This window comes from Rhinopithecus roxellana, chromosome 18, assembly GCF_007565055.1.
Source record: "Rhinopithecus roxellana isolate Shanxi Qingling chromosome 18, ASM756505v1, whole genome shotgun sequence".
Taxonomy (NCBI): domain Eukaryota; kingdom Metazoa; phylum Chordata; class Mammalia; order Primates; family Cercopithecidae; genus Rhinopithecus; species Rhinopithecus roxellana.
Genome location: NC_044566.1, coordinates 26,794,913 through 26,866,784, shown reverse-complemented (window position 1 = coordinate 26,866,784; position 71,872 = coordinate 26,794,913). Strand labels below are relative to the sequence as shown.

At 41.1% G+C, this 71,872-nt stretch overlaps 3 protein-coding genes and 1 pseudogene across 7 annotated transcripts in view; 2 read left to right on the top strand and 2 right to left on the bottom strand.

The window, feature by feature from the left end:
- Positions 1-2,386, top strand: part of ACOD1 (aconitate decarboxylase 1) — an 11,204-nt gene extending 8,818 nt beyond the window's left edge. For all 4 annotated transcript variants that reach the window (XM_030922279.1, XM_030922277.1, XM_010374618.2 and 1 more), the window contains exon 5: positions 736-2,386. In XM_030922279.1, the coding sequence (XP_030778139.1) occupies positions 860-1,711 (852 nt within the window). In that variant the 5' untranslated portion in view covers positions 736-859 and the 3' untranslated portion in view covers positions 1,712-2,386. The remainder of the gene's footprint in view (positions 1-735) is intronic.
- A 22,813-nt stretch (positions 2,387-25,199) lies between these two features.
- On the bottom strand, positions 25,200-25,941 carry LOC115894599 (annotated as a pseudogene).
- Positions 25,942-31,125: 5,184 nt separating this feature from the next.
- CLN5 (CLN5 intracellular trafficking protein) lies at positions 31,126-41,806 on the top strand. The gene is made up of 4 exons (XM_010374617.2): positions 31,126-31,560; positions 34,418-34,583; positions 35,247-35,472; positions 39,742-41,806. The coding sequence occupies exons 1-4, from the start codon at positions 31,328-31,330 to the stop codon at positions 40,251-40,253; spliced, it is 1,137 nt and encodes a 378-aa protein (XP_010372919.2). The 5' UTR covers positions 31,126-31,327; the 3' UTR covers positions 40,254-41,806.
- A 3,028-nt stretch (positions 41,807-44,834) lies between these two features.
- Positions 44,835-66,716, bottom strand: FBXL3 (F-box and leucine rich repeat protein 3). 2 transcript variants are annotated; one of them, XM_010374616.2, is made up of 5 exons: positions 66,345-66,716; positions 60,992-61,340; positions 58,138-58,260; positions 54,981-55,152; positions 44,835-47,372 (listed from the first exon to the last, which is right to left on the bottom strand). In XM_010374616.2, exons 2-5 carry the CDS (start codon positions 61,337-61,339, stop codon positions 46,729-46,731), a joined length of 1,287 nt encoding a protein of 428 aa, XP_010372918.1. In that variant the 5' UTR covers position 61,340; positions 66,345-66,716; the 3' UTR covers positions 44,835-46,728. The 2 variants fall into 2 exon arrangements, with proteins under 2 accessions (XP_010372918.1, XP_030777892.1); XM_030922032.1 differs by having other exon boundaries at positions 66,624-66,713.
- Positions 66,717-71,872: the final 5,156 nt, after the last annotated feature.

Sequence of the window (71,872 nt, the reverse complement as noted above, 5' to 3'; positions counted from 1 at the left end):
CACTGCAACCTCCGCCTCGCGGGTTCAAGTGATTCTCCTGCCTCAGCCTCCCAAGTAGCTGGGACTACAGGCATGCACCACCACCCCCAGCTAATTTTTGTATTTTTAATAGAGATAGGGTTTCATCATGTTGACCAGGATAGTCTCGAGCTCTTGACCTTGTGATCTGCCCACCTCGGCCTCCCAAAGTGCTGGCATTACAGGCATGAGCCATCGTGCCTGGCCTTATTATTATTATTTTTTATTATTATATTTTTTGAGACAGTCTCACTCTCTCACCCAGGCTGGAGTGCAGCAGCATGATCTCAGCTCACTGCAGCCTCTGCCTCTCAGGTTCAAGTGATTCTCCTGCCTCAGCCTCCCAAGTAGCTGGGACTGCAGGCACCCACCACCATGTCCCGCAAATTTTTGTATTTTTAGTAGAGTCAGTGTTTCGCCATGTTGGCCAGGCTAATGTCGAACTCCTGACCCCAGATGACCCTCCCACCTTAGCCTCCCAAAGTCCTGCGATTATAGGCATGAGCCATTGCACCTGACCTATCACCATTTTGTATAAGAAAAAATCTACAGAGAAGTTGAATAACTTTCCCCAGATCACATAGCTAATAAAGTAATGGAGCTGAGATCTGAACCTGGACAGTGTGACTCCATTATCAATGCTCTTGATGACTATGCTATCCTGCCTCCTAGTGATTAAGGTTTGTACATTTCCAACTGTGCTTCTTTGCTTTTCAGATTCCATCCCCCTTCCGTGGTAGGAACATTGGGTAGTGCTGCTGCTGCATCCAAGTTTTTAGGACTTAGCTCGACAAAGTGCCAAGAAGCCCTGGCCATTGCTGTTTCCCATGCTGGGGCACCCATGGCCAATGCTGCCACTCAGACCAAGCCCCTCCACATTGGCAATGCTGCCAAGCATGGGATAGAAGCTGCATTTCTGGCAATACTAGGTCTCCAAGGAAACAAGCAGGTCTTGGACTTGGAGGCAGGATTTGGGGCCTTTTATGCCAACTATTCCCCAAAAGTTCTTCCAAATCTAGATTCCTACAGTTGGCTGCTGGACCAGCAGGATGTGGCCTTTAAGCATTTTCCCGCACATTTATCTACCCACTGGGTGGCAGACGCAGCTGCATCTGTGAGAAAGAACCTTGTAGCAGAGACAGACCTGCTTCCAATTGACTACATTAAGAGAATTGTGCTCAGGATACCAAATGTCCAGTATGTAAACAGGCCCTTTCCAGACTCAGAGCATGAAGCCCGTCATTCATTCCAGTATGTGGCCTGTGCCATGCTGCTTGATGGTGGCATCACTGTCGCCTCATTCCATGAATGCCAGATCAACAGACCACAGGTGAGAGAGCTGCTCAGTAAGGTGGAGCTGGAGTACCCTCCGGACAACTTGCCAAGCTTCAACACATTGTACTGTGAAATAAGTGTCACCCTCAAGGATGGAGCCACCTTCACACATCGCTCTGATACCTTCTATGGGCACTGGAGAAAACCAGTGAGCCAGGAGGACCTAGAGGAAAAGTTCAGAGCCAATGCCTCCAAGATGCTGTCCTGTGACATGGTGGAAAGCCTCATAAAGACAGTTGAAAATCTAGAAGACCTAGAAGACTGTTCTGTGTTAACTGCACTTCTCAAAGGACCCTCTCCACCAGAGGTGGCTTCAAACTCTTCAGCATATAATAATTCTATCACAAATCTCTCCTGAGGCTTACCAACATCTAAATGACTTTGCATTTGGGGAGATTCAATGATTTGGTTTATAAAGCAAGGGTCTGCTGCTTGGTTTGCCCAGGAAAAATGAACCAAGATGGAGAGAGTCCAGAAACAGAACTATATATATCTGGAAGGAGATTTCTCCTGTAAATTTTGCAGGACGGTTCCAATTACTTAAATCAAGAGAAACACACACACACACAAATGAGTTTATAAGCATTCACGAGGGTGAAATTCAACTCACCTGTGATTTACTTATAAAATTAACCTTTTCATAGGAATTATGTGTGGACTTCATGAGCCCCAAGGCTTTAGAAGGATGTGAACCTGCATGTATATTTTCTGACAGTGGAGAGGGCTCTGGTGCATTGTGTCACCAACAGATCTCCTAGACCATGGCTTACTACCAAGCCCTCCACAGTGCAAGGGGTGCTACTGGGGAATGGATGGGCTTAAATCCTGCCTCTGCCATTTACTAGATGTAGCCTTGAGCATGTTACCATTATCCCTCTGCCTCAGTTTCCCTATTTGTCAAGCAGAAATAAAAAGCAGTCTGGAAAAATCACATTTTGGCTCTAGAACCTATGGTCTTAAGCACTACAATATATCACCTTTCAATACAAAAATATTTGAATCAGAGTTGCAATAAAGAATGAAAAGGAAAAAAGAAGTAAATATGTGAGTAATTATATAAATACTAAACTGTAAAAAATAATAGAAGTGTGATGGGGATTAAAAATGCAACACTAACAATCATAGTTAATGTGTTACAAATCCCTGGTATTGTTCAATAAAAGGGCAACGTATTAACTCTAGATATTGAATAATAAGTATGCTATATTAGTCCGGTCTCACACTGCTATAACAAACTGCCCAAGACTGGGTAATTTATAAAGGAAAGAGGTTTAATTGACTCACATTCCACATTACAGAGGAGGACCTCAAGAAACTTAGAATCACGCCGGAAGGAGAAGCAAACACGTCCTTCTTCACATGATGGCAAGAAGGAGAAGTGCTGAGCAGAAGGCAGGAAAGCTCCTTATAAACCATCAGATCTCAGAAGAACTCACTATCATAAGAATAGCAGCATGAAAGTAACTGGTACCATGGCTCAATTACCTCCGACCAGGTCTCTCCCACAACACATGGGGATTGTGGAAACTATAATTCAAGATGACATTTGGGTGGGGACACAGTCAAACCACATCATTCTGCCTCTGGCCCCTCCCAAATATCATGCCCTCACATTTCAAAGCACAATCGTGCCTTCCCTACAGTCCCTGAAAGTCTTAATTCCAGCATCAACCCAAAAGTCCAAGTCCAAAGTCTCATCTGAGACAAGGCAAGTCCCTTCTGCCTATGGACCTGTAAAATCAAAAGCAAGTTAGGTACTTCCTAGATACAATGGGGGTAAAAGCACTGGGTAAATACATCCATTCCAAATGGGAGAAATTGGCCAAAACAAAGGGGCTACAGCCCCCATGCAAGTCCAAAACCCAGCAGGGCAGTCAAATCTTAAAGCTCCAAAATGATATCCTTTGACTCCATGTCTCACATCCAGGTCATTCTGATACAAGAGGTGGGACTCCTATGGCCTTGGGCAGCTCTGCCTCTGTGATTTTGCAGGGTACAGCCCCCGCCCCGACTGCCAGCTTCCTTCACAGGCTGGCATTGAGTGTCCACAGCTTTTCCCAGCACACATTGCAAGCCGTCAGTGGATCTACCATTCTGGGGTCTGGAGGATAGTGGCCATCTTCTCACAGCTACACTAGGCGGTGCCCCAGTGGGGACTTCCTGTGGGGGCTCCAACCCCACATTTCCCTTCTGCACTGCTCTAGCAGAGGTTCTCCATGAGGTCTCCACCCCTGCAGCAAACTTCTGCCTGGACATCCAGGCATTTCCATACATCCTCTGAAATCTAGAAGGAGGTTCTCAAACCTCAATTCTCACTTGTGCACCCACAGGCTCAAAACCACATGGAAGCTGCCAAGGCTTGGGGCTTACACCCCTTGAAGCCATGGCCTGAGCTATACCTTGGCTCATTTTAGCCACATCTGGGATGCAGGGAACCAAGTAAGTCCTGAGACTGCAGAAAGCAGCAAGGCCATGGGCCCAGCTCATGAAACTATTTTTCTCTCCTAGGTCTCTGGGCCTGTGTTGGGAGGGGCTGCTGTGACGACTTCTCACATGCCCTGCAGACATTTTCCCCATTGTTTTGGTGATCAACATTTGGCTCCTTGTTACTTATGTGAATTTCTACTACTGGCTTGAATTTCTCCTCAGAAAAAGGGTTTTTCTCTTCTATCACATCATCAAGATGTAAATGTTCTGAACTTTTATGCTTTGCTTCTCTTTTAAACATAAGTTTTAATTCCAAACCACATCTTTGTGAATACATACAATAGGATGATTTTAACAGCACCTAAGTCACCTCTTGAATGCTTTGCTGCTTAGAAATTTCTTCCACCAGATACCCTAAATCTTCTCTCAAGTTCAAAGTTCCATAGATCTTTATGGCAGGGGCAAAATGCCACCAGTCTTTTTGCTAAAACGTAGCAAGAGTCACCTTTATTCTAGTTCCCAAGAAGTTCCTCATCTCCATCTGAGACCTGGATTTCATTGTCTATATCACTATCAGTGTTTTGGTCAAAGTCATTCAACACGTCTCTGAGAAGTTCCAAATTTCCCATATCTTTCTATCTTCTGAGCCCTTCAGACTTATCCAACTTCTGCCTGTTACCCAGTTCCAAAGTTGCTTCCACATGTTGGGGTATCTTTATAGCAGTACTCCACTCCTAGTACCAATTTACTGTATTACTCCATTCTCACACAGCTATAAAGAACTACCCGAGACTGTGTAATTTATAAAGGAAAGGGGTTTAATTGACTCACAGTTCTGCATGGCTGGGGAGGCCTCAAGAAACTTACAATCATGGTGGACGGGGAAGCAAACATGTACATCTTCACATGATAGCAGGAAGGAGAAAAGCCAAGCAGAAGGGAGAAAAGCCCTTATAAAATCATCAGATCTCAGGAGAATGCACTAACTATCACGAGAACAGCAGCATGAAAGGCATTGGCATCATAATTCACTTATCTCCCACTGGGTCCCTCCCACAACACATGGGGATTATGGGAACTACAGTTCAAGATGAGATTTGGGTGGGGAACACAGCCAAATCATACTATATGCACACTGAAATTTCTAGGATAACCATTTGAGAACAGCAGTAGAATGTACCACTTCCAGGTTAATAGAAGGAGAAAAACTGAATTAGAAAAATATAATCTGGCCAGGCATAGTGGTTCATGCCTGTAATCCCAACACTCTGGGAGGCCAAGGCAGGAGAATTTCTTGAGCCCAGGAGTTTGATGAGACAGCCTGGGCAACATAGTGATACCTCATCTCTACAAAAAAATTTAAAATTAGCCGAATATTGTGACACACACTTGTTGTCCCTGCTACTCAGGAGGCTGAAGTTGGAGGACTACTTGAGCCCCAGAGGCATAGGCTACAGTGAGCCAGGGCCATGCTACTGTACTCCAGCATGGGCAACACCTTGTCTCAAAAAAAAAAATCCAAAGGAAGGCAAAAAATAAGGGGGAAAGAAACATAAAAAAGGACATATAAAAAGCACAATATAAAATGGTAGGAAAAAATTCAAATATATCTATAATTACAAAAAGAGTAAATGGACTAAATGTTCCAGTTTAAAAAGACCAAGATTGCCTGAACATGTTTTTCAAATGTTTAACAACTTTATTGATGTTTAATTTACATATTTATTCATCCATTTTAAGTGTACAGTTCAGTAAGTTTTAGTAAATTTATAGAGTTGTGGATGTATCACCATAATTCAGTTTTGGAATACTTCTATTACTCCAGGAAATTTTCTCATATTATCTGGGATCAATCCCCATTCCTACCTCCAGCTCATAGTAACCAGTGATGTATCTCTATAATTTTGTTATTTCTAGACATTTCATACAAATCGAATAATATAATAAGCAGTCATATGTGTTTGCATTCTTTCACTGGCATAATGGTTTTGAGATTCTTCCACATGTGTGTCAGCACTTTTTTGTTTTTCATTGCTGGACAGCATTCCATTGTAGGGATATGCCAACGTTTGTTTACCATTCACTATTTAATAGACAGTTGGGTTGCTTCCAGTTTGGGCTATTATAAATAGTGTTTCTATGAGATTCCCATACAGGTCTTTGTGTGAACATATGCTTCCATTTCTTTTGGATAGATACCATTTCTTTTGGATAGGAGTGATTCTGGGTCACTGGGTAATTATATTTTTAACTTTATAAAGAACGATTTTCCAAAGTAGCTCTATCATGCTACATTTTCTCCAGCATTATATGAGGGTTCTGGTTTCTCCTCATCCTTACCAAATCTTAGAATTGTCAGTCATTTTTATTTCAGCCATTCTAGTGAGTGTGTAATGGTATCTCATTGTGGTTTTAATTTGCATTTCCCTAATGACTCAATCTCCTCCATTTTCCCAGTTCTTTTGATTGTGTTGTCTTCTTATGGTATGGACTTATACCTGGAATATATAAGAGCTCTTTATATATTCTGGGTATAAATCCTTTATCAGATACATGTTTTGTAAAAATTTTCTCCCACTCTGTGGTTTGTCTTCTCATTTTTTGTAAAAAATTTATCATTCTGGCTTTGGATGTCATCAGGAGACTTTCTAAAATCCAATTATATACTTTATACAAGACTAATAAAAAATACAGAAAGGTTGATGGTAAAAAGATGGGGGAAATACGGATAGAATATTAACAAAAGACAGCTGGACAAATAAATATTAGTATTGGACCAAGCATTACTATTTATAGTAATATAGTGACACTATTTAGTGTCACCACGTAATGATAAAAAATTCAAATCATTAGCTAACTAAAATAATCCTAAACTTACCTGCACCTAAATCATGTTGAACTGCAAGGAGAAATAAATCAATCTACCACCATACTGAGATTTTTAACATTTTCTCCTATTAATTGATATTCAAGGAAACCAAAAATAAATGGACTACATAATAGTTAAACACAACCCACATGTTTATACTGAAAGAGATCAAATGAAAGAAACTAAAAGGCAGAAATGAAGTCCACAGGCAAACAGCCCGGGCGGCGCCCTGACAGCCCGGGTGGCGCCCTGAGCCTAGTTAAAGATCGACCCCAGACCTAACCGATTAGGTTATCTATAGACTCCAGACGCTGAAAGGACAAACGTTGTGAAAGTCTCTGTCCTGCTCTGTTCTGTTCTAATTACCGGTGTCTGCCATATATCTTAGTCCTGGGCCCAGTACAAACACATTCCTCTATTTGTTCCAAACTTCCTGAGCCCAACACAAACACATCCCCCCAAACATCCTAGAAACACCACCTAGAGAGCCCCTGATAAGGTCACAACCGTTTGTAGTTTTACTAAATGCGCGGGAACAAATAGAAACTGTTAATTGTATAACTTAGAATATTAACCAATTACCAATTGTGATACTGTGACCAAAAGAATTCCTTTGTACCTCTGTAACCTTACATATCCTGTATGCATCGGGCTATAAAAAGCGGGCATATGCATCATTCAGGGCCCTCTTGTATGTTGTGGAACGGAGGGACCAAGTTCGAACTTGCATTAAAGATCCTTGCCGCTTGGCTTTGACTCTGGACTCTGGTGGTCTTCTTCAGGGAACAAACGGTCTGGGCATAACAATACAATAGGAATTCTCTACCCAACAACTAGAGATCACAATCTTTTAGAAATCTCATAGAACATTTACAAAAGTGGACCAATACTGAACCATAATGCAAGTCTCAACAACTCTTCAAAGTACTGGATCATAGAGTTATTTTCTCTAATCACAATGCAATTAAGTAAAAGATCAATAATTTAAACAAGATAATTAGAAAAGCTGCCAGCCACAGTGGCATGCATGTTCATGTAGTCCTGGCTACTCAGGAGGCTGAGGCAGGAGGATCACTTCAGCCCAGGAGATTGCAGCTACAATGAGATATGATGGCACCATTGCACTCCATCCTGGGCAACAAAGTAAGACCCTGTCTTTAAAAAATAAAATTAAATTTAATCTAAAAAAGAAAAAAGAAAAGCCCAAAGTGTTTGTAAATGAAGACACACAAATTTTTTTTTATTTTATATTTTGCATCACAAAATAAATAATTAAAATTATAAAATATTTAGGACTAACCAATAACAAAATAGTACAAATCAGAATTGGTAGGATGTAACTGAAGCAGTACTTTGAAACATGTAGAATCGCTGGCTCTCTCTTGTTACTTGGATTATGCTGTTCCACAGGACACATCACAAATCCCTGATGGATTTGTCTGAATACAGCTGATCAAAGAAAAGGTAAAAAAGGTTTCTTTTATCATAGCCCTGAGGTAAATTTAATTGTTCTACTTTCTTGATGCATTGCAGATGTTTCTAGGTGAAACATCTAAGGACTATTAATAACATCCTCAGATAAGCCCTGACAGATGCCTCAGACCACCAGCAGTGGTTGGGGAAGCCACTCTCTCAGGAGACAAGAGTACTCAGGATGACCTTGATGTTGGTCATTACACCCACTGAGTAAACTGAAGGCAGGAGAATATATTGGGGAAATGTTGGCCTATAGAGAGCTGAAGGCTCCTCTTCACCGGCAGTCCGACACATACAAATGGAAGAGACAGACAGAGGAAGAGAGGGGAGAGAGATCCACTCTCCACATTCCTTTCTAGGTGGTGATTTCTTTTTTTCTTTTCTGTTCTTTGTTTTTTTTTTTTTTTTTTTTTTTTTGAGACGGAGTCTCACTCTGTCACCCAGGCTGGAGTGCAGTGGTGCGATCTTGTCTCACTGCAACCTCTGCCTCCTGGGTTCAAGCAATTCTCCTGCCTCGGCCTCCTAAGTAGCTGTGATTACAGGCATGTGCCACCATGCCTGGCTAATTTTTTTGTATTTTTTTTAGTAGAGACAGGGTTTTGCCATGTTGGCCAGGCTGGTCTCAAACTCCTGACCTCAGGTGATCCACCCACCTTGGCCTCCCAAAGTGCTGGGATTACAAGCGTGAGCCACTGTGCCTGGCTTCTTCTTTTTTTTTTTTTTTTTTTTTCCAGACAGGGTTTTGCTCTGTTGCCCAGGCTAGAGTGCAGTGGCATGAACATAGCTCACTACAGCCTCAATTTCCTAGGCTCAAACAATACTCCCACCTCAGCCTCCTGAGTAGCTTGGACTACAGGTGTGCACCATCATGCCCAGCCAATTGTTTAAATTTATTTTTTGCAGAGACAGGGCTTCACTGTATTTCCCAGGCTGGTCTTGAACTTCCAGGTTCAAGCAACCCTCTCGCCTCAGCCTCCCAAAGTACCGGGACTACAGGCGTGTACAGGAATGGGCCACCAGGCCCAGCCGATCATGGCTCCTTTCCATGAGGGTCAAAAGCTAGGGAATTTTTGAGCCAAAGTGCCAGTGGAGACCTTGCATTGGAATGCTGGAGTTAGACCTGTGTCCTCTTGTCTCTTCCTTCCAAGCACTGTTTCTGAGCTGCCTTGCCCTGAGAAAGCCTGAGATGGGGCTAGAATTTTGATTTGAAGTCTAGGAATTGATCTGAAGTCTAGGAATTGTGGCAAATGCTTGTGTTTTCCCTCTCATTCCCTTTGAGAGAACAACCAAAGATGCTGCTCAGTCCATCTGTATTGTTATAGGCCTTATGTACTAGCAAATTAGCCCTCCATATGGATCAGGCCAGACCACCAGGGAGAAACCCACCCTGAGCCTGGGACAAAGGCTTTGGGCTCACAGAGAAAGTTTCCATTTCAGCTCCCTCCCTATACTTCTGCATCCTTAGCACACATCCATGGCCCTGAGTCAAACTGCCTCAGTCACCAGAAACATTTTTGCCATCTTTAAAGAGCCCTAGGGCTGGCTATTGCATATGTTTCAGGGATGCCTGAGGCCATGTACACATTCAGTGATTCATGAGAAGGACCCAGCATTTAGTAGCCCCATGGCTAGGGTTTACTACAGTGTGAGGATACATGACAAGATGAGCAATAGAAAAAGATGTAGGCAAAGTCTGGAAAAATTCATGCATAGGCTTTTAATGCTCTCTCCCTCCCCTGAGGAGACACATCAAGTGAGCTCCTTTTGTCAGCAGTGAAAAATTCAGTAATGTATGTGCAATGTGTCTACCCTAGAAAGAGACTCAGCATTCAAACGTTTTATGTGGTTGGTTATGTAGGCAACCTCTGCCTAGAAATAATTAGAATTCCAAACTCAAAGAAGGAAAGCAGGTATTCAGCATAAACCAAGTTGCTTGCGCAGTCTAGATACAATGAATCATTCTTAGCAGCTAGAGAGTGGGTTAAAGTGTTATGCTCCCAGACACCAGCCAAGGGCCAGCCTCCTGAGCAAGCCCTTCCTAAAGCAGCAGCCTCAGGTCTGCTATGTTATTTCTTTTCTGCATGGCTTTTAAACCTGAAATCCCTTCCTTTCCTGTTTGTGCAGCTTTGTAGGGTAGGAAAATGTTATATAAAAGTTGGACTTCACCTTCACATTAGGCATCGCCACTGCTCTTTTGCACTTGAGCCCTGTAAGCTGTGTGTTTTCATCACAGTATTAACTAAAGCTGATATCCCCAGTAGGCTTAAAACTGTAGGATTTCTGCACAGAGACCCGCTGTTGGTCTGATGGGGCTTCCCTTTGTAGGAGACCCGTCCTTTCTCTCTGGCTGCCCTTAACGTTCTTTCCTTCTTTTTGACCTTGGAGAATCTGAAGATTATGTGTCTTTGGGTTGATCTACTTGTGGAGTATCTTAGTGGTGTTTTCTGTATGTCCTGAATTTGCATGTCAGCCTGTCTTGCTAGGTTGGGGAAGTTCTCCTGGATAATATCCTGAAGTGTGATTTCCAAGTTGGTTCCATTCTCCCCATCTCATTCGGGTACTCCAATCAATCATAGGTTCGGTCTTTTTACATAGTCCCATATTTCTTGGAGGTTTTGTTTGTTCCTTTTCATTCTTTTTTCTCTAACCTTGTCTGCGTGCCTTATTTCAGCAAGATGGTCTTCAAACTCTGATATCCTTTCTTCCACTTGGTCAGTTCGGCTATTGATACTTGTGTATGTGTTACAAAGTTCTCATCCTGTGTTTTTCAGCTCCATCGGGTCATTTATCTTCCTCTCTAAACTGGTTATTCTAGTTAACAGCTCCTGTAACCTTTTATTAAGGTTCTTAGCTTCTTTGCATTGGGTTAGAACATGCCCCTTTAGCTCAGCAGACTTTGTTATTACCCATCTTCTGAAGTTTACTTCTGTCAGTTCATCCATCTCATCCTCTGTTCAGTTCTGTGCCCTTGCTGGAGAGGTGTTGCAATCATTTGGAGAAGAGGCATTCTGGTCTTTCGGGTTTTCGGTGTTTTTTAGTTGATTCTTTCTCATCTTCATGAGTTTCAAATCTTTGAGGCTGCTGACCCTTGAATGAGGTTTTTGTGGAGACTTTTTTGTTCATGCTGTTGTTATTGCTTTCTGTTGGTTTTTCTTTCAATGGTCAGGTTCATCTTCTGTAGGGCTGCTGCGGTTTGCTGGGGGTTCACTTCAGGCCCTATTCATCTAGGTCGCTCCCAGTCCTGAAGATGTCACTTGAGGAGGCTGGAAAACAGCAAAGATGGGTGCCTGCTTCTTCCTCTGGGATCTCTGACCTCGAGGAGCAGTGACCTGATGCCAGTAGGAATGCTCCTGTGTAGGGTGTCTGACAACCCCTGTTGGAAGGTCTCAGGTCTCACCCAGTTGGGTGGCACAGGGAACAGGATCCGTTTAACATAGCACTTTGACTGTCCCTTGGTGGAGGTGGTGTGCTTTGCTCAGGGGAAATGCACTCATCTGGGCTGTCCGGATTCCTGAGAACTAGCAGGAGGAAAGACTAAGTCAGCTAGGCCGTGGAGACTATGGCCACCCCCCTTCCCCTATGGGCTTAGACCCAGGGAGATCAGGGTTCTGTCCTTGAGCCCCTGGCTGGAGTTGTTGGAGTTCCTGCAGGGAGGCCCCACCCAGTGAGGAGGGATGGGCCAGGGTCAGGTCTGAAGAGGCACTATGGCAGCAGTCTGCCACAGCCAGTATACTGGGCTGTGGGGAATATCTCCTGGGACCAACCCATCCAGCCTCCCTGGCTTCAGCAGGGGAGAAAAGCATGGCCTGGAGCTATAGTGATGGCTGCTACCTTTCCCCTACCCTGAGAGCTTAGTGTGCTAGGCAGCTAGCAGTCCCAGTGTTGGTTGCTGCGCCTCTCCCAAGGAGCTCAAATGGCTCAGACAGCAGGCAGTCACAGCTGTGGTGCTGGCCACACCTCAGCTGGGAAGTTGGCAGGCTTAAGCAGATTCTAGCTGAGCGGTTGTTGAGAATCTCCACTGCTCCATGGCTGAGACCCTAGGCCCCAGTGGAGTGGGCTCACGTGTGGGATCTTCCTATCCGTGGGTTGCACAGTTCTGAGGAAAAAGCACTATTTTCCAGGCTAGGTAGCATGCTCACTCATCACCTCCCTTGGCTGGGGTGTGGGGGCTCCCTGACCCATGTGGCTCTCAAGTGGGCCACCACACCACACTGCTCTTCCTTCCTCTCCATAGGTCATGCCAGCCACCTAGTCAGTTCTGATAATAGAACCTGGACACCTCAGTTGCTGGCGCAGGATTCGCACGCTGTTATGGCTTTTGATGGGAGCCTCTGACCTCTGTTCCATAGTTTCACATGGCTAGGGAGGCCTCACAATCATGGCAGAAGATGAAGACCAAAGGGACGTTTTACATGGCGGCAAGCAAAAGAGCTCTCATTCTTTCCATGGCTGCACAATATTCTATGGTATATATGTATGACATTTTCTTTATCCAGTGTATCATTGATGAGCATTTAGGTTGATTCCATGTCTTTGCTATTGTGAGTAGTATTTCAGTGAACATATATGTGTATATGTCTTTATAATAGAATGATTTCTATTCCTTTGGGTATATAACCAGTAATAAGATTGCTGAGTCAAATGGTATTTCTGTCTTTAGGTCTTTGAGGAATCGCCACACTCTCTTCTACAATGCTTGAACTAATTTACACTCCCACCAACAGTGTATAAGCATTCCTTTTTCTCCACAACCTCGCTGGCATCTGTTATTTATTGACTTTTTAGTAACAGCCATTCTGACTGGTGTGAGATGGTATCTCATTGTGGTTTTGATTTGTATTTCTCTAATGAAGATCTGTGATGATTTTAACCCAGCTGCTTATAATAAGAACATGTGAATTTTAAAGGAATGTTTATAAATTATATTTTATAACAACTTCACTTGGAAGATTTTATCTAAAAAACATCATAGTCAGATAACTCCTGTGTGATAGGCCCCAGGGACCACCATAAGTACTGTGATAGCTTGTGTGAAGGAAGCTCTTTGGGGGATGCTGGGTAAATAACAGGCTTTCATTCAACTTAACACTGGTGTATTGAGGGCTTACTATCTGCCAAGGGATATTCTTAGTGGAGGTAATAGAGCAATGAACAAAATAGATAAAACCTCCTGTTCTCATGAGCTTACGATCTATTCTGGGTGGTGAGACAATAAGCAAAAAATTAAATAAGATGAAGAAAGTGCTCTGTGCCTGCTCTGGGCAGCCTCTGCTTGCTTTGTCCCTCCCCTGGTAGGAACGTAAGCTTCTGGTGCTGAGTTAGGTTCAGGGACCAGAAGACTCCAAAGAATGTGAGCCTCACTTTAATGGAATTAAAAGCTTCCAGTTCTTTCTGGGCCATGATATAACCTATGACTGCAACAGACCAGTGGCACCGTACAAAGGTAGCTTCCTTGTCGATTCTGGCAAGACTTCCCTGCACAGAACAAAGCTATAGGAAAACAAGGCAGGGGGCAAAGGGGCAAAGTCATGACAAAATGTGCTGCTTTTCATTCCAGCAGAGTTGTGCAAGTATGTACATATGTGTGCAGTATCTTCTCCCAATACAAAATCTACCTGCAATACTTCACTTATTTAAAAAAGTTATTCATTAGTAAAATTACTCATCCTCTGTTCTCTGACCATAAAAAAAAATAGCACAGTAATAGTTCACGGAAAGTAATAATTCAAGACATCCAAAGCAGGTGAATATGTCATAGGCAACTACTCAGGCTCTTGCTTAAACCCTGGGTGCCCAGTAGTTTGCAGCTGTATGGCACATCAAAAGAATTTATGATACATGGTAACTTTTTTAAAGTTTCATGGCTCAGCTGGGAATGGCGGCTCATGCCTGTAATCCCAGCACTTTGGGAGGCTGTGGCAGGAGGACTGCTTGAGCCCAGGGGTTCAAAAACAGCTTAGGCAATATAGGAAGAAGCTGTTTCTACAAAAAAGTAAAAAATTAGCCAAGCATGATGGTGTGCACCTGTAACCCCAGCTTACTTGGGAGGCTGAGGTGGGAGGATCATTACAGACTGGGAGCCAGAGGTTGCAGAGAGCTGAGATCTCACCACTGCACTCCAGCCTGAGCAACACAGCAAGACCCTGTCTCAAAAAAAGGAGGTGGGGGGGGGGTGTCATAGTTTTACTGGAATCATAAAGAACAGAATAGGCCGGGCATGGTGTCTCACGCCTGTAATCCCAGCACTTTGGGAGGCTGAGGCGGGTGGATCACCTGAGGTTGGGAGTTTGAGACCAGCCTGACCAACATGGAGAAACCTTGTCTCTACTACAAATACAAAATTAGCTGGGCTTGGTGGCGCATGCCCATAATCCCAGCTACTCGGGAGGCTGAGGCAGGAGAATCACTTGAACCTGGGAGGTGGAGGTTGCGGTGAGCCGAGATCGCACCATTGCACTCCAGCCTGGGCAACAAGAGTGAAACTCCGTCTCAAAAAAATAAAAAATAAAAAGAACAAAATAAACACCTTCCAAGAAATAAGATGTTTATAGTAATAATAAAATTAGTTTAGTCTTCCAGCACAGTTGTAAATGCAGAATTCAACATTCAGATATTTCCATCTGACTTAAAAAGTTATCCTGGCTTTTTGTGTGGTTATTACAAACAAGTCAACCAACGCCAGTTACAGTTGGCACCTTGAAGGAGCCAACCTGGAGGTTCAATAAAAACTTTAAAACAGCCCAATGCCCATCTTTCAGAAGCATGGCATGATAGTGTTGCTTCTGACTCTAAAAAATAAAAGATGTACTTTTTTAGAAACCATGTATGTCAGTATAATTGCTCCTCAGTTGTGAGTCAAGATCATAATTAAGTGAAAGAGTATGTAATTCATCTGGTAGGAGTTAAACTATTTTTACCTGAACAACTTCTTTTCAATATTATAGATTAAGCACTATATCTCAAGTCTGCTGTAAAACATGTCCTACCAGTTTTACTATTCCACCAGAAACAGCATGCACAGAGCCAGGTGCAGTGGTGGGTGGCTATAGTCCCAGCTACTCGGGGAGGCTGAGGCAGGAGGCTGGCTTAAGCCCAAAAGTTCAAGACTGTAGTGCACAATGATCACATCAGTGAATAGCCACTGTACTCCAGCCTGGGCAACATAGTGAGACCCTATGCCTTAAAAAAACCATGTAGAAGGGCTATGCCATGAATGCACATGTCGGTGTCATTTTGTTGATAACATCCCCATAGGATTTACTCACATCCATGTTTACAGCTAGGGCCCTGTACAGCAGTGACTCTGTCATCACCAGAAAACATATCGTGAAGAGAAGATATAACTGAGGGGGGAAAAAAATGTTCCTTAGGCACCTGGCAGCATGACTGTGAAGAAGGCTAAAATCACTAGCTCACACTGGCCTCTCAAACACTGCGAAGTTCAGAACAAAAGCTCACAGATATTATGCACATAAGAAATCTGTCCCAACATCAGGCTTCACTTAAATACCCAGTTAGTAAGATAAGGGAAGGGTAAATGTACTAGGATCAATAGGGAACAATTAAAGCAAGCGCCACTTGATTCTTACAGCTGAATGATAACAGAAATGCTACATTGAATTTCTTTTTCTTTCAGAGTAAGCCAATGTATTAATAGTTTGAAAGAATATATCTTCCATATGGTTCAAGTCATGTAGTCTTATCACCTTAAACCACAGCCCCTTATCACCTCCACCTCCATCCTAATGCCAATCACCAAATGCTGCAGCCTGTAATGAATGCTAATTTGTCTAGCACTCTGCGAGGCCAAGGCCGAGGGATCACGTGAGCCCAGGTGTTCAAGACCAGCCTGGGCAAGATGGCAAAACCCCATCTCTACAAAATATACAAAATTCGCCAGGTGTGGTGGGGCACACCTGTGGTCCCAGCTACTCGAGAGGCTAAGGCAGGAGGGTTGCTTGATCCCAGGAGGTCGAGATTGCAGTGAGTCATGATAACACCACTGCAGCACACTGCACTGCCAGCCTAGGTGACAGAGCAAATAATAATAATAATAATAATTTGTCAAGCTATTAGAAAAGTGGTCACGTCTATATTCATCTGCAGGAAGGAAAATAGGTAAGTGCTGTAGGACCTGCTTACTCCGCAGACAGCTTTCTATCCTTTTCTTACCCTCTGTCTACATTATTATCCTGACCTGCTGTGACTTCACCAGCAGGAAGGTTTCAGCTGCCAACCCAGGGGAAATGCAGCAGCAGCAGCGATGGGCTTCCTCCCGCAGGGGAAGGCTTGAAGGGTCCCTTACAGAACTGCCGACAGAGCAGTCTTTCCCATCCAGGGCAGCTGAGTTATTCCAAAGCCACCAGCAAAGATGACGACCCAGGATTAAGGCAGCTGACAAGAAGAACGGATGAACAAATCTTGGGCAAAGAATGAGGGTATAGAAGAGCAACACACAACACATGTGGTTAGGATGTAAAAATATTATTTCTTTAACGTCTTCTAGAGTTGATAGTAACTTTGAATTAATTCATTAACTTTGCTTTTTTCTTTTGCATTAACTTTTTTTAAAAGGTCAGTACTGCAGCTGGGCGTGGTCAGCTCACGTCTGTAATCCCAGCACTTTGGGAGGCCTGGGTGGGCAGATCACGAGGACAGAAATTCTAGACCAGCCTGACCAATATGGTGAAACCCCGTCTCTACTAAAAATACAAAAATTAGCTGGGCGTGGTGGCGTGCGCCCTACTCGGGAGGCTGAGGCAGGAGAATCGCCTGAAACCAGGAGGCGGAGGTTGCAGTGAGCCGAGATTGCACCGCTGCACTCCAGCCTGGGTGACACAGTGAGAGTCTGTCTCAAAAAAAAAAAAAAAAAAAAAAAAAAAGACTGTCTCACTATCACAACCTATAATAGTCAAATACCTCAGAGATCTTTTTGTAAAAAACCAATGACAAATTCTAAAACACACACAATCATTAAAGATGTTACATAGCTTCAACGTAGCCTTATAGCAAGTGGACTCAACAGACATAAAGGGATAGTATCAACCTAATAATAATAAATAACCATTTTGCATCAAGAGTATGAAATTCTGAAGATACAATCTGGGACACCTATCATGATGCTAATTTTTGCTAAATATTTCAAGTTTGGTACAAAGTAGAACCATATCTTTTAAAAAGCTTTTGAGATAACTCCGTACATTTTAAAAACAAAAACCTATTCTTATGTGCTAAAAGATTTTTTAAGTAGCAGTAATTTTGACATTAATTTGCTAATAATACTGCCTTAAATGTGAAAACACTAATATTAGCACCAGACCTCAGGAGCAATAACCTTTACAAACATCTCTCAGGATAACCATATTAGCAGTTGAAGAAAAGAGTGAATTCTCAAAACACAACTCAAAATGAATCTCCCTCGTCCTTTCTCTCTCTGGGGTTTCGTAGATAGATCTAAACTTACATTTTATTCATAATGTGCAGCATGTCTCCAAAGACAGTTATCCAATATCCATGCATCCTGGTCTTTATGCCCTTTTGGGGTCCCCTCTCCTTGAATCTAATCTCACTTTTGATCCATTGAAAGCTTCAGAAGTGATGCAGAGAGACTTCTTGGCTAGATCATAAGAGGAAAGCCCAAGTCTTTTGTGCTAAAATTCTTAATTGGGGGGACATTAGGTTGAGAGGGCTCAGCACTTTGGGTTCCTACAAGAGCAACCTGAAACCCAACTCAAAATGAACGGTCATGGTCATAGCCCAGGAAAATGACGCTTAAGCTTAACTAATCAGAAACCACCAACCAACCTCTAACTAGAGACTTTACCAATCAGAAATTGCCAATGAACCTCTAACTAGTGACTTTTCACTTTAACAACTCAAATATTTTTTGTGGGGTTGTTGGTTTGTTTTTTTTTTTTTTTTTTTTTTTTTTTGCCTTGCTTCCAAGAACATCTAGAGCTGCCCAATTCATGAGCTGTCTATTCAAATAAACTGTTAAAATTTGAATGTGCCTAAGTTTATCTTCTCACAGTTAGAATCCTTGTCCTGGGGAATGCCAAACTCGAATGGAAGAAGCCCAACCACCCTGAGGCCTAGGAGGTATGCGGAAGCCCAGGATTGCCACAACGGTCACGTGGCTGCATGGCCAGCCTTCAGCTCTTCAGCCATCCCAGCCCAGGCACCAGACATGAGAGTGAAGACACTGTTGTGGACGTCCAGCCAAGCCAAGCCTTCAGATAGCTGCAGCCCCAGCCTCTACCTCACTGCAACATCATTAGACATCCCAAGCAAAGTCCAGCTATCCCAGCTAGTGTCGAGGCTCCTTTTTCTGCCTAAGATCCAGACGCACCAAAAGATTTCCACCCCCTCTCTCTAAGACCAAGAATGTCACCATACCTGACCAGACTCTTTCACAAGATAACGTGCAAGTTAATCTGTTCCCTGATCCATTGATTCATTGTCCCCAGAAATCCTCTCAATGGAATTCTTCCACCCCTTCCTATAACCTGTTTTGCCAGGATGATGTATAAGCTTTTGAACTCCCTTGGGGGATGGGTAATCACTCTGTGATTCGCCTGGTGTACACATTAATTAAATTTGTATGCCTTTTCTCCAATTAATCTGCCTTATGTGGGCTGATTTTTCTGAGAATCTTCAGAGGGCAAAGAGGAAGCTTTCCTTTGACCTCTACGTTACTCAACCCACAGAACCAAGAAAGATAATAAATTATTGATTAAGCCTTGAAATGTAAGCAATAAATGTCTGGAACACTATATATGTAAAATAGCAGTTAGCGACCTATTTGGTAGATACGTATAGATAGCAACAAGCAACACACACTCCTGATTCAACACAGTGGTTCCCAGTTCTCACTGTGGGACATCTCCAAAGTGTCTCCAAAAACTTTAGAAACATTGTGAATGAACTGATATAATCTGACAATAAAACTAACTTCGTTTAGTCTGAAAAAGATATATACAGGGCATACTATTCCTTATGATGGGAATTAAACAAAAAGAAGTCAAAGAAAAATATCTGAGAAAATTGTACTCATAAATGAATCTTTTATTTAAGTAAATAAATCTTTTTTTTTTCTTTTTTTGTGAGGCGGAGTCTCAATCTGTTGCCCAGGCTGGAGTGCAGTTGCATAATCTTGGCTCATTGCAACCTCTGCCTCCCGGGCTCAAGAGATTCTCCTGCCTCGGCCTCCTGAGTAGCTGGGATTACAAGCACATGCCACCACACCCAGATAATTTTTTGTATTTTTAGTAGAGATGGGGTTCCACCATGTTGGCCAGGTTGACCTCAAACTCCTGACCTCAAGTGATCTGCCCACCTCAGCCTCCCAAAGTGCTGGGATTACAGGTGTGAGCCACCATGCCCAGCCTAGTAAATCAATCTTTTATTTCAATTTATTTCAATAAAAGGTTGATTTATGGTTTTACTGATCATAAGTCAAATAAAAGTCTAATTTTAAATCTTTTATTTGAAAAAGGAGTGTTTACCAATCTAAAACTGATTTCTGCCCTGAAAACCTCCAGAAACAGGCAAAACCTCTACTGTAATTTTCAAAGTCTGAAGGCCTCAAAGGGTGATCTGCCTGCAACACCCCACCTGTTGCCTGGAAGCCAAATCAGAATCTGCATTGTAACAAGATCTCCAGGTGAGTCATGCGTCCATTGAAGTTGAAGAAGTACTGGCATAGAGCAGCAGTTCCCAAACTTGTCTGCACATGAGAATCATCTGGGAATCTTTTTAAAATTCTGAAATCCAGGCCATACCCTAGACCAACGAAATCACCATCTCCGGATGTGGGACATAGGGATTGATGGTTTTGAAGCCTACCAGGTGATTCCAATGTGCAGCCAACTTTGAGACCCACTGGTCACCCTAGATAGGGCACTAGGAAATCACTTGGGGAGCATAAACACTAATACTGGTTTCCACCCCCACAGTGTCTCCTGTCGCTGGTCTCAGGTATGACCCATGCAACTGGAGTTTTTAAAAGCTCTAGGTAATTCTCATGTACAGTAGTTTGAGAACCACAGACCTGGAGCTAGGCACAGAAGATTTCAAAATGGCAGCTGAGCCTGCACCACTTCTTGGGAAAGAAGGTTTTAGAGTCAGTGAGCCTTAATTAAAATGAACAGTTGGCCTCACAGTTTTCAGCTAACTCACCAGGTAGAATGACAGCATCAAGCTCGCTCAAGTTCAGGTCTGCCAAGTCTCGGACGTCCCTCCGGGCTCTCCTGGCACTTTCCGCCAGCACATTGCTCGTCTTTCTGTTGGGCTCTCTTTCAAGTGAGTAACGATGAGCATCTGCTCGACATTAGGTGCAAATACCTTCACCTTCAAAAACAGAAATGAAAACACATGATGTCATTGCCTCTGTGAAAACAATCAAGCAACTCTATCTCAGAATCTAAACCAGAAAGCCAAGACCGAAAGCCACAAAGTGATTCTGTATGACTTCAGGGCCAACATCAGCTACAAATATTATAGCTCGACCACAAAGAAGAAAGTGCAAGGGGCCTTCTAGAGGGGGAAAAAAGAGCTACAAATTAGTTTCCAAAAGGAAGGGAGATCAGATAGATCACGAAGAGGCGGATTTTCAGATAGATATAGATATAGATATAGATATATTCTTTAAATAGATGAAAGGGAACGAGAGGACATAATTTTATCGATAAGAACATATAGGACTCAAAAACACTGGAGGATTAAATCAGCCCTTGAGATCCTTCAAAGCAGTGCTTCTCAAGCTGGCTGCATGTTAGAATCACCTGGTGAGCTTGGGCACCAACGAGGCGAATTCAGTGGAAATCTCTGGGAGTGAAGAGGCAGCCTGAGCCTTGCTCCAGCTTAAAATCTCCCCAGGCGATTCTGTTTGTCAGGGCTGGCAACCACTAATCTAAAGCAAATGGGAGATAAAACTCAGGACTGTGAGTTAAAACCCCAGAGGCTTCAATGCCAAGACCCTGAAGCAGGGCATCTGGTAGCTCTTGCTTGATTCACCTCCATGTATCCAGCCCCACCAAGCTCTGGGTCACCCCCCGGTTCATCCTCAGAAACACTTGAGAGGGGAGGACATCACTCCAGTTTCCCTATCCCCAAACCTGGGATCCTGCAGGGGCCCTGATCTGGAGAAACATGAGGACTTGGAGGCAAAGGAGGAAGCTCAAGGGAGATACCTGTATATTGGGGGTTGCCTTTGAGCCACACTTTCTTCACTGGCTTCTATTCCAACCTAAAACTCACAGGTCAGCTTCACCAGGAAGTGCACAAGGTTGGTCTGAATCAAATGTCTCTTGACTCTCTGAGAGGGTGGCATTAGGGCTGGGAGGCATAAAATCAAGAGACTCAGCCTCTTGTTACTAAACTTTGTATTTCACTAAAGTATATGCTAAGATTCTAAACATTCTTCATATACTGTTTTACAACATTGAATAATAGCTCCTATCTGACATACCATATATACATACATATATGTGCTTGGAATCTCATACACACACACACACACACACACACACACACACACACACACACATATATATGAAAAGACTTTGAATATTCTGAAGGGCAAGAAAGATGCAGATACAGGGTGGGCATGGTGGCTCATACCTGTAATAGCAGCAGTTTGGGAGGCCAAGGTGGGAGGATTGCTTGAGGCCAGGAATTTGAGATGAGCCTGGGCAACATGAATATGTTCTGGGGATGGACAGTGGAGATGGCTCCACAGCATTGTGAATGCACTTAATGCCAGTCGCTTGCACACTACTTAAACATGGTTAAAATGGTAAAGTTCATGTTATAGATGTTTTACTCCCTTCCCCTCCCCTCCAAAAATTAAAACTAAAAAATTAGCCAGGAATGGAGATGTGTGCTGCAGTCCTAGCTACTGAGGAGGCAGAGGTGAGAGAATTGCTCGAGCCCAAGAGTTTGAAGTTACAATGAGCTTTGATCGTGCTACTGCAATCCAGTTTGGGTGACAGAGCAAGACCCCATTTGTTTTAAAAAAAAAAAAAAAAAAAAAAAAAAAGCTAAAAACATGGATTTGATTTTAAACAATTCTCCAAACAAGTTGGCCTTCAGTTGTTTCACGGAATAATCATATCAACATGCTCAAAAAAAAAATTGCTAAGAACCATGGATTTGATTTTAAAGAACTCTCCAAACAAATTGGCCTTCAGTTGTTGAACAGAATAATCAGATCAACACGCTCAAGGAGTGAAACACGTTTTCAACAAGTGCATGTCCCTTGGAACTGATAAGAAAGCGCTGACGCATTTACTGGGTTGTAATCTAGACACAGTAAGTCCATGTACCTCTCCTGGTCTTCACCTCAAGTACAGAGACCTGAGTTCATTAAATACTCACAAACCCCAGCGTGTAAGACATCGCCCTTCACCCATTAGGAAATCAATAACTACTCATTGAAAGGATGAATGAATAACACCCATATTAATACCCCTCAAGTGAAACAGATGCTAGATAACTCCTTTCCTAAGTTTTAGAGAAAAGAGAATTGACTTCTAGGACTGACTTTGTCACTACCCAGTGATGACCTTAAAGAAGTCATTTTTTTCTCCCAGGGAAACTCAGCCAGGAAATTGAACAGAGATGCCCTCCAGCTTCAAACTTAAAGTCCTGTAGACAAATAAATTAATGAACTGTATATTTTAACTTATTAAAAAGAAGGGTGCAGTTGCTGTGGTGGTTCCTCACGAAGTTGAGTACTACCATGATTCCACTTCTAGGTATATACACAAAAGAATTAAAAGCAGGGACTCAAACAGGTATTTGTACACCCATGTTCATAGCAGCATTATTCACTACAGGGAACAACCCAAATGTCCATCAATAGATGAATGGTACACAAAATGTGGTGTTATACATACAAGGGAATATTATTCCGTCTTAAAAAGAAAGGAAATTTTGACACACGCTACCACACAGATGAACCCTAAGGACACAGGTCAAGTGAAATAAGCCAGTAACAAAAAGACAAAGAGTATATGATTCCACTTGTAGTAAACACCTAGAGTAGACAAAGTCTTAGAGATAGAAAGTAGAATGTAATAGAGGCTACCTGGAGCTGGGAGAAAGGAGAATGAGGAGTGAGTGTTTCACGCTTGCAGTTGCAGTTTGGGATGATGAATATGTTCTGGGGATGGACAGTGGAGATGGTTCCACAGCACTGTGAACGCACTTAATGCCAGTCGCTCACACACTACTTAAAAATGGTTAAAATGGTAAAGCTCATGTTATATATGTTTTACTCCCTACCCCTCCCCTCCAAAAAACAAAACACTGTTGGCAAACGGGCAGCAGGTGAGGGGCGGGCTGGTCTGGACTGTGAACATCCCTGCTGCCCGTTTTTTGTATGAAGCCCAGCTGGGTCGCTGGAGATCCAGCGGATTGTGCGGACGGAAGCCTGTTGGATATGGTTTAAAAAATGAGAAGCCCCAGGCCAGGCCGGTGACTCAGGACTGTAAGTCACTGCCCAACCCTTTGGGAGGCCGAGGCGGGTGGATCACTTGAGGTCAGGAGTTCGAGACAAGCCTGGCCAAAATGGTGAACTCCTGTTCAAAAAAAAAAAAAAAATTAGCAGGGCGTGGTGGCGGGCGCATGTAATCCCAGCTATTCGGGAGGCTGAGGCAGATGAATCTCTTGAACCGGGGAGGCGGAGGTTACAGTGATCCCAGATCGTTCCAATGCACTCCAGCCTGGGCGACAAGAGCGAGACTCCATTTAAAATAAATAAATAAATTAGAAGCCCCTGGGGAGGGAGAGCTTTAGGACAAACACCTAATGCATGTGGGGCTTAAAACCTAGATGATGGGTTGATAGGTGCAGCAAACCACCAGGGCACATGTATACATATGTAACAAACCTGCACGTTCTGCACATGTATCCTGGAACTTAAAGATAACATGACACGACATAACATAACATAACATAACATAACATAACATAACATAACAAGACCGAGAGAGGGAAAACAGCTTAGGGACGGGTTGCCCCCCCACTCCGCAGGCTTCAGAGGAAAGAGAAAGCGCCCCCAGGCCCGTGCAGCCCGGACCTAGCCCCGCGCAGCCCGGACCTAGCCCCGCAGACCCACATATCCCAGCACTTCCGAAGCTGCGTGTAGAGCCGCCAGCTCCCACCTCCGGCTGCGCCCGCGCGCCCCCTTGCGGCGGATCCCGCTCTGGCGCATAGCCCCACTGGAGCGCTGGCGTGTTGGCTATGGGGTCCCAGGTGGGAGAGAGATCTGTCCGCTGAACCTGCGCATCGCGGGCCCTGCGGAAGCTGCAGAGATTCTGTCCTTTTTGTTGGGAGGGAAGAGAGAGGGCGCCAGGGAGCCATAAGCTAGATTTTTATTAATAGATAACTTTTATTTGAAAATTATCTTTAAACGAAAGAGCAAGGGGAAAAAATGGATTCTATCCTTTGCTGGACTACTAAAAAGTAACTTCCATTCAACTTATTTCAACAGAGAATGTCGATATTGATATGCAATATTTTAATTGTTTTAAAATATTTAATTGTGTGTAATAATTTTTTTAACTGCTCAGTTCCCAAGCTGGAAGTTGAAGTGATGTTTTTGGCAGGGAAAACTAAAGAAAAGACCCCATTGCATCTTCATCGAAGCTGGAGGGCAAAAAAAATTCGTAGGACACTTAACATGGAGAGTCTGAGATCAGGACACAGCGTGGGCTGTAACTAAGGGCAGTGGAAGCAGGCAGCATTGGCTAGGATGCCGCTGCTCCTCATGACATTTTGTCTCATAAACTTAGCAAGTTCTTAGAAAGTCCAAAACGCCATATGTGTTGCCTAGTTTTCTTATATGGTCACAGGAAATAAATAGGAAAAATGCAGATAATCTGCATTTTATGTGATAATTTTTAAATAAAAGTTACTTGTTAATAAAATTTCAGGTAGGATGCTCCCTGAGTTTCTTCTGTACAACATCATTCATTGACCCGATATTTGAAGAAAAGTTATTCTGTGTTTTTTTGAGAGCAGGTACTGTTTATTAACTGACCAACTTAGAAAAATAATCATGGTAGACACCTTAGTTCATCATTCTAATAAGCCTGTTGATCTGGTCCTCCCTGTTGCCAGCACCTCCACCTTCTGCAAAATGGGTGGTCTTTTTCTTTATTCTGCCTCATGGAGAAGATAATTTGAAGGACCACAGGAAGTTATTTGCTTCTTTGAAACATTTTCTAACAGTATAGATCTCATGAATCAGATCCTCCATACAGATGATGCCATATTTACCAAGAGATGGAGCAAAGCGTTATCTGTCAAAGCAATTCGCTTCTTACTGATTTTGCCATAACCACGCTTGTAGATTAGTTTATTTACTGACTTCAGATTAGGGTACCCCCTGCAATATATGGTTCTACAATCCTCAGCATGTTAATTGAAGCCTTGTTAAGCTTCACAAAGGTTCCACTGAAGATTTGACGAAGGCGAAGAAGCTGCAACACTTTTTGGACCTTTGGGCTCACACCACTGATACCTCTGATCCTGATGACAAACGCCAATTTGGGTTCTGCAGGTACCTCGAAGTTGCCAGCTTTTCTTGCCATCCTTGCCATTCGAATTTCAGTTCTGTACATCTGCCTATATTCCTTGTGATACTGCTTTGCTTTTTCATAGATAAGCTTCCTCCTTGACTTTCGAAGCATCTTTTGGGCAAACTTCTTTCTCAGGCATCTGATCTTCACCTCTGTGAAATTCCTTTGCTTTTTCTTAAGGGTTTCTGGTACAGCAGGAACCTTCTTCTTCTTCTCTTTGACACTCTCCATGGTTCCAGCGGGAAATGAGGAACTATTCTTTTATTATGGGAGTTATACCTGATGTAAATGACGAGTTGATGGGTGCTGACCAGTTGATGGGTGCAGCACACCAACATGGCACAAGTATACATATGTAACAAACCTGCACGTTATGCACATGTACCCTAGAACTTAAAGTATAATAAAAAAAATTAAAAGATAAAAAAGAAAAAAGAAAAATAAATAAAAAGATGAAATCTGCAATCTCCAGCAAACACTACTTTCCCTGCTGGATCTTTAAATTATTAGTCCCATATTCCTCCAATAAAAATTCACTAAGCCTTTATGTCCTGGGTGCCGAATAAACCCTGCATCTGCTTTCAAGAAGAAACCTACCTTTCTTAACCTGGAGGTAGATTGCTGCTCATAAGTGACAGGTGGGGTACTGTAAATCCCCGAGGGTGATTCTAGCCCTTGACCCAGTAGGCTATTTACTGTCAATGATGCCCAGATTTAGAAAGAAGACGTAAACATGGTGTTGACACCAGACAGGGCAAAGAGCAACTGCTTGTGGGAAACACACATGCATCCATCAGCACTGCAAATGAGGAGGAAAAGGAGGACAAGGAGTGAATTTGAAAAGCAGGATAACTTAGTGAGGGTCTGAGTGCCCAAGATCAAATCTCACTCCACCCTCACTGCCTTATGTGATCCCGAGAAGTTACTCAAAATATCTGTACCAACATTTCCTCAGTCTGAAGGTAGGAAGTAGCACCTTTTGCATAGGGTTGTTGGAAAGATTAAAAATAGTAAATGTCATCTGTGTCAAAACCTTGATACTAGTGTATTTCTGTTCACTGTTTGCACCACTTTAGTTTCCTTGATATATGCTGATTAAAAAAACAAAAACAAAATTTGACTGGGCCTGGTGGCTCACGCCTGTAATCCCAGCCCTTTGGGAGGCAGAGGCAGGCAGATCACCTGAGGCCAGGCGTTTCAGACCAGCCTGGCTAATGTAGCGAAACCCCATCTCTACTAAAACTACAAAAATTATGTGGGCCTGGTGGCACATGCCTGTAATCCCAGCTACTCTGGAAGCTGAGGCAAGAGAATCACTTGGACCCGCGAGGCAGAGGTTGCAGTGAGCTGAGATTGCACCACTACACTCCAGCCTAGCCTACAGAGCAAGACTCTGTCTCAAAAAAAGAAAAAAAAAAATTGATTAAAATGTCTAATTGGCTTTTATTAGTGACTCATAAAACAGGCAGTTGCTATTCAAAATAGAGGGAGCTTCAATGAGCCTGGCAGACCAGCTGGTTTTCCTAGGGTAACTTGAACAGAAATAGGGAAACCGAAATACAAAAAGTGAATTGGTTAACATCAGGTTACTTCAGGTTACTTTCCTTATAAAGGGTTAAAGCAGAGAGGACTTCCTTATCATGCTGACTCAGGCTGACTGGGCCTTTTCTGATTGCTTGCTGTAAATCTCTTGTTTTTGGGAAAAGCCAGTCTATTTGGGAATTTCCTTGTTTACGTTTCAGTTTGATTACATGGCACTTAGCACAAGTGACCCCATTTTGGTTCAATCTGTTGCGACCTAATGCAGGAGCTCAGTCCAAAACCATGGCCTCTCATACATTTTATTTAACAACACAAAGAAAAGAATTTTTGTTCTGAAGCCGATTTTCTTGAGGCTATTGATAAACCGATCACAACAGAACTAAAAAATATATACAAGATTAAAGAATTGTCTAAAAAATGTAAGGTAACAAGCAAAAGATTATAAATCCAAATCACTCGATTTAGGATTAGGGTGAGGTATTCATTATGGCTCCGCAGTTTGTTTTTAAGCGTCACCTAATAAGTAGATGTCACACTCTAATCTCTTCCTTAAGTGAATATTATAAATTTTAATTTTATTAAATTCACATTTAAATTATGCTTTTAAAATTATCTTTGGGTCGGGCATAGTGGCTCACGACTATAATTTCAACACTTTGGGAGGCTGAGGCAAGAGGATTATTTGAGCCCAGGAGCTTGAGACCAGCATGGGCAACAAAGTGAGACTGACTCTACCAAAAACATTTTATTTAATTAGCCGGGCATGGTAGCACAGGCCTGTAGTCCCAGCTACTCAGGAAGTGAGGTGGGAGGATCGCTGGGGCCTGAGAGGTCAGGGCTGCAGTGAGCCACAGTCATGCCACTGCACTCTAACCTGGATAAGACAGCGAGCCCCTGTCTCAAAATAAAAATGAAAATAAAATAAAATTATCTTTGAACTAAAATAAATTATGCTTTAGGCAAGTGAAATTGTCAAAACTCTGAAAATAGAACCTACATATAGTTGATGTATTTGTTTAGCCCAGTTAATCATGTAAACAACAGGTAAGTATATCCAAGTTTCAGAAACACTTTGGAGGTTCGTTAATTTTTGGTTACCTTCAAGATTTTCTTAACCTCTTACATTAACATTTGTGTCACGGCCAGGCTCATGCCTTTAATTCCAGCACTTTGGGAGGCCAAGGCAGGAGGATCGCTTGAGCCCAGGAATTCGAGACCAGCTTGGGAACATAGTGAGACTCCTTATTACTACAAAAAAATTTAAAATTATCTGGGCATGCTGATACATTCCTGTAGTCCAGTTACTATAGGGGCTGAGATGGGAGGATCACTTGAGGTAGGAGGCTGTGGCTGCAGTGACTGTGATTGCACTACTGCACTCCAACCTGGGTGGCAAAGTGAGACTCTGTCTTAAAAAAAAAAAAAGGAGTAGAAAATTAGTGTGTCCAAGGCCAGAGCTCTTAGGCAAACTGGTGAAGCTCCTTCTCAGAATAATGTTTTTAATGCCTAAAATAAAAAATGAGATTGTAAGTGAGAAACTAAAAATTAGCTTGGACTTTAATCTGCGCTGGTATTCATTAGCCCGGACTGATAAAACCAGCCTCAAAATTACCGGAAAACAATAATTCTCTCAAACCACAGCAAATCATAAAGTGTCATAACAACCTCCTTTCTTTTCTCCTTAAAATTTTTTATTTTTTATTTTTGCTGATTCCTTTATGCAAATTGCCGTGTGTGTCTGTGTGTCTCTGTTGTCTCCGTGGAAGGCCAGAGCCACATGGTCCTAACAGTTGGGCACCAGGAAGCGTAGGCTGATCTGAAGAAGACACTTCAATCATGGGTGATGTTAAAAATTTTCTCTATGCCTGGTGTGGCAAAAGGAAGATGACCCCATCCTATGAAATTAGAGCACTGGGGAACAAAAACAGGCAGAAGTTCATGTGTGAGGTTTAGGTGGAAGGGTATAACTACACTGGCATAGGAAATTCCACCAATAAAAAAGATGCACAGAGCAATGCTGGCAGAGACTTTGTTAACTATTTGGTTCGAATAGATGAAATAAAGAGTGAAGAAGTTCCAGCTTTTTGGGGTAGCATCTCTGCCCCCACTTACTGATACTCCTGACACTACAGCAAATGCTGAAGGAGGTTTACCAACAACCATGGGAGGGCCTCTTCCACCACATCTGGCTCTCAAAGCTGAAAATAATTCTGAGGTAGGAGCCTCTGGCTATGGTGTTCCTGGGACCGAGGAGCCAACTTGAAGGTGAAACACTGTCTCTAATAAATAAATAAATAAATTACAAGTGGCACACACTTGTAATCCCAGCTACTAGGGAGGCTGAGGCAGGAAAATTGCTTGAACCTGGTAAGTGGAGGTTGCAGTGAGCCGAGATGGCATCACTGCACTCTAGCCTGGTGACAGAAGGAGACTCCATCTCCAAAAAAATAAATAAATAAATCCAATACTAGGAAGTGCTTTCTTACCATGAGAGCTCCCTGTACACAGAGTGAGGAGACAGAGACAGCAGAAACAGGACCAGAGGTCTCCACTGAACAAGCTCAACCTGAATTTGTTTTTGTAGCTCTGGGAAGTCTTGAACTGAATGGGAGGTTCTACTGTGGCCCTCTAGTGTATGGTTGCAGGATTTGTAAACGCTCTAATTCATGTTTTTTGTTTTGTTTTGTTTTTTGTTTTTGTTTTTAAGCTGTTCCTGCTAATTGCTTTTTAAGCCAGGCTCAAGTGTGGGTCCACAGGGAATACCTCAGGTGCCCTTCAAATCAGATACTACATTTCAGCTCTCAGGGCTAGAATGCTTCCCGCTCTTACTTGGGCAGGTCTTTGAAGAAGCCAGTTTAGCCTTGGTAGTTTTGAATTTGGCCCTAGTATACGGAGGAGAGCTAGGTAGCTTTCAAAACGCTTAGACAGATGTGTGGTAAAATGCAGCCCGGTCTGAACCTCCGCAGAAGCCCCGCACCTGGTGCAGCAAGTGGGCAAAGGAGTGTGTGTTCAGGGCAGGGTACTCAGTCCCACCTGTAATCAAGAGATCTGGAGGGCCCGAGTCAGTCACACCCCCACAAGGCACACACCCTCCAATGGATTGTGGTGGTCATCTCTGGCTACCGAAGCCACCTTGCTTATTCCCATAGCCTTACAAACATTACGATGCTTCACACGAGTTGTGGGTGAAGTGAAAGGGTTGGAAAGTCCCGGTCTCAGGCTCTGCAAAACTGCTCTCTGGTAAAAACAAGTGACTATGGCAAGACCTTGAATGTACTACGTACAGACTTAAGTCAGTATTTGTGCCTAACAGCAAAGCAGGCCATGAGAGGCTCCTCAAAAGTCAGGTAATTGATGCCATTGTTTTCTTGACGTGGTTGAAGAGTCAGAGAAGAGAAGGTGATGCAGAAGCTTCTTTCCAGTTAAGTGACAGACCCAAGCAAGGAACACCTGCCGGTGGCGGGAGCGGTAGGGGAGGGCGTGGATTCGGCAGCACTCGGGTAGTGGCAGGGACCACATATTGTCGGTGTTTAACCACTGTTATCACTGGCCCAGGTCGAGTGAGGACAAATCATTTCCCCACTAAGCTCTTGGGGAGTGGCAGGGACCACATATTGTCAGTGTTAACCACTGTTATCACTGGCCCAGGACGGGTGAGGACAAGCCATTTCCCCACTATTGTCTCTTCTTCCTCACTGCACCCCCAGCTCCGCACCCTCAGCCCCAAATACACATTCTCATTCACTCAACGTTTGTTGACACCTAGCGTGGGCCCTGTGTGATGGGGTAAAAGTTTGGTGTTGGGAGGAGCCCCAGTGACAGATTTCGGTTTTGGTTTGGTTTTGGTGGTGGCTGCTGGGCAGGGACAGGTCAGTTCATAAAAGAAGAGGCCCCAGGTCTGGATCGAATTCTCCTGGGAGCCAGACCAAAGTGCCTTCCTGGACTGCAAAGTGCGGCAGCCGCCGTGGGCAGGGTGCGGCAAGGCGTCACGCGCGGGAACCTGCGCTTGCTGCCAAGCTCTGGGCCTGACTCGCCGGGGTAGGGCGGCCCGCGTCCTGGGCTGGCGGCTCCGCGCATGCTCCTCCCTCAGGCGTCGCAGGCCTACAGAGGCTCCGGAAGTACTGGATGCAGCCTGATGGCGCCGGAGTTAGACACCACACAGGGCGCCGAGATGCGGCGGGGCGCGGGCGCGGCTCGGGGACGCGCTTCCTGGTGCTGGGCCATGGCGCTGCTCTGGCTCACAGCGGTTCCAGGCTGGCCACGGGCCTCGGGCGTTCTCTCCCGGCGTCACTGGCCGGTGCCCTACAAGTGAGTGCGGAGGCGCGCGCACTCTCGGGGTCGGGGTCGGAGTCGGCGTTGCCGATGGGGGACGGGGTGCTAGCGCGGGGACTCCCGCACACGGTGGTTTGTGTCGGATCACGAGACGGTGCCGGGGCAGCGCCTGGTGATGCTCGGAGCGCACTTGAGAGCAAAGTTGAGGACTGGGGAGTCGCAGCCGCTTGTTACGCACAGCCCTGGGACCTTTCCTCCCTCTGGCCACTTGCAGCAGACTCAGGACAGTCCCGAATCGTGGCAGAAGAAAAGGAGAGTAATGTTATTTAATGGAGGGATTTCTGGATACAAGTAGCTGATTTCTTGGGTAGTTTAAAAACACTGTCTATCGCATTTATTTATATCATGCACTGTCATTAGTTATTAGTGCAGAACATTTGGTACAATTTACTGGGCGACCAACTCGCTCTGGTTTGAACCTGATCAGAACCCGATCCGAAGTCCTTATTGGAACTTCCCAGTTTTGCACTCAAATGTCCCGCATCCCGGAATCCCCGTCTCCTGCAGTCCTGGTTAGACCGGGAAGATAGTCACCGCATTTGTCCAGTCTTCAGCCTGGAGATAGGACGCCGGTCCTAAGTCGAGGACAGGGCCCACACTCCTGGGAGGCCGATTCCAGCCTTTGACAGAGAAGACACACAGCCTCCGGCGGGCAGAGATAGCTAAACACAGAGAAAGAAAACGTGGTGTCAACATCAGGCAGGAGAAAGACCAGCAGTTTCTGAAAACAGCTGCTTTTCTTTAAACCAAAAGCATCATGATTTTAATTCAATTTATAATGGACATAATTTTAACATACCAGCATAAGTAATCAACAGCTAAAACTGCACACAACAAACCTGAAAAATAAAAACAGCTATTTTGCATGACAGTATGAGTGGGAAGGCAGGATTTCCTCTTTGTGAGGAGCGAGTTTTAGGTTCTGCCTGCTGCGGGTCAAATCTGGCTCCATCATCACTAGGGATCTTGGGAAAGTTACTCAGAATCTCTGTGCCCACATGCCCTGAGTCACACAATAGGAATAGTGGTAGCACTTACCTCATGGGTTTGCTGGAAGGATTAAATCTAGCAGAATGCCAGCTGTTATCAAATCTAGACAGTGTGTTCTGCTCACTGGAAGGTTTGCAGCACTTTTTTGTTTCGTGTGATATACTACGTGGAAAGAGAAGTTTGTGGTTGAAGCTAGTTTTCTGGATAATGTTAATAAAATGTTTGTAAGAAGTCAGAATGACTCAATAGAACAAGAATTGTAAATCCAAATGATTTGATTTAACATTAGGGCAAGGTGTTGACTATAGCTTTTCAGTGGATTTTTTTTTTAAGTCTCAGATATTAAGTACATGCCCCCATCTAATCCCTTCAATTGAATATAATATTTAAGTTTATTAAGTTCACATTTAAATTACCTTTGAACTAAAATAGATTTTGCTGTGGGTCAATGCAATCTGTATGTGATTATTATGTATTTGTTTAAACCAGGTAAGTGCCTATAAAACACTGTACCCAAGTGGCAGAAATTTTTGGGAGCGTTGTTAATATTTTTGGTCATCATAAAGATTTTAACTTCTTAAGTTAAAATAGAAATTTTTGTTGATTTGTTGGGATTGTAAAACAGTAGATCTGGCTACAACCTTGGGGATCTAGGATTCTTAGATGGAAGCTGTTGTCGCCACCACTTCTTTCTTTCCCAGTGCCAGATTATAGGTAACCAGTGTGTCTGCTGAGCTGAATTCAACTGCAGTGCTCCTCCAGTCCTATTGCTATGGCCTTCTCCGGTCTTCTTTTCTTGCCTGCATTGTTGAGGTCACCTTCTAACTGATCTCTCATGTTTAGTTTGGCCTCTCTCCCTACCCTCTTTTAATTCATGAAATAAGGTTTACTTTATAGCAAACTCAGTCCTATCAGATCTGCTACTTAACATCCTTTAAGCTTAGCCCTCCCCAGTTGTAAGGCATGGAATTCCATGCACATTCTCCTAGTGACAGAATGACAGCCCCTGCCAGTCTCTTCTGTCTCCACTCGTGCATTGAAGCCTGAATCCTAGTCTTCCGTACCTACCGGAGACCAAATGTGCCAGGCTTGTCTTATAATACTTAACATTTCCTCTGCCTTTCTGTCTTAACCTTCTAGCCAAGTACGTTAAAAACCTAGGCCCGGCCTTCATCTCTTTCTTTGTCCTTCCCACCCCATTCATCCCATACCTGGTTAACAACGATTTGTCCTTCCTTTGTGCCTGTAGAACTCATTTCTTCAGTCTAGCACATCCCACACTCATCACTTGTTTAATGTCTTTGCAGCTCCCACCCACAGTTCTGTGAGAAAGGCAACAGTGTTTTAATTTGTTTCCCTCCCTACTATAGTTCCCTATATACCTAGTAGAACCTCAATACATATTGGTTGAATGAATGTTAATTCATAAGTAAATATAAAATATATACTATTACTCATAATCATCTGAATAATCTTAATGTATGGGATTGTTTGTAAAATTGAACACATTGGAAAAATGTTCATTTATTCTGTAAACATTTGCAAATGTCTACTATGACCTGGAGCTATAAAAATTTTAAGACAGGATTCCTGTCTTCAAAATTTTCACAGTGGGATCAGGGAACAGGGAAGCCTGGATTTATCAGAGTGCTTTGAGTTTATCATTTGCTATTAAAAACATTATTGGAAGTTTGTTCACAAGATAACAAAATGTATGTTTATATTTATTAACTATGGTCTGACCTTTGAATGGTCCCCTAAAAATGTTACTGGATTCTAAAAGATGGGAGAAGAATCAAATTCCTGTTGGAATCTAAGTAGATGGTTTCTTTTTCTTTATTAGACGCTTTGACTCCCGTCCAAAACCTGATCCTTATTGTCAAGCTAAATATACTTTCTGTCCAGCTGGCTCACCTATCCCAGTTATGGAGGGTGATGATGACATTGAAGTCTTTCGATTACAAGCCCCAGTATGGGAATTTAAATATGGAGACCTCCTGGGACACCTGGTAAGGATGCATCTTGGTCTTACAACTTTGGTTAATTCAATGATTTGGTTATTAAGTTGATTTTTAGGGAGTAATCACTATTTAGATGGCTGACTTTAGATCATGTTGGTGTTTCTCTTAGTACATTTAAAATGAGTAGTCAAAAATAGTTACTACTAGATTTTATAATCTTGACAACAACAAATGTAATCACCATTATCCGTTGTAATATTATGAATCTGAACCCAGCTCCTGTATCCAGCTCCTGGAAGATGAGAAGAGGCCCAGAAGGGGCAGGGTAGGCAGAAAACACCTCTTGATTTCCAGACCCTGTTGTAGTCACTTTTCCAGGTTAACCCATCACCATGCGAGGTCTGTAGAGCTCCTTCCGGAAACCGGCATGGGGGCTCCTCACACTTATTCTAAGCTCTGAGGAAATTACAAGCTTGTCCACATAATATGCATGCCTCCTATTTGAAATGAGCTGTAGTGACCAAAGCCAGGGTGGATGAGGGCCTGGAGATTGGGGCCACAGAGTGGATATGACAATAGCAGCATGGAGGAACAGCTGGACAGTTGTTCTACTTGATATGCATTTGTGATGTGCCACATTTTCTCCTATCAGGTTACCTGGACCCGTGGTTATGTCACAGTTGCTTTTATACATGTATTGTGTTTACACAGAAAATTATGCATGATGCCATTGGATTCAGGAGTACATTAACTGGCAAGAACTACACAATGGAATGGTATGAACTCTTCCAACTTGGAAACTGTACATTTCCCCATCTCCGACCTGAAATGGATGCCCCTTTCTGGTGTAATCAAGGCGCTGCCTGCTTTTTTGAGGGAATTGATGATGTTCACTGGAAGGAAAATGGGACATTAGTTAAAGTAGCGACTATATCAGGTAAGTTTTGAAAATATAGCAATATTTGATAATTACATCAAAATCCAAATGAAAGAAATTGTAATACTTCTGTGGAAACATTTCAGTAATGTTTTACTTAGAGGCCATTTGTAAAATGTACTTCTGGAACCACTAAACTTTGGGAATTTTTTTCATCTCTTATTATTTGTATTTTTTATTTATTTTATTTCAATAGGTTTGTGGGGAACAGGTTATGTTTGGTTACATGAATGAGTTCTTTAATGGTGATTTCTGAGATTTTGGCACACCCATCACCTGAGTAGTGTACACTGTACCCAATGTGTAGTCTTTTATCCCTCACCCCTCTCCCACCCTTTCCCCCGAATTCCCAAAGTTCATCATTCTTATGCCTTTGCATCCTTGTAGCCTAGTTCCCACTTATGAGTAAGAACCTACAATGTTTGGTTTTCCATTCCTGAAGAGTTACTTCACTTGGATGGAATTGGAGACCATTATTCCAAGTTGCTGCAAATGCCATTCTTTAATTCCTTTTTATGACTGAGTCGTATTCCTTGGTATATATACACCACATTTTCTTTATCCACTCATTGATTGATGGGTATTTGGGCTGGTCCCATATTTTTGCAATTGCAAATTGTGCTGTGCTTCTATAAACATGCATGGGCAAGTATCTTTTTCGTATAATGAGTTCTTTTCCTCATTGGGTAGATACCCAGTAGTGGGATTGCTGGATCAAATGGCAGTTCTACTTTTAGTTCTTTAAGGAATTTCCACACTGTTTTCCATAGTGGTTGTACTAATTTACATTTCCACCAGCAGTGTAGAAGTGTTCCCTTTCCACTACATCCCGCCAATATCTATTTTTTTTTATGTTTTGATTACAGCTATTCTTGCAGGAGTGAGGTGGTATCACATTGTGGTTTTGATTTGCATTTCCCTGATCATTGCATTGCATTTTCCTGAGCATTTTTTCATGTTTGTTGGCCATTTATGTATCTTATTTTGAGAATTGTCTATTTGTGTCCTTAGCAACCCTCCACCCCCCTTTTTTTTTTTTTTTTTTTTTTTTGAGGTGGAGTTTTGTTCTTGTTGCTCAGGCTGGAATGCAATGGCATGATCTCGGCTCACTGCAAGCTCCACCTCCTGGGTTCAAGCAATTCTCCTGCCTCAGCCTCCCAAGTAGCTGGAATTACAGGCGCCCGCCACCATGCCAAGCTAATTTTTGTATTTTTAGTAGAGATTGGTTTTTGCCATGTTGGCCAGGCTGGTCTCAAACTCCTGACCTCAGGTCATCCGCCCACCTCGGCCTCCCGAAGAGCTGGGATTAAAGGCGTGAAGCACCACTCCCAGCCGTTAACCCACTTTTTGATGGGATTGTTTTTTTCTTGCTGATCTGAGTTCCTTGTAGATTCTGGATATTAGTCCTTTGTCAGATGTGTAGAGTGCAAAGATTTTCTCCCACTCTGTGGGTTGTCTGTTTTTTTCTCCCACTCTGTGGGTTGTCTGTTTACTCTGCTGATTGTTCCTTTTGCTGTGCAGAAGCTTTTTAGTTGAATTAAGTCTCATCTGTTTATCTTTGTTTTTGTTACATTTGCTTTTGGTGGAACCGCTAAACTCTGACCCAAACTATTACTCATGCAGAACTTCACCTGTAGGTGATGAGTAGTGTATCTCTGATCTTTGAATTTTTCCCTAAAAATGCTCTTCTCCAATCATAAAAATGAATAAAATGATAAAACATTTTGTACAATTAAATTGGACTTTCTAAACGAAATAGTAAGAGAAATCCATAAAATGCCTGATTAAAGGATATGTTAACTATATCTGAAAAAATTTTAGTGATGATATTTTGATGTTGAAAAATAATAGCTACTACTCATATAGACTGGTTCTGGCACTGTTCTGAGTACTGTACATATATCACATCATTCATCATCACAACTTCTGCAGGTAGTTACTATTATTTTGCCCATTTTACAGATGGAGAAACTGAGGCATAGAGTGGTTACACAGCTTAGTAAGTGGGACTCCAGCCCTGGCAGTTACGCCCCATTGCGCATTCTCCTAACTACTTTGATACATTGCCTCCCAAAATGTATATGATCTTATATTTGAGGCCCTCTTGAGCAGTTTAAATATTTTATCTTTGAGATTTTTTTTCTTCTTTTGGATGTATTGGAAAGTTGCTGAAAGTTAGAATTTTGTTGCACATGCTGCATTGTTGGTTAGTAATGAAGAGAGTTCAGCAACTCTTCCATTGGTAACTCCTTATGTGAGTTGGGTCACATTTTTTTGTTTGTTTTGTTTTATTATACTTTAAGTTCTAGGGTACATGTGCACAACGTGCAGGTTTGTTACATATGTATACTTGTGCCATGTTGGTGTGCTGCACCCATCAACTCGTCAGCACCTGTCAACTCATCATTTACATCAGGTATAACTCCCAATGCCATCCCTCCCCGCTCCTCCCTCCTGATAATAGGCCCCAGTGTGTGATGTTCCCCTTCCAGAGTCCAAGTGATCTCATTGTTCAGTTCCCACCTATGAGTGAGAACATGTGGTGTTTGGTTTTCTGTTCTTGTGATAGTTTGCTAAGAATGATGGTTTCCAGCTGCATCCATGTCCCTACAAAGAATACGAACTCATCCTTTTTTATGGCTGCATAGTATTCCATGGTGTATATGTGCCACATTTTCTTAATCCAGTCTATCACTGATGGACATTTGGGTTGATTCCAAGTCTTTACTATTGTGAATAGTGCTGCAATAAACATACATGTGCATGTGTCTTTATAGCAGCATGATTTATAATCCTTTGGGTATATACCCAGTAATGGGATGGCTGGGTCATATGGTACTTCTAGTTCTAGATCCTTGAGGAATCACCATACTGTTTTCCACAATGGTTGGACCAGTTTACAATCCCACCAACAGTGTAAAAGTGTTTCTATTTCTCCACATCCTCTCCAGCACTTGTTGTTTCCTGACTTTTTAATGATTGCCATTCTAACTGGTGTGAGATGGTATCTCATTGTGGTTTTGATTTGCATTTCTCTGATGGCCATTGATGGCGAGCATTTTTTCATGTGTCTGTTGGCTGTATGCATGTCTTCTTTTGAGAAATGTCTGTTCATATCATTTGCCCACTTTTTGATGGGGTTTTTTTTTGTTGTAAATTTGTTTGAGTTCTTTGTAGGTTCTGGATATATTAGCCCTTTGTCAGATGAGTAGATTGCAAAAATTTTCTCCCATTCTGTAGGTTGCCTGTTCACTCTCATTGTAGTTTCTTTTGCCGTGCAGAAGCTCTTTGGTTTCATTAGATCCCATTTGTCAATTTTGGCTTTTGTTGCCTTTGCTTTTGGTGTTTTAGACATGAAATCCTTGCCCATGTCTATGTCCTGAATGGTATTACATAGGTTTTCTTGTAGGGTTTTTATGGTATTAGGTCTAACATTTAAGTCTCTAATCCATCTTGAATTAATTCTTGTATAAGGTATAACGAAGGGATCCAGTTTCAGCTTTCTACTTATGGCTAGCCAGTTTTCCCAGCACCATTTATTAAATAGGAAATCCTTATCCCCATTTCTTGTTTTTGTCAGGCTTATCAAAGGTCAGATGGTTGTAGATGTGTGGTATTATTTCTGAGGGCTCTGTTCTGTTCCATTGGTCTATAGCTCTGTTTGGGTACCAGTACCATGCTGTTTTGGTTACTGTAGCCTTGTAGTATAGTTTGAAGTCAGGTAGTGTGATGCCTCCAGCTTTCTTCTTTTTGCTTAGGACTGTCTTGGCAATGCGGGCTCTTTTTTGGTTCCATAGGTGTGGAAATCTAAAACCATTGTTTACTCACATGCATCCATAGTCTTAATCAAGTTAGAACATTTTACTTAAAATTAATATGATTAGGCCAGGCATGGTAGCTCACACCTATAATCCCAGTGCTTTAGAAGACTGAAGCAGGAGGATCACTTGAGGCTGAGAGTTTGAGACCAGCCTGGGCAATACAGCAAGACCCTGTGTTGCCCAGGCTGTTCTCAAATTTAAAAAAAAAAAAAAGTAAAAAGTTAGTTGGCTTTGGTGGCCCGCGCCTGTAGTCCCAGCTACTCAGGAGGCTGAGGTGGGAGGATCACTTAAGCCTGGGAGGTCAAGGCTGCAGTGAACTGTGATTGTACCACCTCACTCTAGCCTTGGCAACAGAGGAGACCTGACTCAAAAAAAAAAAAAAAAAAAAAAAAAATTAACATGATTAGCTTCGTTCACTAGGTGACTTTGTTTTGTTTTTTTGAACTAGGAAACATGTTCAACCAAATGGCAAAGTGGGTGAAACAGGACAATGAAACAGGAATTTATTACGAGACATGGAATGTAAAAGCCAGCCCAGAAAAAGGGGCAGAGACATGGTTTGATTCCTACGACTGTTCCCAATTTGTGTTAAGGACCTTTAGCAAGTTGGCTGAATTTGGAGCAGAGTTCAAGAACATAGAAACCAACTATACAAGAATATTTCTTTACAGTGGAGAACCTACTTTTCTGGGAAATGAAACATCTGTTTTTGGGCCAACAGGAAACAAGACTCTTGGTTTAGCCATAAAAAGATTTTATTACCCCTTCAAACCACATTTGTCAACTAAAGAATTTCTGTTGAATCTCTTGCAAATTTTTGATGCAGTGATTGTGCACAGACAGTTCTATTTGTTTTATAATTTTGAATATTGGTTTTTACCTATGAAATTCCCTTTTATCAAAATAACATATGAAGAAATCCCTTTACCTAACAAAAACAAAACACTCTCTGGTTTATAAAACACCTTAATTCTACTGCTCTTTTTTCGCCAGTCACCAGCATCTGTTTTTCAGGGGCTGATTTTACTTTTGTGAATTTCTTAGCTTTTCTTCCTTGGTGCGGGAAGTTAAAATGCACATCAGCAGAACTGCTGCATATTAACATCTCAGGACTTTTCTCTTGGAAAGAAACTGAAATTCATACTATATTGGCCAAAGTGAGCAAGTTAAGTGATCTTGGTTTCAATTTCCGAGCCTTTGTTAATACAGAGAATTATGGTTCATATCAGTTATGTAGGACCTTTGGACCCAAGGTCCCACAGATAGGTATGATGTGCCGAAATTTTTAAAATACCTTCAAAAATAAAAAAAATACCTTCAGTGACATTTTCATGATGGGAGCTCTTTTTTCTGGTATGGCAGTTACACTTTTTCACTCAAGTGCTTTAGTTTAGACTGACTTTACAACTTTTATAACTTTTGGAACCAAGTTTAGTATAGTCTGATTACAGTCCATTCACATAACTTTAGAGATTCGTTTAGAAACCGTAACTGGAGTGGTTGTGCTTCTAGATGTGGCAAATCCAGTGTTAACACACATTTCTGGCTGGCATTTTGGAACTAGCTAGTAACTGGCTTGTGTTATTTAAGCAACCTAACATCACAAAATCCTAAGATTTAGGATTGCTGTAAAGATGGAAGTTGTGTATGTTTGGCAGGTCACAGTGAATGGCAGTGATAATATCAAAGAACAAATTGTCATCCTTGATCTTGCCTCATGTAGTTTATGTGCCAGACTTTCCCGGGTTTTGTAGTCACCTAGACTTTAAGCTGATGGCATAGTGCTTCCGCAGTTCTTCTAGCCGGGGTGTGCAGGTATATGGCTGCAGACACATTTGCGTAAACAGGCAGCGTCTGACTTCTTCACTGTTTCCTGTAGTTCTCCCTCTTCCCACAAAGCTGTCAGCGCAGTGGAAGAGGTTGCACATCTCCGAGAGAGGACAGGTTTCTGTCTGAGTAGCTGTGCTTTAATTAGAGCCAGACAAGCTTTCAAGGTCCTTTAAGTATTTGATGATCAACTGAACACGTTTCTATTCAAGGATAAAACACCAGTCAGTAAGAAGATGGAGTGGATATCGGAGAAAATAATTCACATTTAATATGTAAATGTACCAATTATGTGATTCAGTTTCAGCTGATATTCAAGTGCTTCCTGAGAGGTTAGTACATTATTACTGAGCTCTCCATAGAAAGCTTAATCATATATGTAATTAGCCTGATCCAAATGAGTAAGTTGGACCTTAGAAAGGCTAAATGATCTTTCTCTGGCTACCCAGCTAGTAGTAATGAAGTCAGGTCTTGAACCCAGGTTCTGCTGACTGAATTGGATGCACTATAGTACAGGATTTTTAGCACCAAAGTGTGGTCCTCAGACCAGTGCCTGCCAACCAGATGTTACTAGTCTGTGAGGAAATAAGTACAGATACTGATAGGAAGCTTTTATAAACTTTTAAAGCAATTTGTTGGAGTGTTTTTGTTTCTGTTGGGTCTAATTAAAAAAATTGGAGCTTGTATTTTATGTGTCTTTGGTCTTATTTTGTCTAGGAATTCATTTTTATTGTTTTTTTAACTGTAGTTCCACAAGTCTGAAAATAACCCAGTCACCAGGTATCTTCCTCAAATACAGAGGGAGAACTTTCTTTCACACCTCCTATTTAGCCTGTCTACTCCTGATAATAATGCCTAAACATTCCAAATTAATACTGCCTCTTTAACCTGCTAATTGTCTTGACAATGTCACAAGAAAACTTGGATCTGTGCATTATCACCATCTAGTGGCTAAACTCAGGCAACACCAACGTCTGCCAAACTCAGGAAAATTGCTCTGGAAAAACAGTTCAGGATTTTGGATTTCCAGAACTCCCTTGAAGAGACAAAGATTCTTGTACCAAGTTTTGGTCAACTGCAAATCAAAGAACTTGGTCATGTAGGAAAAACGAGGACATCTGTACCTGGAATTTTTAAACAAGATTCTAATAGTTATGTGGAAAAAGCATTCAAGATTTTTGGGTAGGCGCAGTGGCTTATGCCTGGAATCCCATCATTTTGGGAAACTGAGGTGGGAGGATCGCTGAAGGTCGGGAGTTCAAGACCAGCCTGGCCAATGTGGTGAAACCCCGTTTCTCCTAAAATTACCAAAAAAAAAAAAAAAAAAAAAAAAAAAAAACTGGCTGGACGTGGTGGCCCGTGCCTGTAATCCCAGCTACACATGAGGCTAAGGCAGAAGAATCACTTGAACCCAGGAGGCAGAGGTTGCAGTGAGCTGAGATGGCACCACTGCACTCCACCCTGGGTGACAGAGCGAGACTCCGTCTCAAAAAAAACCATGATTTTTTCATTGTTCCTAAGAATCTTAGTTAAATGAAGACAGAAAGCACCATAGATTCAGGTAAGTACAGCACAGACAGCATTAACATTTACAAAAGTATTTCTTTTTTTTTTTTTCTGAGACGGAGTCTCACTCTGTCGCCCGGGCTGGAGTGCAGTGGCCGGATCTCAGCTCACTGCAAGCTCCGCCTCCCGGATTTACGCCATTCTCCTGCCTCAGCCTCCCGAGTAGCTGGGACTACAGGCGCCCGCCACCTCGCCCGGCTAGTTTTCTGTATTTTTTAGTAGAGATGGGGTTTCACAGTGTTAGCCAGGATGGTCTCGATCTCCTGATCTCGTGATCCGCCCGTCTCGGCCTCCCAAAGTGCTAGGATTACAGGCTTGAGCCACCGCGCCTGGCCTACAAAAGTATTTCTTAAGAATTAAACCTGTCAACTCTACTTACAAGATGTAGAGCTTTCAGATAAAGATGATTCAAGAACATGCTTTCAAAATAGTAGTTGAGAAATCAAAACATAGCCACGCAGAAATCTGCCAATTAAGTTTTGGTGCCCTTTGAGCAATATGATGTAATGTGATTTACTTTCATTATAACTTAAGTACAACTTAAATGCAGTTTCTATTTTGCTGTTGTTGTAGGCTGGGCGCGGTGGCTCACGCCTGTAATCCTAACACTTTGGACGGCCAAGGTGGACAGATCACTTGAGGTCAGGAATTTGAGACCAGCCTGGCCAACATGGTGAAACCTCGTCTCTACTAAAAGTACAAATATTAGCTGGTCATGATGGCGCATGCCTGTAGTCCCATCTACTTGGGAGGCTGAGGCAGGAGAATCACTTGAATCCAGGAGGTGGAGGTTGCAATGAGCCGGGATCGTACCACTGCATGTCAGCCTGGCAAAAGAGTGAGACTGTCTCAAAAAAAATGTTGTACATGTTTAAAATTTATGTATTTTTTGTCTGACTGGGGCTTTACAGTGAGTATATCCTCTCACTAATCTGGCTCAAAATTAGGTAAGTATACCCACAAAGTGTCATCTAATATATTGTTGCAGGTAGAGGAAAACAGACAGTGAAAAAATCTACTAAACTTTATTTGGAACCCTCGATATTGGTGGCTCCTTAAAAGTTCGAGAAAAAAATCAAGTCTTAGCAAGTCTTACCAGTTTTATGGTCTGCTGTGGTGGCACTTACTGAATTACCTGGGATTATAGTTCCTGTAAGATTTGTTTTAAATAAATTGTTGGCAGGCTATACAAAGAGTGATGTTCCAAAACTACACACATGCTTTTTCCCTGTTCACAAACAGGCTGGCCAGTGTTTCTAGCATCTTCGTCATTATTTACCCTTTATTATCCAAGTAGTTTCCTGCTCTTCAAACCTTCCTTTCAAAATTTTCTCTCCTACTTAAAACAAGTTAGGATTATTTATCCTTTTATTGGACTGATTATTCTAAGGATAAGCTCTTATTTCACTTTTGGAGTAAAAGGCTTTGTGCCCTTTTTAAAGTTGGGTGTCAGCAAGCAGCTGGAATTTTCCTGACTGCCTGGTAAAATTAAAACCAGCCCCACAAACTGGGGTTGGAGTCTGTGAAAAGATTATCATCTATGTGTGGGGTAGAGATTAACTATAGTGTGTTAAAGGACCTAGTGGAGGCTTGAACCTTCTTCACACAAACTCCTTCCTTTCAGCCTAAACTTTCCCAAAAATACAAAAAAGTTCTTTAAATGTACTAAATTGACTTAATCTTCAATCATACCTATTTTTTCTGATATGGTTAAAACAGCCCAAATTACCAAATTGAAAGCCAGTAAGACAATGAAAATAATTTCAGTAGTTGAAAACTATTCTAATTTACATAAAGACATTTATCTCTAAAAAGACTGGTTAGGTTCTAGGACCTTTGAAGACTGATTCTTTGTCTAAATAATGGGTTTTATAAGTTCTCATTCTGAATGCAGAAAGAACCCATTCCTTATTTTCTGTATAAACATTTAAAATTTTGTATTTCATGGTAGGTTTTAAATTTCCTATTTCTTTAGGCATCAGAGTTTATTTCAAGAATAGGTTCCATGAGCCTAACCTCGTATCTTCAAAAAAGCAAGTCTATCATAAACATTGTTTAATATTAAATATTATATCCATCAAATATGGATTTGAAACATTTTTAAGTTTAAAGTCAAATATGTGTAGTTTTCAAAAAGTAAAATACAACAGCATTAGTAACTTTTTATTCTCAAAGTGATAAAAGCATTTAACATATACTTTACAGTATAAACAAATTAAGTACTATGCATTTTGCTTATAAAGTGAATTAAAGTATTTTAAGCATTATATAATTCAATTTGTACAAAAAGTAAATTTCCAAATACAAGCTTTGGTTAGAACTGGTTATGTACTGTCAAATCCATTTTTCCAAAGTTGTTCAAGGAAAAATAACTTGACTAGCACAGGTAATTCTTGTACAATCAGAGCTTTTTACTATTTAGGAGGAGGGGAAATATTACTATAATTGCTTTTAATTTTCGAGTCTAGATAAGCCTTTTTTCTTCTCACTTATATGTTGCTGCAGGAGAGCATATCACTTTTGGAAAGCATAAATTATGAAGAAAATCACCTTTTGCTTTATTCTTAAGAAGATCATCCATTTTAAAAGATCTAAGACTGTTAGCTTCCTTAACTACTGAGATACTTTCTAAAAGTCACACTACTGAAAAGAGCCACTTCGAGAATTAATGTATTCCATTGGGGAGTAAATCACTTCTGATTTCCCTCAGGAGGGGCAGTAGTATCTACTAGCACTAGTGCCCAAAATCAAAGTTTATATCATCTAAAAAAATGCAACAATATATAGGCTCTACAATGCATGGATTACCTTTATTCATATGAAAGTAATATAAAATGTTACCTAACTTAAATAATGTAAAATATCAGTTTAACCAAATTAACAATCACAAAACTGCAGACATTTTTCTATTACAGTTTTCCAGTTCACTGAGCAATATTTACTGAAAAATATGATTATCAACTTAAATATATCCTCTTTAAAATTTGCTTTTTATGCTAGACTGTACAATGGTGCTCCCTTTATGAGTTTTAAAAATTCTACTTATATAACTATGTAATTCCAAAACGGAAAAATGAGTGAGCCATCACTAAAATTTACTGGAAACTAATATTCTTTCATGGAAACAACTGATAAACATTTTAAAGTTCTATATTTATTTAAATTTGGCTTTTTAAAATAGATAAGCTTTTCATTTCAATTATTGTTTAATACTTCAAAGCTAGTTTAAACAAAGATAAAACCAAGAAGAACTAGTAAAGCATTCCTTACTTTACATACAGTGCCTCAAGTGCCACATACATAGTAACATATCACAGAAGAATGTATATGGTTTAGCAGATTACAGAGCAAACCTAAAAGTTTATACAAAGCTAAACACTGCCTCCCTTCTGTACCATTTATTATCTTTTAATTTGATCTTGGCTCTGTATTATCCTTCTATAATACCACTGTGTGACATTTATCAGTTTTCTAAGTGTTCCGATTACTTATATATACTTTTCTTTAAACAGCTTTGTAACATTTGAGAATATTCATCCAATCTTTTTCATTAGATACAATATATTCATTTTTCTCACAAAATGCTCACTTTCCTGAGCTATATGAAACACCTTATAACAGGTGTATGTATAACTGAAGACCCTAAAATGTCAAGTTTACATTTTTTTTAAATGCATAGAGAATATAACATTTCAGAAAACCTGTTAGTACTTCTTGGATATTATAACATACAGGTTTTGTTTCCTTTAGACTGTAAACTGTTTAATATGTATAACTGGTTATTACTTTTACATCTGAATCACATTAAAAAAAATTCGGAGATATGATTGCGATTACCCTAAGGAAACAAGTGGAGTTTTCTGACCAAAACTCATTCATGGGTCTTCCAATAAACAATCTTTACATATACTGACTCAAGATACCAAATTTCTGTGCCACAAAATAGTAGAATTATATCAGAACTACAACAAATAAAACTTTTATTATAATACATTTGCTTGAAGTTAAGGTGCTATTCATCATGCCCTACATCATGCGGTTTTTACCAAGTGGGCATCATGTCGGGAAACCACACCCTACCAAGATGCTTGGACACTTCCCAGTGAATCTGCTCCAAACTATACTTTTGGTCAGGAATTAGTACTTCTTCCATAATGGATAATTGAGATAGGCGGCCACCACACATCTTCACAAACTCAACAAAGGCACTACATGAAACTTCACATTCCCCTAGTCCAATAGCTGACAAATTTTTGCAACGTTCTGCAATGCGAATTAACTCTTCGTCAAGTGGCCGTAATCCATTTGCACACACTACGAGTTCAACTAGTCTAGGGCATGTCATTCCCACACGGCCAAGCACATCTTTGCTTACTGATCTCCCAAAATACAGATGGGTGGCAGGTATTTCATAGCGAAAGAATGGGTCAAATTCTTCTTCATATAAAAAAAAATACATCACTAAGTTCACTTTGGGTGAATGTCTGATGAAAGCATCCCAGCTGCTCTTCTGAATAGTATGGAAGTGTGTCTGTCCAGGATTCTCACTGACTACATCAATGCGCAAATGTTCTAATCGAACATGTTTTTCAGAAGACAAAGCAAGTAACAACTCATCACTCAATAAGTGGTAGTTCAGGGCTAGTTCTCTTAAGCCATGACACTGATCAGCCACACAAAGGATACCTTGAAAGAAAAAAAAAAAACAAATTATTTGCAAGTTTTTGTAAAAGTTTATCTGTTCAAAAATTCAATCAAGTACATGTCCCACAGATGTTTGTCACAGTTCCCTTACCACAAAACTATATAACTTAAAATTTGTATAGCTGAATTGGAAGGGAAGTCACAAACATTTAAAATCTATTACTAATTTTGTCTACAAGAAAATGAAACCAATTCTAAATCCCATCTATGAAAAAGAAATAAAACTCAATTAATTAACTCTGTCATTAAAAAAATACACCATCACTAAGGTTAGGGCATTCCAGTAATGCACAGACAGTGCCATATTTTAAAAAAATTATTACTAACACTAAACTTACAGGTTAAGTAATTACATTATCACTGCAACAGAGGCCAAAGGACATTTTTTGAAGTTCAAAACCTAATCCTAATAAAAACAGAGTAAGATAGAACCATATAAAACTATGAATTAGGTAATGAAATAGAATATTTACAAACTGAAGATTTCTATCAAATGATCAACAGTCTAATTGCTAATAGTGTACAGGCAGCTTATCAAATTTATAAGAAAAAATACCAAGATATCACTAAATAAGCATGTCAAAATAACTACTCAATTCACATTAATGGAAATATACATTATGACTTTTGAAGCTCTAACACACCCAGAAAGCAGCTCCCTTAGATGATTCCCTATACTTAGGGTGCTATGCTTTATAACTTACCAAAACTATCATCCTAGCAATAGATGACATTTCAAAGGTCAATGTTTGATCTCTCTATAAGAGTTCTGGTTTTTTTTTTTTTTTTTTTTTTGCGTCAGTCTTACTCTGTAGCCCAGACTGGAGTGCAGTGGTATGATCTCAGCTCACTGCAGCCTCTGCCTCCCGGGTTCAAGTGATTCTCCTGCCTCAGCCTCCTGAGTAGCTGGGACCACAAGCGTGTGCCACCATGCTTGGCTAATTTTTGTATTTTTGGTGGAGACAGGGTTTCACCATGTTGGCCAGGATAGTATTGAACTCCTGATCTCAAGTGATCCACCTGCCCTGGCCTCCCAAAGTGCTGGGATTACAGACGTGAGCCACTGTGCCCGGCCTAGTATAAGAATTCTACCCCAAAGAGGCACCTTATATTACCTAGTAAGTAACCCACTCAATCCATTTCTTCCTTATGTTTAGAAACAGGGATAGGAACAAAACATACATCATATTTTCATCTACTATTGTTTACAAGTATGATATGCCAGGTACTAGAGGTTATGCAACAAATAATTTTAAAAATATGGAAAAGTATTACTTCTATTTTGAAGTGGAGACAGCTAGCTAAAAATAGCAAAGCTGCAATACAAACACAGGCTGAGTGACTCTTATGTCCATGCACTTAACTACTGCTTAAGAAGTGACAAGACAGAGGCCACCAATAAGCCATAGCTTTATAACAGTGGGAAAAGACGGGCATTAGAATTATCAGAAAAGACAAACTGAATTGCCAGAATGAGTCACCAGAAAACAGAGTAATGTCTCAGTATTCAGCAACCACAAAGTTTCTGTTTTCCGCAGGTAGGTATATACTTTATTTTTATTTTGAGATGGAGTCTTGCTCTGCCACACAGGATGGAGTACAGGGGTGCGATCTTGGCTCACTGCAACTTCTGCCTCCCAGGTTTAAGCGATTCTCCTGCCTCAGCCTCCCAAGTAGCTGGGATTACAGGCACATGCCACCATGCCTGGCTATTTTATATACTTTGAAATATACCCTGATTACTCAAGGTAACCTTAAGCACATCTCTGTTCTGATACCATCTCACGCCAGTTAGAATGGCGATCATTAAAAAGTCAGCAAACAACATGCTGGAGAGGATGTGGAGAAATAGGAATGCTATTATACTGCTGGGAGTGTAACTTAGTTCAGCCATTGTGGAAGACAGTGTGGCAATTCCTCAAGGATCTAGAACTAGAAATACCATTTGACCCAGCAATCCCATTACTGGGTATATACCCAAAGGATTATAAATCATTCCACTATAAAGACACATGCACACGTATGTTTACTGTGGCACTGTTCACAATAGCAAAGACTTGGAACCAACCCAAATGCCCATCAATGACAGACTAAATAAAGAAAATGTGGCACATAGGCACCATGGAATACTATGCACCCATAAAAAAGGATGAGTTCATCATGTCCTTTGCAGGGACATGGATGAAGCTGGAAACCATCAGTCTCAGCCAACTAACACAAGAACAGAAAACCAAACACCACATGTTCTCACTCATAAGCGGGAGCTGAACAATGAGAACACATGGACACAGGGAGGGGAACATCACACATTGGGGCCTGTTGGGAGTTGGGGGGCTAGGGGAGGGATAGTATGAGGAGAAATACCTAATGTAGATGACAGGTTGATGGGTGCAGCAAACCACCATGGCACATGTATATCTATGTAACAAATCTGCACGTTCTGCACACGTACTCCAGAACTTAAAGTGTAATAATAATTTAAAAACCACACACACACACGGGAAATGGTAACCCACAATGCAAATAAAAGAAACTCTGGAGTATCATTTAATAACTACAAAGCAGTTGTGGCAGGCGTAATGCTCAAAACGGCCTCCAAGATCCCACACCCTAATGTCTAGCATCCGTGAATTCCATAAGATATGCCCATGATTATGATATATGGTTCAGCTGACCATATAAAAGAGATTATCTGGATGGTCCTAGTCTAATCATATGAGCCCCTTTTAAAGCAGTTTTCTCTGCTTGCAGAAGAGGAAGTCAGAGAGATTCAAAATGCAAAGGACTCAACATGTTATTGTTGGCTCTAAGCTAGAGGGGGCCAGAAAAGAAAAATCACAACCAGTCTCTTACGAGCAGAAAGACCCCCTAACAGCCTCTTGCTGACAGCCAATAAGGAAATTGGATGTCAGTCCGACAATCACAAGGAACTACATTCAGCCAATAACTTGAATGAGTGTGGAAGTGGATTCTTCTGCAGAGCCTCCAGGTAAGAGCCCAGCCTTCCTGACATTTTCCTCTCAGCCTTTTAAGACTCTAAGCAGAGAAGCCACTTGAGCCCTACCTACAGCTCTAATGTACAGAACAGTGGAGCAAATAAATGTGTGTTGGTTTAAGCTGCTTTGTGTAGAGCTGTCAGTTATGCACCAGTAAGAAAACTAATACATAGTTCCAAGTATTTAAAAACATAACAGTGGCAAAAGTAAAAGTAGGACACTACTACAACTCAATAAATTAAGACAACCCAAATTAGAAAATAGGCAAAGGGGCCAGGGGCAGTGGCTTACGCCTGTAATCCCAGCACTTTGGGAGGCTGAGGCAGACCGATCGCCTGACGTCAGGAGTTCGAGACCAGCCTGGCCAACATGGTGAAACCCCGTCTCTACTAAAAATAAAAAACTAGCCAGATGTGGTGGCGGGCGCCTGTAATCCCAGCTACTCAGGAGGCTGAGGCAGGAGAATCACCTGAACCCGGGAGGTGGAGGCTGTGGTGAGCCGAGACCACGCCACCGCACTCTCCAGCCTGGGCAACAAGAAGGAGACTTTTGTCTCAAAAAAAGAAAAATAGGCAAAGAATCTGAATAGACATTTCTCCACAGAAGATATACAAATGGCCAACAAGCACATGAAAAGATATTCAAGGCCAGGCACAGTGGCTCTCGCCTATAATCCCAGCACTTTGGGAAGCTGAGGTGGGAGGGACACTTGAGCCCATGAGTTCGAGACTAGCCTAGGCAACAAGGCAAAACCCCATCTCTACAAAAAATACAAAATATTAGCTGGGCATGATGGCGTGTGCCTATGGTCCCAGCTACTTTGGAGGCTGAGGTGAGAAGATCGCTTGAGCCCAGGAGGTCCGGACTGCAGTGAGCCAGGATCACACCACTCCACTCCAGCCTGGGCGACAGTGAGGCCCTGTCTCCAAAAAAAAAAAAAAAAAAAAAAAAAGATATTCAACATCATTAGTCAACAAGAAAATGTAAATCAAAACCACAATGAGTTTACACCCCATAGGATGGCTATAATCAAAAAGACAAGTAAGTGTTAGAAGACACTGCTAGTGGATATGTGAAGTGGTACACAGCAGCTTTGGAAAACAGCCTGGCATTTCCTCGAATGGAGAGTTACTATATGATCACTAGGTATATACCTAAAGAGAAATTAAACCGTATGTCCACACAAGCAGCATTATTCGTAAGTCAAAAGGTAGATTTCCATTTATATGAAATGTCCAGAACAGACAAATCTATAGACACAGAAAATAGATTAGTGGTTGCGTAGGGATGGTTGGGATAGAGGTTTTGGGGGCAACAGCTAAGAGGTATATGGTTTCTTTTTAGAATAATAAAAACGTTCTAAAATTGTGGGGATGCATGCACTACTCTATCAATATACTACAAGTCAATAAATTGTACATTTTAAATGAGAATTGTGAATTATATACCAATAAAGCTGTTACAAAGCTGGTGATTAGTGGTGGTAAACTCATAGAACTCATTTGGAAAAAAAAAAAACAACATGGCAAAAAGCACAAAAACACAAAGACCCTTTGTCCTAGGACTTCCACTTCTTAAGAATGTACCCTAAGTAAGAAATTAATACAAGCAAACTGCTATAATCCAATTTTTTTTAAATCACAGCAAAAAAGGTAAAAACAAGTGTCCAACCTTAGAACTATAATGCAATGTTGGCTTATCAACAAGGAAACTAAGTAACTAAATGTTCATTAGTTCAACCTGATAATTAATATTAAGAAAGCAACAGGCATACTAACCTAGAGGTCCAGTTACAGACAATTATAACAACTATACGAAAAGGAAAAAAATTGATTAAATGTTCAGTGAGGAAAGTAGAATACAGTCCCTAATTTCAACTCAGAAAAACTGTCCAAATATGCAAAACATAGACAGAAAATATGTAAATATGAAATTTCAACTGAAATGCGGTTATACTCTTCAAATAAAAAGTATTGCAAGTATTCTTTCTTTTTTTTGAGACAGAGTCTCGCTCTGTTGCCAGGTAGGAGTACAGTGATACAACCTCGGCTCACCACAACCTCCGCCTCCCGAGTTGAAATGATTCTCCTGCCTCAGCCTTCCAAGTAGCTGGGACTATGGGCGCACGCCACGACGCCCAGCTAATTTTTGTATTTTTAGTAGAGATGGGGTTTCACCATGTTGGCCAGGATGGTCTGGATCTCTTGATCTCGTGATCCGCCTGCCTCAGCCTCCCAAAGTGCTGGGATTAACAGACGTGAGCCAACGCGCCCGGTTGTATTAAAAAGTATTCTTTCTCTTCCCTTCCTTTCCTGAAGTACTAGTCCAAAAGTCACTATGAAACCAACTTTGCAAAATTATGACCATGAAAGAAATCAGACCTAACCGACCCTATCTTGCTTCTAACCCTTAAGCTGCCCTTGTTCATTCCTGGGCGTAGGCTAAGCTAACTTTGGGAAGGAATTCAGTTCATGGTTTGACTCTGAAACAAAACTGGTAACAGCCCTTTCATGAAAAGACCCCTCCTTCTTGTGTGGGGTCCAGTATGCCTTTGCAGGACTTTCAAACTAGCTACAAGATTAGAAACTACAATGTGGGGGTCATGAAGCCTCTGGCTCCAAGAATGTGAACCTCCCCAAATTGCTCATGGCAATAACATCATTATTGTAAAACCTAAGAACAGTGCTTGACATATTTTGTAAACCCTGTACTAGATGAATCAGCTGACACCATCCAGACTGGTAATCTGGCTCAACCAGTTCTGCCATGGCACCTAGGAACAGAAGACATTAAGAAAACCTAACTTTGACCCCTTATGATTCCATCTCCAAACTGACCCATCAGCACTTCCCAAGCCCCTACCTGCCAAATTATCTTTAACAATTCTGATCCCCAAATGCTCAGGGAGACTGATTTGAGTAACAACAAAACTCCAGTCTCCTGCACAGCCGGCTCTGTGTGAATTACTCTTTCTCCATTGCAATTCCCATCCTGATAAATCGGTTCTGTCTGGACAACCGGCAAGGTGAACTCACTGGGCAGTTACAATTAAGTGGGATGAGGTAAGCTTATACTATACTATCAGAACTGTTGTGTATATTTAATAAAAATGAACACAGGATATACCAGAATAAAGAGAACTATGAACTCTCAGTTTTATAGAGAAATCAGAGACATAAAGACTCATACAATGTGGTAAATGTTAGCAAAAACGTTCAGAGTGTTCTGGAAATACACAGGTGGGAAATCTCAACCAGAAAGGAGAAGTTCCCTTCTTCTCCTATGTTGACAGGCGCGTCAACATAGATCACATCTAAGCTGAACTCTGAAGCCTGGGCTGGCTGCAGTTAGCAAGGTGAAGTTAAAACATTTGAGCAAGTATTCCACAGGATAAAGTGTACCGAGCAACCACAAACAAAGGTACAAACAAAAATCTGTAGTTCCACAGGACCCAAGTAAAGTTCCACGCGAGCGACCAGCAAGAGACAAGTGGAGGTCAAGATACAAAGGACCTTGTACACTATGAAGCCAGGAAGCACAGACTTTATTCTGAGAGCAGAGCTATACGGTAAATAAAAAAATGTAATAAAGGTCATAAAAGAACTGCCAAAGCCTATTCTTAACTTCTGGTTTATAATAGCTTCAGTGGTAATCTGTAAGTGGCAGAACAGCTAAGAAAATACAACCACAGACCTAGCCATTCTCATCACCAAGAGCCTCCTGTGGGAGAAAAGAGAATGAGCAAGGAGACTTGGGAGAATGAGCAAGCAATCTCCATCTAAAATGGAATCATTTCTTGGGAGAAGGCTGACCTTTACCAATGCAAGAAGGTTGGAAGTGTTTTGTAAAGATCAAAGATTTGACACTATCCCTTAAAGAACAGGTTTCCCAACTAACACAGCTAAAGGATCAGCAAACATGTCAATAGTGGGAGGAGTCAGGAATGAAGCAGCAGATAGCAGTATATATAATATAGTAGTAGGGTTTACACACTCTTTTCAATACAAACCACCTGGAATTTAAATAATCTCAAACTGAATAATTCAGTAACGCTCAGAAAATCCTATATAAGAGAAACTGGAAAGAGCTTTTATAATGCTCTTCTCCCATTTGATGGGTTCTTGGCTCCAAAATTCAACTTAGGAAAAACACCATCTTGCAAAATGTAAGGCTACCACTTAGTACAACTCTTCTCCCTCTACATAGTGAGAAGAAAACCAATTATGCGACTGCTATGACTCAAAACCTACCCTATTAGCTCAACTACAATGAGAAAAAATTCTACTGTACTTAATAGGACACCTCAGGCTGACCTCATACTGTCCTTTCCTCTTTTTCTCCTGTTCATTTTCTGGCATGTGCTATTCATAAATTTACCAAATAAGATTAGAAAATAAGCTGAAAGCCAGTGTCTAGGCTAGTAACATATGCTATTCTATTACTTATGCTATCCTATTACTACATTAGAAATATTTTAAAGAGATGAAGCAGTCGTATTAATCCACCTTTAAGGTTAATGATCATAGTTTTTTCTAATTTGATGAACATATCAATGCATTTTACTAAAATGTGTCTAGCAAAAAACACAACAAACCTGCTGGAGAGACATGAGGACAGCTGCTCATTTTCAACAGCTTGAGGGTATCACTGTTGTTGGCCACTAGTACTTTGAGAGATGGATCATCTACTGGAGTATCATCTATCTTAAGCGAAGACAGGGATTTGGAGTTTACGAACACAACTGTCAGTGCAGAGATAAAGTGAGACTGAAAAGCAAAAAAAAAAAAAATTATTTCAATTTTTAGGAATGAGAATTGAGGGGTTTCCTAGTACTACAGTTTATCTGAGTCATAATGACATTAATATTTTGTAAATGTTTTAGGGGCGGCACCCCTTCACTCTGTTGTTGGGAGTATGGCAAAAGAGGTGACTATCTGTTATCTTTGAGAAGAGCCTATTTATGTGTAGGGGAAAAAAAACATTTCAAGCCTCAGAATAAGTGTCTCTAAATTGGAGAAACCACTGGTAAGTAAAAAGAGGAATTCTGGAACCAGGGATGAGAATCTCTCTCAGCCGTATCTGGAAACCCTAGTGTTTTATAAAACTAAACTGCATTTCTTTTCTGTTTGATAGTTATGCCCACTAAACAGTAACTATTAACACCATCATTAAAAATATAATAATTTATTTAAAATCTGAGACTCATTTGAGATATGAAAACTCACAGAAAATTTGATTCTAAAACAATCAAAATCATACTTACAATTCCAAGTTTAAAATTCCTTCAAATGTTATCTACAATATTTTCAAGTCTTCTATTTTAATGTATTTTGATCCACAAAAGCACTAAAGAAATCATTCATCATGTATCATATATATGTATATATGTACATACATGTGTGTATAAACACATACACACACACGTATATATCTGTTGGACAGAATTTGACCTAAAGGAATCGATGTAGGCAAACAGGAATTAAAGCATTCTCAAAGTATGCAGCTCTCAATCGGAGCTCAGATACGAGTTGAAACCACTAGGCAAAGAATCTAGGAGAGTAAAGAAAGGCTAATACATGGTCCAACATATTCCTCTCTACAAAACCAACTTCATGCTCCAGTTAGTTTTATAAATTCTCTACAGGAGTGAAAAAGAATGAGGGCAGGCTAAGAGCCAAGGAAGTATAATGAAACATTACCTTTTTTTTTTTTTTTGAGACAGAGTATTGTTCTTGTCACGCAGGCTGGAGTGCAGTGGCACCTCCTTAGCTCATTACAACCTTGAAATCCTGAACTTAAGCAATCCTGTTTCATCCTCCCTAGTAGCTAGGACTACAGGTGTGAGCCACCATGCACAGCTAACTTTTTTTTTTGGTAGAGATGGATCTTGCTATGCTGCCCAGGCTGATCTCGAACTCTTGGCCACAAGGGAACCTCCTGCCTCGGCTTCCCAAAGTGCTCGGATTATAGCTGTGAGCCACCACACCCAACCAAAACACTATCTTCTTGGTCATAATTCCCTAATTTACTTTTTCCCTACTGTGATTAAACAACTGGTTAACTACTTAGATTTTGATTAAGTAACTATTTAACTACTTAAATGTTAACATCTTTCTCCTAATATTTTCATATCAAACTCAATTATATCTTGTACAAACATATTTCATGTTGCAGTCTAATGATTGCATCACTGACGTCTTTTCCCATTTCCCCAATTTAGCTCTGGTCAAAAACATTTCTTCTATGTTCTCTTCAGTTCTCTCAAGATTTCCAAAATATTACAACGCCCTATTTCAATCTTCTACCAAAGCCATAAAAGGAAAAGAAAAAAAGAAAAACAGTATTAAGTATTCTAGACTCACTTAATAAGGAAAGAAGCATTCTTTCCATTAGCTCCATTCATGGTTCCCAAATTAGTACTAGATATAAGCATAATGGTAAGAAAAAAAAGAAAAATTATGTTCAACATATCTTTTAATATGGTATTTTTATATATACCATATGAGTCAGTATGTACATTTGTATTTTAGCTATGGTAGGTACACTAAAAATCAATTCAGATTGTTTCATTTCCCATTTGAAGCTTGAAGGTGGCGCTATACCATGTAACTAGTATTTCTTAGAGTGAGTTTCCTTAACCATCTTAATCAGAATCACCTGGACTGCTCACAGGAAGAGGAGACTTAGAATCACCCCGAATTTGAAAAAGGGATACAAATCCAAAATTTAGGAGGCTATTCATAAGATTTTTACACATTAAGTCGGAGTACCATGCTGATCTAACTTCTGTACTTAGGATCTTAAAATATTAAGATAATTAGATTCTCCTGCCCATTTCCCTTATTTTATACATGAAGAAAAACATTTTATCTCAAAATATACATATGTAATGAAAATGTTTCAAAATCAATTAAGACTTTGACATCAACTGGTGATTTATTTGGTACAGACATTCTACTGAAACAACCACTTGGGTTATATATTCAATTCAGTTATATTCCGTCCTCAATCATCCCAGTATATTATCAGGTACTTAAAAGGATGTCTGTATTTTAGTTTTCAGTGTCTTCTGGGGAAAAAACTATCAATTATTGTTGGATACTAACCTACTAACCATTAGCTAACATACTCAGATACCTTTACCACCTTTCTAAAAATGTACCCTTCTTATTTTTGTATTTTAAGAGAATAGTTGTGAGAGAGACACGATCTCTGATTATGTGCAGGATCACGTTAGAATATATATATGAAGATATGTTAACTTTTCACCCAAATAAAGGATGTCTTTAAGTCTGTAAATTAATCTAAACTGTGCTGATACTAACCTTGGTCAAGATTAAATCTTTACAGAACATTTGCCAAAAGATTTTACAAGCTAGACCTGCTCTCAATACTGGCACACTCTACTTTTGATTCTAACATCACCAATCTGCTCTGGAAGCCCCAAAATGAGTATCTAATATCCCTAATATATCTAATATGGTTGACTCTGTTTTACTCACTGAATTTCTTTTAATACTTCCTATAGACGCCTCTGTAAATTTCTTTAACCATACCAATTTAGAAGTACGGTGATTTAAAAAAAAAAAAAGCTTAAAAAATACTATTTCTTTTCATTCTAAATAGTACCTGATTTTCCATTATGTATATATATTACTTTCCTTATACCCACACTGTCAATACAAAAAAAAAAAGGTTAGACTTTCACCGGATTTCTCAGTAATAGAAAATAAAACAAGAAGACCAGATACCTTTGGTAAATCCATAAAGCTTGGTCGAGCAGTGGAAATAAGTCCAAGTGTTTTTAAAGAGCAATTCACAAGTTGCGACAGTATATCACAAGCTGCTTCAGCTGATTCCTTGCTGCTGTCCACCTTAGAAAAGAAACACCATTACTCATGTATATTTTATTGTCTTTTTACTTTTTTCCCCAAATACCCAGACTTCAAGATTACTCATGTATATATTTATATTTCTCTGTACACATATTCGTTTCATAGAAGTATCATTACTAGTTTATTGCATTATAACTTAAAGAACATTCTTTCTATCATCCACCCTCCACCCTCACCTCTAACTTTAGCCTTTTCTGAGTCTCTCTGAAAAAGTAGAAGGGCAATTGTCAAGTCAAGACCTAGCTTTCATTATAAAAGACATATTTAATGTTGGCTTTTACACTGATTTATTCCAAAGTGACTGTATAAACTAATGGAGTAAATCAATTTATAGTCTTTAAAAAATAATTATGTATTTGGTAGTGGATCACATAATAGATGTAAATACAGGCTCTATGGTATGCACTAGAAACTGAGTATTTACTCAAAATGTACATGTGTATCACAACCTGGGATTCATTATTAATGTTATCAATGGAAAGATGAATGTGAAGTAAAATGAGTGTACTGGACCAGTCAGGCATGAAAATCTAAACTAAGTAAGAGATAGCTATTCTCACACATACTTCTGCAAAGACATTTCCTAAGGGAAGGATAACAGGGCCAAAAAAATCCCTCAAGGATGTAAAAAGGAGTTCATCCATCAAAAAGTTAGTTGTTGCCTGGGAAACACCTTAAAACAATAGTTAAAAGGATATTATTAATTTCCAGATTCATATACAGTACTTTATCCCAAAAATGTTGAGTGGATGGTAAAACTAATGTGCTAATTATATTAGTTTCAGACACAGAATCAACATCACCTGGGAACTTGAATGGGAACAAATGTTGATACCCAACCCAGACCATCTGAATCAGAAACTGTTGGGGGGAGGGTCAAGCCCTCCAGGTGATTTTGATGCACATAAAGTTATAGAACCTCTCTTCTAGAATAAATATTCTAACTATAAGCCTCCTTGGTCTACAATTGGTGAAGACTATCAGGAGAGCCCAGAAGAATCCTGTGATGTGACTCTTTTTTGTAAATCAGAAATTATTTCCTCAGGGGGAAAAAAAAACCCTAATAAAAATGTTAAAACTTTTGCACAAATGATTTTATGCGGGTTATACTAGATACACCTGAATTATATCACAGGGCTGTAAAAGAATAAAAATGACCCAGCAAATCTACTAGGTGGAACTGGACTTTAAGACCTATCAGAGGAATGTATTATACACATCTTTGTGTATGATTTACCATTAGAACACTCTTAGACAACTCAAAGATAACTAAAACCAAACAGAAACCTCTTCAGCCTTCTTCCCTGGGGGTAAGGGGATGAGTCCTGAATTTTTGTTTGATCCCCTTGCCCTTACCCCCAGTTAGGATCGCAAGATAATATACTAGACATCCAATTAAATTTCAGGTAAACAACAGATTTCTTTTTTTAGTATTAAAGATGTCCCAAACATTAAACGGGATGTAACTATACTAAAAATCATTGATTATCTGAAATTCAAATTTAAATACTCATCTTACATTTTTATTTGTAAAACCTGGCAATCAGTGGCCTAAGTGCCTTTGTGCGTTTTTCTGGGAAAAAAGGTGAAAACATATCCAACCATTCCCATCACCAATTCTCTCCTCCTCCTTGGACACACATGGGAGAATAAGCAGGTAATCTCCATCTAAGAGGAAATCACCTTCTTCAAGGGAAGACAAGATTTTAGTTATGGCCAGAAGCTCTGGGTTAAGAACTACTGTTTTGCCTAGGTTTAGCCTGGACTGTTCAGCAATTGCTATATCCAGGTAAATCAAGTATTCATGCATTGTTTTTTTCAATAAGTTATTTACCACCACAAAATCTGGTGTTTAAAGATTCAGTAAACATGCCCATATTTCATTTTATTCATTACCCAAAACAAAACATGACAAGCCTCACACAAACCACTGTGATTTTTCATTTTAAATAGAGACAAGGTCTCGCTCTGTCACCAAGGCTGGAGTAAAGCCGCACAATCATAGTTCACCGCAACCTCAAACTCCTGGGCTCATGCAATTTTCCCACCTCAGCCTCCTGAGAAGGTGGGACTATGGGACTACAAGTGCGCACATCCAGCTATGATTTCTTAAATTATTCTGGATATCTCAAAAAGTCACCCACTTCATTTATCTCATCACTGCATGATTTCCAATACCTTCCTTCCAGCAACAAAAAGAAATAAACAGTGCCCTTTGGCATTCTTCCATGTACCTTTTTCTATTTCTCTCTAAAATATATTCATCTAAATCTTCTACATAAAGTTTCTAAGCTTCCTTTTCATTTGAAGATCCCATTTCAAAAAGCATCAGTAAGTAACACTAAGTTCCTGTTAGACAGAAATAGCAACTAAGTTCTACTCAATTATAATCGCCCAATTTTTATTTTATATTTCTTTTTCCTCAAAATCGTTCACAATTCAATGTAATTCACAGCTTTATCAATGACTTATGCTTATTTAGTAGCTGCTTTTGCTGTTTTAAGAAATGATTAATAATTAACAGAGTAATTTAGCCCCATCAAATATAATAATTATTTTGTGACAGCTTCTAAGGTATACAATAATTCTAAATTTTTAAGCATTTTCCCTGAAAAAGCAAATATTTTAAAGGCATGAGAAGATGTACTGGTTTAGGAAACAAAAGCCACTAAAAATACTTATTTTTTAAAAGAAGGATTTAAAATATTACCTTGAAGCTGACATATTGTAGATGGTTTGAATGTCTTTTAATAATCTGTTTGATCAGCTCTGGATGGGTAGCTTTCAAGTAAGATGTAGCTGGCTGATTCAGTTCAAATTCAAAACATCTCCACAAGTCTGGCATGTGAAATACCTGGTTCCAGTTGCGGCAAACTTGTGAAGCATGAGCCCGGTCAAGAAGAGGCAAATACTTAAATACTTGGAGAATAATGTCCTGAAGGAGATTACCCCAATCACAAGTCTGAGAATGCTCATTTGTAGTCCTCAGTTTCTTGGATTTCTCTGTAGTTCCTTCTTCTGATGAATTACGGTCACTATCTCTTCCTCCTCGTTTCATCCTATTCCGAAAAATGCATCAGTTTTTTTCCTACTCAACTTTTGAATAGAAATAAACTCAAAATTCATTCTTCTGTCACTGAGATGTGTGTTTATATACACAAACACAAATATGCGGAAAAACTGGATCAGTAATTCAAGAATACCAAAACAAACTATTTTGAAAAATGCCAATGAAAGCCAACAATGGTTTATAAATTTTATACTTTTTTGGCATATGTTTTTAAACATTTACATTTATCAGTATAATATACTACATGGGAGAAAGATCATTATGGTTTTGAAACTACGCTAAGAATTTATATTTCAAAAGTTGTGGTCAACTTAACTAAATGAATATAAAAGGGAACCTATAGTGATACTTTGTAAAGGTTTCTTAAAAGTCATCTAAGGATATTTGTTCCTGAATTTGAGGCCGACCAGGGTCCCAAGAACCTCCAGAGAGGATGTTAATTAAGTAGCCAACAGATGTTCCACATTTAATGATCTATACAGGGGTCCTGTGGTTCTGGTCTGAGGACCAGAACTGGGCCCCATAGCAGGAAGTGAGCAAGCTTTACAGCCTGAACTCCTCCTGTCAGATCAGCAGCTATATTAGATTCTCATAGGAGTGCGAACCTTATTGTGAACCATCCATGTGAGGGATCTAGGTTGTGTGCTCCTTATGAGACTCTTAATGCCTGATGATCTGAGGTGGAACAGTTTCTTCCTGAAACCACCCCCTGCCACAGACAGGCACTGGGCTATGTGTTACCTGCCAGACATTTCTAACTCTGTCTAAAATAAGCAAAACCACCCCAGCTATGAATTGTTTGGTTTGGAATGTAGCTGCTTCTTCAAACACACCACTTACTATTGCACTGTTTTCCCCAAGTTGTGTTTCTGAATTATACCTATTTGTTTATTCTATGTATTCTTAGCACTTTCATTCCATTAGTTTCTTTGAAAGATAGTTTTTTCATGGCAAAACAGTTTTATGGTTAAAGAGCATGGGCTCTGGAACCAAGCTCCTTGGGTTTGAATTCTGGCTCTACCTCTCACTGGCTATGTGGCTTTGAGCAAATTACTTGATATTCTTGTGCTTCAATTTGCAAAATGAGTTTAATAAAACATAGGGTTTCTGTGAGAAATGCAATATTATTAAGGTTTTTCAAAGGGGAGATATGACTGTTGTATAGGAAAGCAGTCCAGCATTAACGACATTAAAGTATACAACACGCTAAAAACCGGGGTTACCACCCAGAAGGCAGAGAATGATTCATTCATTCATTCATTGTGTTCACTCATTCATTCAAGATGGGGTCTCACTCTGTCACCCAGGGTGGAGTGCAGTGGCACAATCATGGCTCACTGCAGCCTTGACCTCCTGAGATCAAGCAATCCTTCCACTTCAGCCTCCAGAGTATCTGCATGCACCACCACACCCGACTCTATTTTTGCTTTAAAATCGACTCTATTTTTGCTTTAAAATCGAGAGAAGGAGAGGGAGAGAAGGGGAGGGGGAGCGGGGGGGAGATAGAGAGATTGTGTGTGTGTGAGAGAGAGAGAGAAAGAGAGAGCGAGAGAGAGACAGCAAGCAAGCTTGTGTACGAGAAAACACACCCTGGAAGCAGACTCACTGAATTATTATAGTAACTAACAGTAGATGGCAGATCACAGGTAATTTTTTTTCTTGCAAACATCTTTTCCCTTTTTATGTTTTACACATTTCTTTTACTATCAATGCATTACTGTGTAATTAGATTTTTTAAAAGGTCTTGTTTTGATTTGTTTGTTGGAAACGTAGAGCAGGCTCTAAACTAAATGGCTGCAGACCACTCACTGGTATTTAGTTTAGAGCCTGTAATACTTTTGTTTCTAGAGAACAGTTCTGGCAGGGTAGTGGTTTTGATCTAAACTTGGGGTCACAACCTTTCAGAAAGATGGCTTGTTGCTCCAACTCTCTTCTGGCCTATCAGCATAAAAAAATTTCTCATTCCTGTGTGAGATGAAGGATATGCATATGCATTACTGTGAAAGAGATGTTTCTGCAGACTTTCTCCATCCAGTACCTCGCAAAACTTGTGAGAGAGGATTGAGGGCTGGAGAGTAAAAACAGAATGGCAGAGGCCTCTGACCTTAATGCCATGAAAGTCAGTCTAAGACGTCTTAGCATTATGTGCAATCAACTGCCCATTCTTCACTGCTCCTATTCCCAACTATGTAAATAAAATATATTACATATACCCTACTGATCAGGGAGAGAACAAGAACACAGAATGACAGAGGTGACAGCAAGAAGGTAGTTTGATGGAAAACTGGAAATTTTATGTGTAACTCTGAGAATAGATTTTTTTTTATAAGTTTAGAGAAAAGTGTATAATCTACACTGTAATCTTTAATATTGTCTCTTCTAATAATAATCCCTCACTAGAGGTTGAGGTAACACTGTCATTATGACCCATTTTTCTGCTTTAACTTACCCTGAAGGCTTATTTTAATTTTAGTATATAAAATTTGGGTCAAAGAACAAAGTGTTTGCTATCCAGAGCTTATAATTTCTCTTCTGACCACCTAAAACTACTCACAATTTTGAGATACAGAGATTCAAAAAAGAATGACAGTCTTCGTGATTTCTACACCTTATTATAGAATACTGATTGCCTGTTTCTGGAGAACAATCTTCTAAAACCAGAACTAGACAACTTAAAGACGGAATGATTCATTTTACTTGAGAGTATATGGAGATACATATATATATATATAAAAAGGTAGCCTTATTCACATAATAATCTTTGCTAATAAATACCTTGCTGGTCCTAAAAATAGAAACTTTCTTTTGTCTATTATAGTACTGTTTTAAATAAAATGTACTTAAATACCTTTCCAAGTTCAGGTTAAAGAAGTTGACAAAATTTTTTTTAACAGTATGCAACACTAAGGGACAGTATCTCTTGATCTAGTTATAAAAACACTATATGATCACCAAAACATATTTTAAGCACTTACCAGTTTACAAATAGCTGAGTTAAGTCTGTAAATTGTCATATGTAATATGTCTATGTCACAATTACAGTGCAATAAGCAATGGAAAAAAATCTAAGGCCAAATTCCAATAAAAACAGCCTCTGGACTATCCTCATTTTTGTATGAAAATAACAGGAGTGAGTGGACACTTAATAAAAATTTTACATGTCAATTTTTCCAAGTTGGTTTCCTTTATGTATGAAAAAATTTACACTACTTTAACAGTATCTTATTAAATCTACTTACACATGAAACTCTGCTATACAGAAAATTAAACATCTCAGCGCATCTTCCAGGCTGCAAACAATTTACATCAATGGACCCTATAATTCCTATTTTTGTCAAAGTGAAAACACCTCTCATCTTTGAACAGAAGTGTGGAGGACCAAGCTGTACTATAAAACGTCAATGAGACTTTCTAGATTCTAGAAATCTAGAGCACCAAAACTAGGCCTCTTCAGGACTCTGGCAGTTTAATTTTCTGCAAAGTTTCTAGGCCCCAAATAATGCAACTTAGGCCACCAGAGCTTTTGGTGAGGGACTAATATGACTACAAATTGCTAAACAGCAAACTATTGAGGAAAGACCACAGGCTAGCTGAGCAGCACAAGGAGTCAGTGAGCTAACTCTATGTTCCATAAACCTTGAAGTGGGCACCGTGGGCCACGCCTGTAATCCCAGCACTTTGGGAGGAGAAGGCAGGTGGATCGCTTGAGCTCTGCAGTTCGAGACCAGCATGGGCAACACGATGAAACCCATCTCTACAAAAAATACAAAAATTAGCAGGGCATGCTGGCCCACGCCTGTAGTCTCAAGTTACTAGGGAGCTTGGGGTGGGAGAATCGCTAGAGCCGAGATCGCGCCATTGCACTCCAGCCTGGGTGACAAAGTGAGTCCCTGTCTAAAAAAAAAAAAACTTTGAAAGAAGCAGTCAACTTCATCATTAGATGAAGACCGGAAGTGAACAGCTAGCTGTGTCCATCGTTGTATTAGGCACTTTTACACTGGCCATGCAGTAATTTTAAATGCCCATTTGTAGTTAACTCTAAAAAGCCTATTTTGGCATCACAGTTCCTTTCTGTTCTGCTTTTACTAATATCAAACTAATATGCATTCTTCGGCTGAAATACAAGAATAAAACACTATAAAGAGGTTAACTCACAACTAAATGGTTAGAGAGCACACAGTGGCGAAAATGTGTCCACAGGTCACAGAGATAAACTGATAGTTGATGGTACTTTTATAAGTATTTCAGAGATAACGGAAACTAAGTTACCTTTTTTTCAAGTTAGAAAAGGAGGATTCTAATTAAAACATCTGGGTCACTCAACTGGACATCATTAGCAACGACGAAATAAAAATGATCTCTCCCACCTCTCAGCTTGGAGATACAGACCATTTACTGGGCTGCTTCCTGATCCCTGTCTGCCACTCCACCTAAAGGACTGCCCACGCCAAAGGCAGGCGCGCAGCCGCTCAAGTTGACCAAGTTTTTCGCCTGGCTAAGCGGCGGGGGCGTCCCCCCCTCCCTGCGCCACCTCCCGACTGGCTTCCCCTGACATTTCTCATGCGCCCCACCCTGGGCACTTTGACATTTCAGTGTCTCATTGCTCAAGCTCCCAGCACCGGCGTAGCCGACGCCGGGAGAGCCCCACACAGTGCAAGTTCCACGATGCCTGTCACCAGCCCGCGCCAAGGGTCATAAAGCCAGGCAGGAGCCGCGGCTAGCCCCGGAGCGGCGGCGTCGCCGGCAGGCTGCAGGCGGCCGCCGCACACGCACCACGCCTTGTTGACGTGTTTGGAAGCAAGCACGGAGGGGAAACGCCCCCAAGCAAGCTCCAAGGTCTGGGTGCCGCGCCCCGCGCCACGCCCGGCACTCCTGAGGAGCAGCCAGCGCGCGCCCCGGCCCCCGCGCCCCTTCGGCCCGCCCACAGACGGTCCGCGGTCCCTCCCCAGCCCCGCCGTCGCAGCGGGGCTCGGCCCTGTCCCTCCGCCGTTACCTGCTGCCGGGGGCGGCTTCCCCTACACACCACCCCGTGCTCCGGGGACGGCGGCGGCCGCAGGTCCCGCGGCTCTCACATGAGGCGCCCCTGGCCCCCCGCTTCGCGCTCCCGCGGTCGCGGCCCCCCGCGCTTCGCCCGCATCTGAGGCGCTGGTCCCGCGGAGGGCGACAACGCGGCTCCACCTTTGCGGCTCTGGCTGCCCAGAGAGAAGCCTTCCTTCCCAGTCCCACGCTGTCTGCGCCTTGTTCAGGGACCCCCGGCGCCGCGACAGACTACCTCAGCGAGCGGCTGCCACCGCGAATGCTTCCTGCGCCTCTGCTACAGACAGCGAGTCTAAAATGGCGCCCAGGGCTCGCGGCCGCGCGCTTCGCCGGCGCGTCCCGGCCGGAGGGGTCGGGGAGGGGGCGGGGAGGAGGCGGGGTGGGGCGGAGCCCGGCGGGAGTGGGGCCGCGCCCAAGCGGGAGCGCGCGCTGCGGCCTCCCCTGCCTCCCCGCTATGGGACGGGTCTCTGCTTTCCTGCCATAGATGTGACTCCCGCTTGAAGGGGATTTTTTTTGTTGTTTTGAGACGGAATGTGGGAGGCTGGAGCTAGCTATATGTGGAAGAGTCTATCTGTGGCTGAAACTGGAAGGTTTAGGGAGGTGGAGCAGAAAAAAGAAAGGAAGGAGTCTCACCGGAGCCTGCTAGGGACCGCGGCCCGTGGGTGGCCGCCCGGATGCCTGAAACCGAGGGGTTAAATACAGTCTCTGAAGACCCGCGCATCGATGTGCATAAGTGGTGCTTAAAAGATGCCAAGGAATTGTACCAGAATAGTGACAGTATTAACGCTGGGATTGCAGATAATTTTTATTTTTCAAATATTTGTATTTCCCAATATTTGTAAAGTGACTTTTATCATTAGAGTTATTACATTTTAAAAACGACATTTGCTTTATGAAATAGAGTCCTGAAATTTGTAAATAGCTTTTGAAACACAGTGGGGAAAGTAAAGGATTACAAAGCTGCTGAAAAGAAAACCTCTGGTGAATCCTTTTGTAAATCAGGGCATCTTTGTGTGTAACTGCTACCTAGTTGACTTATTTTAAAGTTTGGATTTTTTGATACTGGGTTTTCTTAAAGTTAGAAATATTCTTAGGTACAATATCATAAGTTGAATCATGCGCCATTCCTCTCTACACCTCCAAAAAAAAGAGAGAAAGTAATTTTCCATTCAAAGATGTCTTAGAACACTCAGACCCGTGTGTAACAGACTGAAAAGCAGTGGTGCCCAGGGAGCTCTCCGTTCTTCCCATTTTCCCAAGAAATTGAGCTGGGAAGCCATGTACAAAGTTACACCGAAGTTCACTGTGAGGCCAGGAGTGGTACAGACTTATACCTGTAATCCCAATATTTTGGGAGGCCAAGACAGAAGGATTGCTTGTGGTCAAGAATTGGAGACCAGCCTGGGCAGTATGTCCAGACTCTGTCTCTACAAAAAAAAAAAAAGAATAATAATTTAAAAAATTAGACAGGCTTGGTGTAATCAATCCCGGCTACTACTCAGGAGGCTGAATCGGGAGGATGGCTGGAGCCCAGGAGTAGGAGGTTACAGTGACCTATGATGTCACCACTGCACTCCAGTCTGGATGAGAGTGAGACTCTGTTTCTATAATAAAATGAATTCAATGTGAGGAAATGCCAATGCTGTTTGTTTGGGATTTTTTAAGGGCATGCCAGCTGTCAGATCACTGAATCAAACTGTACAAAGTCTCTACTAGCATAAGAATGTGGATTTACCTGAACTGCAACATTGTTTTAGGTCTCTCAGTGACTAGATGATGAGGAACAATAGGAAGTTCTAAGAAAGACAGTGATAATTATCAAACAAAAACAAATAAGTTAAATACAGGCCCATTTATTTAAAGTTGGGTGAACAATATAAATGATCAGCAAAATACATTAAACCAATTCAGTAAACATGATGAGCATGGGTTGCGTTACGTTAATATTGTATCACATTACAAGTTATGTCACATTCCGATCATAGTTCTTTTTTTTCACCAGTATGATCTATTCTCCTCCTAAACAAGACAAGGACCTTGGCACACTTGACCTATTGAATACCCCTTTTCTTCCCTGTTATTGGCAAAGATTTTATTTCACTTTTCTTTTTTTGAAAAAAGAAACGTGTTTTTTTTTTAATCAGTCAATACTTATTTACATTTATCAATTGTATCGTCAAGATTAGTGGCATGGTGGGTGGGAGAAAGGATGAGTGTGAAGCACATTGATCCAACAGGGAAAAATAATTTATTACTGACCCTGTTTGGAATGGCCAGTGCGTGTAGTAATAAAAAGCAGATGAACAATTAGTCTCTTTATTATTGTTTTAAATTATCCACAGACAATGTACCCCTTCACCATGTAGAATGGTGTAGACTATTCCCACACCACCCCAGCCTTGGTACACCACTGATCAGGATAGATTAGATTATGTTGCAGTAGTTCCTTAAATACCATCTTGTAATTCCTTGTTTTTGACGACCTTTACAGTTTTTAGGAGTACTGCTTTAGTATTTTGTAGAATGTCCCTCAATTGGGGTTTGTCTTAGGTTTTTTTTCTCATAATTACATAGGGACTGTGCATGTTTTAGAAGGAAAACCACAGAGGTATAAAGTACCATTCTCATCACATCATATCAAAGCTACATCCATTAATACGACTTATCCTTGTTGATGTCAACATTAATCAAAGGTTGAGATCAAGTTGTTCTACTTAAAGTTACTTTTTTCCCCTCTCTTTTTGTACTGGAAGAAAGTCACTATGTGCAGCCAACACCGAAGACTGTGGATTTACCTGAACTGCAACTTTTCCTTGAGGGGGGAATGTCTATATAAACTACTGAAATTTTCCTACCTTGGGAGGTGTATCTACATATCTCTTAATTTTATATGTATTTCTGTCTGTAATTTCTGTAGATCTGTCTTCCAAGTCACTAATTTAGTCTATTTAGTCTTTGCTAAGACTACCTTTGCCTGTGTTTTTCATTTCTAAAAGTTTTGTTTGGTTATTTTTCATATCTGCCTGATCTTTCTTGATATTCCTTTCACTTTGTAATTTCTTTTTTTCTTAAATCATTTTAATCATATGAAATAATTGGGGGTCTAATCATGATATGTGTCAATGTTTGCTCATGGTGGGTTGTTCCTCATGTATTTTATAATTTAGGATTGTGAGTTCATCTTCTGTACAACTTTAGCTGTAGGAATTTTGTACAACAGGCAGAAGCTGGAAGGGAAGGAGATTGTTAGTGAGTGCTGGAAAGACAATAAGGAATTGTTAATGGAGTCCAGAGAAATCAGGATGTTTTTAGATATCTTTCACGTAATGATGGCAAACCCAGTGAAACATTTGTCTATGGCAACATGGAAAATAGAGAAATGCATTTATTTAATTGTTAGACTTGGCTAAAGAAATTTCTGAGCAGGCTGGGTATGGTGGTTCATGCCTCTAATCCCAGCACTTTGGGAGGCCAAAGTAGGCGGATTGCTTGAGCTCAGGAGTTCAAGACCAGCCTGGGCAACATGGCAAAAACCTTGACTCTATGAAAATTACAAACAAATAGCCGGGCATGGTGGCATGCACCTGTAGTCCCAGCTACTCAGGAGGCTGAGTTAGGGGGATCACTTGAGCTTGGGGATGGAGGCTGCAATGAGCCGAGATTGCGCCACTGCACTGTAACTCTAACCTGGGTGGCTGAGTGAGACCCTGTCCAAAAAAAAAAAAAAAAAAAGGAAAGAAATCACCAAGCAGGAGGTTGAGCGTATCTGCTGGTTTCTTTTGGTTGTATATGAAAGAGTTCAGATACCCAGCACTTTGGGAGGCTGAGGCGGTTGGATTACTTAAACTCAGGAGTTTAAGGGAGGGCAACATAGGAAAACCCTGTCTTTACCAAAAATACAAAAATTAGCCAGGTGTGGTGATGCATGCCTGTGGTCTCAGCTACTCAGGAGGTTGAGGTCGGAGGATCTCTTGAGACCTGGGAAATCAAGCCTGCAGCGCAGTGAGCCGTGATCATTGTGCCACACTCTAGCCTAGCCTAAGTGACAGAGGGAGACCCAATCTCAAAAAAAAAAAAAAAAAAAAGAAAGAAAAAGAAAAGTAAAAGTTCAGATAGGGAGAACTTAATTACAGAAGTAACTGTTTAGTTTTTGAGCAGAATTTAGAGGAAAGATAGAGGGCCTGGAACAGTCTTTCCTTCCATCAAAAGATTCACAAAATTTAAAAAGACCTTTAGGAAAATGATAAATGCCTGGGTACTACCAGTAAGACATGGTCTCAGAGTAAGGTTCAGATCAAGAGTCCACCTATTGGATGTTAGAACAATTTCAGGTGGTACCTCTTAGACCATCTTAGCTAGTTAAGAGATCTTTTAAGGATTTTATGTGTATGCTCCCTAGACTTTTAAGAATTTTAAAAGCATTGAACCATAGCATCTTGGATCTCAGCCCTACCAGAGAGGAATATATCTCAAAGAGATTTATGGGTGTGGCTTTTTTCTGAAGGAGTGAACCAAGGTAAGAGTCATAGGAAACATACAATATGTTTAAGAAAATTTTATTAACAGAAACACTGTGAATTTGAATAAAAGATACAGAGACAGTTGAAAATGAAGAGTCCTTGGGGCTCCCATCTTCTGTCATTTAAATATAGGTCCATAAAACAACTTATCAGCAATCATAGACCATTTCTTATGAAGAAGGAATGATGACAGAGTGCAGAGAAAGGACCCAGAGGGCAGAGCCAAGAGCTACTGAAAGTCACTTCCAGGAAGCAGGACTGGGCTATAATTAAGAAACTGGTTACATGTTTCCAGGTAGATTTCAGAATCACCATGGACAAGTGACTGCTATTGTTTCCTCTTCTCCCCTTTATAAATGAGAGAATTTACTATCCTATGCCTATTTCACCATTGTATATTGGTTCCATATGAGCAGATCACATGTCACTTTAGTTCACAAGTCTTTAAGAGGAAATGCACTTGAATATGGGCTGGACTTTGTGATTTGCTCCATCATGAGAATGTAAAGGAAGTAACATTCTAGGACTTCCAAGGCTAACTTATGAAAAGCCTTGCAGTTTTTGTGTGGATGTCTGCATCTCTTGGCATGTTTCTTCCTTAGCGACTCCCTCTTGGAACCCAGTTGCCATGCTAATAAGAAGTCCAAGTCACATAAAAAAGTGTGCTGGTTTACAGCCCCCGCTGAGCTCCTAGCCAGCAGTCAGCATCAACTGCCAGCCATGTGGGTGAGCCTTCTTGAGCATCTGCCCTAGTTAAGCATCCAGATGACTCCAGCTCGGCTGCTATCTATTTGCAAACACAAATCCAAACTGAGAATCCACCAGCAAAGCTCGGCGAACCTACAGAACCCTGAGAGACAATAATGAAATATTGTTTTAATCCATTAAGTGTGGAGTGCCTTGTTATACAGTAGTAGATAACTGGAAGATAGTTCAATTCTAAAGACAAGAGAAAGAATCAGTA

Excerpts from the sequence above, each read along its gene's own strand:
- CLN5 (XM_010374617.2), top strand. The coding sequence starts at position 31,328 with ATGCTCCTCCCTCAGGCGTCGCAGGCCTACAGAGGCTCCGGAAGTACT. Across the intron at positions 31,561-34,417 it reads CACTGGCCGGTGCCCTACAA|ACGCTTTGACTCCCGTCCAA; the intron begins GTGAGTGCGGAG and ends TTTCTTTATTAG. Across the intron at positions 34,584-35,246 it reads GAGACCTCCTGGGACACCTG|AAAATTATGCATGATGCCAT; the intron begins GTAAGGATGCAT and ends GTGTTTACACAG.
- FBXL3 (XM_010374616.2), bottom strand. The coding sequence starts at position 61,339 with ATGAAACGAGGAGGAAGAGATAGTGACCGTAATTCATCAGAAGAAGGA. Across the intron at positions 58,261-60,991 it reads TACAATATGTCAGCTTCAAG|GTGGACAGCAGCAAGGAATC; the intron begins GTAATATTTTAA and ends TTCTTTTCTAAG. Across the intron at positions 47,373-54,980 it reads TCCTCATGTCTCTCCAGCAG|GTATCCTTTGTGTGGCTGAT; the intron begins GTTTGTTGTGTT and ends TTTTCTTTCAAG.